Here is a 72,089-nt window from a genome sequence, read left to right on the forward strand (position 1 = left end):
ATAAAATAGGCGATTAACAATGGCTAACTAGTACTATGGGCCGGAAAATACATCAGGGTTCTACAAGTATTAAAAAACTTTACACATATCAAAATATGGCGTCTGTCAGAAAAGGTATAAGAGGCAGATGGGAATAATTCCTCCCCAGCCTTTCTTAATAATGTTCATTCACATCTATTCTATGACAGATGCCCAGCCACAGAGTTTGAAACAGGAACTCTGGCCTGTGAGAACAGGAGACTAGGAGGAAGATGGGGCTCAGAAGGAACTAGTCAAAGATACAATTTCTACACCCCACCCCAACTTCTAGCTTTAAGTTAATTGCATGAGGCAGTCTGGAGTCCCACCTTTCCAAAGAGTTGATTCAGCTTGATACCAGAGATCATGTTTCCTTCTAAGCAGCTATTGGCTGAAGACTCTCCCTAGAGATGACACATATAGATCTGGTGATTCCAGTAAGCCCAGAGAGGTTCTCTGAAAAGGACAGGGAATTGCTGAAACACAGCAGGTAAAGGACTCTGGTCCAGTAAAGGGACACCAGTGCTAGGCTATAAACCATTCTGAACTTAGTGACCAAGACAATAATATTTCCCTATTACCTAAGTAAGGCTTAGTTGAAACCATTTGTTTCTGTGTTAAATGGTGTATATCACTTAGCACCCAGAAAACTTGGGTTCATCTGTCTGTGGAGATGAATTCAAAGGCTTCTGTCAGATGATCTACCATTAGCTAGAAATGCCCATACTACGTAGTTTCTTCACTAGGCTGCCTGGCTTGCTTGTGGCTCTAGATTTCAACATGGCCATCCCAAGGGACCATCAGAGAGTGCTTTGTATTTTTATGAGCTTGCCTTGGAAATCCCAGAACACTGCCCTTGCCTTATTCTGTTGGTGTCCCTAGAGGTTCAAGGGTCAAAGGGAAGAGGTACAGACTGGATGCTTGTAGCCTTTAAATCTATAGGCTGAAGACCTGTTTCCCAATGTGATGACATTTGGAGGTGGGCATTGGGGGCATAATTAGGTTCAGATGGGGTGAAGTTCCTTCAGTGTTATTAATGCCCACTTAAAATAGCCCCCCTCCCCCATCATACACAGTCAGATGAAGGTTCTCATAAGAATCCAAACTCACTGATTTGGGTCTCCTGACTCCAAAAAATATAAGAAATAAATATCAACAAGCCACTCCATCTGTAGTATTTTGTTATGGCAACTTGAAGAGAGACAAGCATTGGATTTGTCTGTTGGGGCCAGATAACAAAATGCTAGACTGAGTAGTTAGAGCAACAGATATGTTTTAAACAGCTCTGTAGGCTGAAAGTCTGAGATCAAGGTCTCAATGGGATTGTGTCTCCTGAGGCCACCTTGTGTCTCACTCTGTCTCACTAGGACCATCTCTCTGAGTAGTTGTAGAGACATTCTTTTTCCTATAAAAACGCTGGCCTTGTTGATAAAGATCTATTCTCATAGCCCATTTTAATTGAATGATCTTAATGATCTTATCTTCAAATCAGGTTGTAATCTGAGCCACTGAGTTTTAGGACATCACCATATGAAAGAGTGTAGGGGTGTCACAATTCAGTCATTGCAGTCATGAGGGAGCACAGACTCTTTCAATGAGAGGAGGAACTTGTAACACTGTAGGAAGAGTGTATGGGGTTGGGTACACTGTGGGACCACTCCTGGAAACTACAATCCACTTTAGACACTGTCCTAATTTTCTTTCTATTGCTAGGATAAAACAACATGACCAAAAGCAACTTGGAGAAGAAAACGTTTATTTTGTCTTACAGCTTGTAGTCCACCAGTCGAGGAAGTCAGGGCAGGAACTCAAGACAGGAACCTAGAGGCAGGAACTGAGCAGAGAACAGAGAGGAATACTACTTACTGAGCAACATGGTTCACTCAGCTTGTTTTCCTATAACCCATGACCATCTTGCCCAAGTGTTGGAACCTCCTACATCAATCATTAATTGAGAACATCAGTTACCTACAGGCAACTGATAGAGGTATTTTCTCAATTAAAGTTCCATCTCCCCAGATAACTCTAGCTTGTGGTAAATTAACAACAACATAAAAAAAAGCTGCAAAAACATCATCAACTTTGATCCATTAATAGGCAATCTCAATTTTTTTCCAGTTTTAGGGTTAAGACTAAGACACTAATGAATACTAGCTGTAATAGTTCCTTGGCTCATTCCTACAACAAAACGCTCAACAAAAGCAATTTAAGGCAGCAAGGGTTTATTCTGGCTTATGGCCACAGGAGTTAGAGTCCATCACGGCGGGGAAGGAATATAAGAAGACAGCAAGGCAGCTGGTCACAGGGCATCAACAGTCTGGAAACAGAAAGAAATGAATGCTGTGCTCAGCTAGCTGTCTCCTTTTGACTCAGTCCAAGACCCTAGCCTGCAAGACTTTTAAATATGTATGGTAATGCTCACAACCACTCTGAATGATGAACTAAACTGAACTCATATAACAATAATCGTTTTTGAACCTGTTAAGTTTGAAGGCATGTAAGTTTGATAACACATCTTATCGGCCTGGTTCTATAAAAGAAGCGCCCTGTTTCTGAGGAAACAAAAATATGACACTCACATTTAGCATAAACCTCATTAAACCTGATCTAGATAGTCCGTCCTAGGTGTGCTCTGACTCTTAATTTCCAAGTGACTCTTGAGCCTGTGAAGTTGACAATGTTACCCGTAACACCCAGGTGCTGTATTCATCCTCAGCCCAGCACACCTCTAAGTAAAGAAAGTCCTCTACAAGTCAAGGCTCGACACTGTTTCCAGCGTTTGCTGATACCACCCTTCCCTGGGTGACAGAGTTCTGACTGCTCTATATCTGGCATTGGCAAACATGAAGTAATCTCCCGGTGAGAGTCTGGATTGCAGCAAATTACAAGAAGACATGCAGCTGCCTATGTGACAGACTCCATCTCCTTATTTTTTTTTAAAGATTTATTTATTTATTATATACAAGTACACTGTAGCTGTCTTCAGACGCACCAGAAGAGGGCATCAGATCTCATTACAGATGGTTGTGAGCCACCATGTGGTTGCTGGGATTTGAACTCAGGACCTCTGGAAGAGCGGACAGTGCTCTTAACCGCTGAGCCAGCTCTCCAGCCCATCTCCTTATTTTTAGATAGACCTTTTTCATTCACTAAAAATGCTTTATATTAGACCTCCTACATACTGAGATTAGATTATGTGCTGAGATTAGATGTGTGGTGCTAGGTTTGAACCTGGGGCTTTCTGCATGCTAGATAAGCACTATCCCAATTGAGTGACAGCCCCATCCCCTTGTGCTTCATTTGTACCAATCATACTCACTCCACACATTCTTGTCGCTCACTCTTTACCTCCGTCACTTTCCCTGGCGATCTTTCCACATGAATTTACAGGGGTGGGTACATCTACCACACATTCAAGCAATCTCCTTGCATAGAGCCAGGTCAACAAGCTTGTCATCAAACTTGTACGTTGGCAAACAACAGATTAAAAACCATCCTTTTTGCATAGGTTCGGTTTAGTTCGCTTTTCAGAAGGGTCATGAGCATTGTCGCACGTGTTCAAGTGACAGTTGAGCCAGTTGCAGTGGTGCACCACACCTGTAATCCCAGCACTTAGGAAGTGGAAGCAGGGGCATGTCAGGAAGTGTGAGGCCAGCCCATGTCTGGGCTACAAAGCAAGTTCCAAGCCAACCAAAGCTGTCCCAAAACAAACACATAAACAAAAAAAATCATTTGCATCTTTAATTTCAAGAATTGTCTATTTTCCTTTATTTTTTTTCTATTGGATTGTTGGTCTCTGACAAAAACAAAAGGAAGTCTTTGGAAGTTCTGAGTCCTAGACATCTAAAGCTTTGCAAAATAGAGCTCACTAGGCAAGTGTTGTCACTGAACTATAAACCCAGAACCATAAAACTATGATGCGTGTGTGCATGCACATAAGTAAAAGTGTAAGGTATATATATACTTATAAAGTATAGATTTAGGATCCATTTGTATCTTAGAGAAATTTGCTTTTTGGTTGGGGCTATGTATTCTACCTTTTTGTGAACTTCAATGTTAATCAAGCACCAAAATACTTCAGATAACCTGATAGTGGGATGAGGAGATGACTCAATGGATTAAAAAAAAAAGCACTTGCCATGCAAGACTGAGGACCACAGTTCAGATGCCCTGAATCCACATAGAGACTAGACATATATGGCAGCCACCTGGAACTTAATCCATAGGAAGTGGAAACAGAGGATCCTGGGGCAATCCAGCTAGCTTGGCTATCCTGAATTGATAAGCTCTGGATTCAGTAAGATAGCCTGTCTCAATAAATAATGCAAATGGCAATGAAGGAAGATACTTGATGTCAATCTCTGGTTCCTATGTGCCCACATGTACACATACGTATACGCCGGCACACACATGAGCCCACATACATGTCAACACACTTGCATGTACACCCAATGCACACAACGGGTAGTTGCTAGGGGAGGTCAGTTTTCTTTAAGGGTATGGCTCCTGAGAGGTTGACCATACTCTAGTGAGAGGCCACACGTCTGGGCGGCACACTTGAACTTGCTGAGTTTAAAAGAAGAGCAAAGAGAACGCAAAGCTAGGTGGGTAAGGAAGGGGGAAGAGTTGGGAAAGGAATGACCATGCTTAAAACACATTGCACAGAATTTCCAAAGAACCAATTGCTAAAATGAAGTAACACATACGGGAGAGAACAGACTTACACACAGAAACACAGACAAAACACACACACACACGCATATGTACAAACACACAATCTCAAAGCTGGTTTAAACAGGAAAGTTCTCTTGACCCATTTCTTTAAGGAGATGGGAGTTTCAGAAACAGTAAAGGAAGAAACCTAATACACGCATTTAACCTACATACACTCCTTAACTCCTCCATCCTGCATCTCGGCTCTCTTCAAGCTAAGGAGCTTGAAGTTCTGTTGCATTGGAAACCTGGACCAAGATCACAAAACTAGAGATAGGTAGATCTGCGTTTCTAAAGAGCTGTCAGACCCCAAAGCCCCTGTTGACCTTACGGCTCTAGCTGCGACCCTACCATTTATGTGTTTAAGAGTGGGGCTGCTCTGTCCTTTGAAGATCTAGTTGAGTAAGAGGAACCATAATTGGACTGGGGCTGAAGGCTTTGCTGTTGTTTGGAAGACCACTGGAGTTTATTTACCGCAGTCCTAAAGCATTTCGTAAGTCTGGAGCGGTCCCACGGATGAGGAAGAAGAGCCCAGCTGTCTGTCATTGGCTGCCAGCCATGCGCAGACAGCACCCCCGGGTCATTTGTCAATGTTCCCCCTGGGTGCCTGCTTCATGTTAAGATCCTGGCAGCATGCCTCACTTCACTGTATAATTGCACTGGCCTCCACAGGGCTGACTCAATCCTGTTGATGAGTCTACTGAGGTCATGGGCCTTGCAGGCTCGAAGGGCTCAGAAATGGAACACGGCACACCCAAAAGTTAAGTCCAAAAGCTGAAGACGCGACTCCTGTGCTTTGTCCTTGACAAGGGTAAACATCTCACTGTCACATTTTCAACAGGTTGCACAAGACGTGCAGGTCTCCAAGACCTGAGCAGGATGTCAGGACTGGCATGGCCATCACTCAATCCTAATTCAGTGTTTTCCCTGGCATGCAATGAGCCCCGAGAGATCTTATGTTTGTTAGACAGTCTGCAGAAGGTGGGCAGGTAAAGGTCTTGTTTTCACACCCCTGGTCCATTTAGGCTGCCATGATAAAGTTCCGTGAGCGAGGCAGCTTACAGACAGAAATAGATTTCCCATAGCTTCAGGGGCTAAGCTGTCCAGGATCAAGGTAGGGTCTATGGAAGATACCTTGGCTCTCCTGGACCTTTCCCCCTGTATCCTGGAGTGATAGAAAGAGAAAGGGGGTCTGTCTCAGGCCTGAGGCCATTTTTATGAGAGCATTAACTACACCCATGAGGGCTTCATCATTTCCCCAAAGCCCCATCTTTTAAGCATCACTCAAGGCAGGTAGGATTCCAATACATGCGTTTCTGGGAGAAATTCACAGGACACAGAACACTTTCGGAACACAGGCCACCTGCAAAGTATAGAACGCTTTCCGTTCAAACAGCGTAGCCTGACTTCTCTGACTTTTACACATCGATTTGGGAAGACATACCAGCTCGAAGAAATCCGACAAGCATTTCATTTTCCCTGAGGCTCAGAAAGATATTGTGGCCAGGTCCTATGGAGAACTGGGCATAAGCCTAGGACCAGGTCCCAGGGAGAACCAGGCAATTAACTCAACAGTCCAAGGGGTTTTCATGAAGACCAGTAGCTGACTGCTTCGGAAGCTCTCTCCACTCCCTGGACTCGGTCGCTACACTTTTCTCGTCTTCCTTGTCCCTTCCTTGGCTCTTTCTCAAACCCTCAACTGTGAAAGCAACTCACCCTGTTTCTCAAAGGTCCGTCTGCGAAGCCAAGCACTCAGTAAGGGGAGTTCTGGCCTCTCTCTGTCTGCCATGATCTCAGTAAAATGACTAGGTCCTACTGGATGTTGAGGCAGAGGGAAGAAGGATATTTGCAGCATACGCCCTTGATGAAAAGACCCCTGGGTTGTTGAGTTGTTTGTGAACGCAGGTCCTGGTGTGTAGCTCAGGCTAGTCTCCAACTCTGAGTCCTCGTGTCTCAGCCATGCCTGGCTTGTCCTTCCACATCTCTGAGCCAGGGACAGTACTCTCGAAAGATCTATCCTTAGAACAAAAAGCCAAAACCCATACAAAATGACTACAAACTTGCCTTCACCCAAGGCTCGGTGCTGGGCACATGGTTGCTCACAGGCTTACCATCCTCGACCCACACAGGAGGCCTTCACACACAGGGAGACACAAGGGCAACATATACCCAGAAACAGGGTAACCCGAAGTAGCTGTCCTTGTCCCACAGCCACAAACGAGCAGCAGTAGCCTACGTTTATGTAAGTTTTTGATATTTTGTTCATTGTACATGTTCTATAACTTTTAAAAATCAAAATATCACCGGAAACTATTTCGATTTTTCTGCTATTCCTAGTATATCCTTAAATGTTGTGCCTGATAGGTTGACCTCTCCTCCCCCAGAACATGCGAGTCTATATGGGCATGCAGTCTGTCATCTCTTTGGTACCCCTTAGCCAAATGTTAAGTTAATCACTAATGTTCAAGGATGTAATCAACTGCGTTTATGCAAAAGTATCCATAACCCCCCGCCCCTGAAAAAAGACAGTTCAAGAATTTTCTAGATACTTGAACACTTGGAAGTTCCTTGTGGATGATACCTCAGCGAAGGCGGTGGAAGCTCTCCATCCTTTCCTGGTTCGTCACACTGCATACCTCTTCTTCCTCTGCAGTAGCAAGTAAGGGCTGGGGGTGTGGCTCGTTGGTAGTGCTCGCCTGCCCGCACAAGTCCTGGGTACAAGTCCTTGGTGCTATCCCACAACACACAAACTGGGTGTGGCAGTACACAGCTGTAATCCCAGCACTCTGGAGGTGGGGGCAAGATGGGAAAAACCTCAAGATCGTGTTCAATTACCAGGGAATTCAAGACCAGCCTGGGGTCTCTGAGACAGTGTCCGAAACAAACGAAAACAAAAAGTAAGCACGACAAGGCTTAAATTCACAGTTACTTTGTTTTTCAATTTTCATCCCTGGAACCAAACGAGCTCCAAATAAGAATTTCTTTGCCAGTCATAATCTCATTTTGTAAAAGGTCAGGTTTTAGAGGTACAGAATCAGAACAGGGCAAGGCTCTGTTACCTTGAGAACTGCGTCAGCTACGGCAGTTCCAGAAAGCTCTGTAACGGGGTTTCCCACGTGCTTACGCGTGGTCTGGGGTTCCAGTAACATTAGCAGCCTCACAACCTCCTTGGGCTTTGCAATCCCTTGTCTAAACAAAATTTCGTGGCTTGCCTGGAGTGGACTCCTTAAGGCACCCCCGTGCCTTCAGAACTACTGATTTTGAAATGCACAACAATGACTGGGAAATCTTACCCCAGGAGCATTCCTTAGAAAAATCAGATAGTCTGGCTGCAGCCACGTTACACAACGACTACCTCCTCCCAGCACAGCACCGCAGGTGCCGAAACACCGGGTTGAAATGTGAACTGGAAAATGTTCTGCCCTATTCCTTCTGTATCATCTCGGCCGGTGTGCTTAGCAACATTCTTAGCCTGAATGATCTGAATTAGCTCCCAGCACTGCTGGTAGCGGCTGTGGCCGGGACTCCCCTCCTTCAGCCTTCCTGGGAACTGCCCGCGAGGAGCACATTAACACTCTGGCTGCTGATAAGTCTGTTCCAGCAACCCTGGCCCCTTTTGTTTGTTTGTTAACATGTCCCTGTGCTTGTTCCTGTCTCTAAATCTGGGCTGTCCCTCATGAATTCTGTTTCACTTCTTGTTCTCATGAAGAGTAGAGGGGTTGTGTCTCTCGGGAGTCGTTTAAGATGTTCACATCTGCTCTTGCCTATTCTTTTCCCTTGTTTAAAGATTGTGTGTGCTCGCGCGCGCGCGTGCGCGCACGCGTCACAAGTGTCTGTCACTTGTGCGCAGGTTCTCTGAGAGGTCAGAAGAAGACACTGGATTAGCTAGGGCTGGAGTCAGGGGAAGTTATGACCTGCTCAGCTCGGGTGCCGGGAAACAAAGAGCAGAGCGTCTGCAAGTGCCTCCAACCCCAGTAATCTAAACAAACAAACAAAGAAACAAACAAAGCCCATTTTACCCAGCTTTCTGGAGGCTGAAAGGGGGGAATTGTCACAAGTTCAAGGCCAGGCAGGGAATAGTGAATTCCATTATGAATTCTAGGCCAGCTGGGCTCCAGAAAGACACAAACAAACAAAGCAAAATCATTTCTTTTTGTCTACAGTATTTATTTTTAAAACGCCACTTCTATGAGAGTAGGTATCTAGGGGGTACTTGATAGATGAGAAGTAGAATTTTCAAAAATACTGTTGGTCAGGCATCTCTAATGGAAAAATAGGTGGGTGTAGCTGAAGGTTGAAAAGAACCACATCTTTAGCTCAGCCAATATTTTTAGCATGCTCTCTAAGTTCTAGGCACTTAGACACATGTACTACGAACACAAAAATTTAGTCTGTCAGCCCAGACTTTCGGGAATGCAATTCTTTCTCGTGACCTAAAGGACAATAAAATCTTCCCCGTCTTCGGTCCTCCTCTCTGTCACTGCTAGCCTGCAAAAGAGGACAACAAACCCATTTGCACAATCTTCCAGAACGGATAGAGCAATGCTCAGCGTTGGGGTTACCGAGGTGAGCCACGTGCCTGGATTTTCACGCCCGTGGTTGCAATCTGAAGTCAGGGCCCTGTGCTTCCTCAGCCAGACCTTTAAGAGCTGAGCCGACTCCCCAGAACCTCTTTTCATACACGTTTAGCACCTGCCTTCTGCGATGAGAGGCTGCCGGTCTCATCTCTGAACAAGGTCAGTGCAGCAGGGGTATCCGGCAATGACAAATCCCCAAAATAACATCGAATGGAGCCTCACATCCACGCTGCACATCTAACCTGTGGTTTGTATCGTCTGGTTCCCTTTGACCGTCACTATCTATCTCATTTGATCTTCCCAGCACTCTAGGGTCTGCCTCTGTTCTCCTTCGTGCTTCTGCAAATGAAATACTCATTAAATCTGATATGTTGTTTTTATTTTAACCAGAACATCATGTCTATTTTAGGAAGACGATTCTGATGGTCAAAAGAATCACAAGATCCTTAATAGACTTTTCAGTCCCCCAGAGTCAGAGATTGTTTCCTATTTTCCCTGGATTCTAATCATTGAGCTGTGTGTTGGAAACATAACAACCAAGGGGGCTGGGGAGTTGGCTCGGAGGCTGAGCGCTCTTGAGGATGGTTCTTCTGCCTGAGTTTGGTTCCCACTTCAGGAGGCCCTCGACCACCCGGAACTCTATCCAGTGAATCGTATACCATTTTCTGATCCTTGCAGGCGCCCACAACTCACAGGGACACACACATAAAGGTCAAAACAAAAATCATAATCGCAATCAGCACTTCATAAAAATACTCATAAAGCCAGGTTCACTGGGTGTGAATGTAACATCTCGGTAAGCCGTGTGAGCAAAGCACCGTGCTCAGCAGAGGTGACAGCCCAGCCGCTCACCGGGACAGAGATGTTCTCCAGCTCCTTCATCTCCATCGCTTTCCAGGGAGCCCTGTGTGCCGGAGCACTGACCCACAGGGCGGCCACACAACACTGTTAGTGACAGTGTGGCTCCTTGTCAAGTGTGAAGATACTAGTTCTGTCTGACGCCTTGCAGTGGCCACGTCAACGTTGCCCACGCTCAGCAGCATCCTGAAAGATGGTTGCTATGGTGCCTGAAAACAGAAGAGGAGATTTGGACCAGTTCACAAACTCAAGACTTGACGGTCTATTAACAGCAGATCAGGGATTCGAACTTACGTTCTGGGGCATTTTTTCTTCCCATTGGTTCCACAGGAATATTTATTTGTATATTCATTCATTCACTCATTCATTCATTCATTCATTCATTCATACACTTTGCATTCCAAAGTCTACCTCCCTCCTCCCAGTCTCCTCCTCACACTGCTCCTCTTCCTATACCCCCCCCCTCTCCTCTGAGAATGAGGAGGCCCCTGCTGGGTATCACCTCACCTTGATACATCAAGTCACTGCAAGACTAGTCACATCCTCTTCCACTGTGCCAGATAAAGCGGCCCTGTTAGGGGAATAGAATCTACAGGCAAGCAACAGATTCAGGGACAACCCTGGTCCATGTTGGGGGACCCGCATGAAGACCAAACTGCATGTCTGCTACGTATAAGTGGGGCAGGAGGGGTTGGTCTAGCCTGAGTTTGCTCTTTGGTTGATGGTTCAGTCTCTGGGAGCCTCCGAGGGTTTTGGTTGGTTGATTCTATTTGCTGGTCTTCCTCCACAGATATCTTTATGCTACATCCCTGACTAACGAAATAGCACAGGAGCATAAGAATGGACGGGGACACTTCCTCTGCATAATCACAGATCTGTTAGACACAGGACGCCAAAGTCCCGGGTTTATGCTCTACCTGACTGATGCGGTTCATAAGCAGCTTAGCAAGTGGCTCCATTTGGTCTACACTCTGGCACCAGGCACAGGTCTCGGAAGGCTAGTTCCTGGGGGTGGGATAGGGAACCCATCTAAGGGCACCACCTACACACGGGCTCCCACACTGTCCTCAGGAGGAGCACAACTGAGTTATTTGCATGGTAGCATGTGTTCCTTCTCAGTCAGAACAAGACCCTTCCTCGAAGCTGCTTCAAGGCTAGTATCTGGCTAGTATGTCGTCCTATAAGGGTCAACTTCCTGATGATATATTTGGGTTGTTCTTGGCTTGAGAAGCAAATGATTCTCAGGGAGTTATTGCTACTGCTTCCCAAATGGAAATTCCTGAGTACTTAACTGGGTTTACTGAATCCTGGGCATCTTCACATTCAGCTCTCGAGAGATAAAGTCAAGAAGAGGCTGAGATCCTTGCTGCCCTTCCATAGGGCTTCCTCCCAGTACTGATGTGGGTGTTTTGATCAGAGCCTTAAATTCCAGCTCTTCCCAGGTAGAAACGCACATTTACACAGTCTTGAAGGTCACGTGTAATCTTGCCAAACTATTGCTCCTGTGGTCACACTGATAACGGAGGTAGCATGGACAAGGGTCGGCAGCTTACACCATCCTGAGGCACGCACCGTGCACTTCCACACCCACTGACTAAGAGGCCAAACAGCCACACACGAGGGTGACGTGGCAGTCGCTAACCTCAGCATTAACTCACCCTGGAGCCTGACATTTAGCTTAGTGATGACAGCAAAAACCCGAGCTGAGTAAGGAAATATCAGAAGGCTTGAGCAACCCTGAAGCCTCATTTTCCTAAGGTCTAGGCATCTGGCTTCTCTTTTCGTTTGCTGGCCCTGAGACTTGAGCCCAGAGCCTCATGCGTGGTAGCCAAGGGCTCCACCACTGAGATCTATCCTCATCCCTGTCTTCCCTTGTGATTCTGAGTGAGTGTCTTGAGCACCAGCTGGGATTGAACTTGTGGTTCTCCTGCCTCAGACTCCAGAATAGCATAACTTCTGATGCAGATTACAGAGAAGCAGGATAGCATGGCGAAAGGTGTGTCAAATCTGAACTCAGAAGACTTGGGAAGTGATTTAACACCCTACCACTGACTTGCTACATGTGGTGGTTTGTATATGCTCGGCCCAGGGAGTGGCACTGTTAGGAGGTGTGCCCCTGTTGGAGTAGGTATGGCCCTGTTGGAGTAGGTGTGTCACTATGGGTGTGGGCTTTAAGACCCTCATCCTAGCTGCCTGGAAGCCAGTATTCTGCTATCAGCTTTCACATGAAGATGTAGAACTCTCAGCTCCTCCTGCACCGTGCCTGCCTGGATGCTGCCATGTTCCCATCTTGATCAAAATGGATTGAACCTTTGAACCTGTAAGCCGGCCCCAGTTAAATGTTGTCCTTATAAGAGTTGCCTTGGTCATGGTGTCTGTTCACAGCAGTAAAACCCTAATTAAGACACTGCACAACCTTTTTTTTTTTTTTACAATTATTTATCAAGAAAACATAATGCCATTTATTTTCTAGGTTTGGGGCAGGGATAGCAAACAGCAAAGTAGGCAAAGGCATGTTCTCACAAACTTCACTATTCATTTGGTTATTTTTGTTTTGTTTTGATTTTCGAGACAGAATCTCACTCTATAGCCTACGTTGGCCTGGAACTCATCATGTAGCCATGACTGGCTTCAAGCTCAAAGAACCTCCTTTCTCTCGGTCTCCTGGGTCCAGGATTATGGATGTGACCCTTCAGGCCTTCCAACGCTTATCTTTCAGGCCAATCGTCAATAACCAAACAGGCCGCTCCATGGAAATAAGCATAATGCCAAGGAATAGATGGTCTGTGAAAACCTGTCTGTAAAATGGGAGGAGTGTGCCATAATGCTTCTGCAGAGTGCAGAGGCAGATAATGTTAACCTCAGAGAGTTCTTTGAAGAAAGCTCAAAAGTAATAGCTTTAACCTATTGCCCACTAGAGTACCATATTCCTCTCTCTCTCTCTCTCTCTCCCTCTCCCTCTCCCTCTCTCTCTCTCTCCCTCTCCCTCTCCCCCTTTCTCTCTCCCCCCCCCCGTGTGTGTGTGTGTGTGTGTGTGTGTGTGTGTGTTTCTAAATAACAAGAAAAAAGAAACAAAGAAAGAAAGGGAGAAAAAGAAGAAGAAGGAGAGGAGCGAGAAGGGAGAGAAGAAGAGGAGGAAGAGAAGAAGAAGAGGAGGAGGAGGAGGAGAGGAAGAAGAAGAAGAAGAAGAAGAAGAAGAAGAAGAAGAAGAAGAAGAAGAAGAAGAAGAAGAAGAAGAAGAAGAAGAAGAAGAAATCCCTTTCTTTCTACACAATAACCTTGGAGGTCCTGGTTCACGGCTATGGCTCTACATGTCAGTCTACCATTCATTTTCTCTGCTGTCATTCAGTGCTGCACCCTCTGTGCTTATGATTTCATTTCTACAGGGGAAAGACCTTGACTTTGCTAGCTAGTATGTAATGAATGTAAACACTCCCCAGAAGCAGTGGTAGCTGAGGATCGAGTCTGTGGGTCACCTTTGTTCCACAGCATTTGGGGTTCAGTACAGGGATAGGGGATTGGGGTACAACAAGCAGATTTGTTTTGGACAGACCTGTCCACCAAGCAGTAGGGTCTTCCTGCCCAGGAAGCAAACATGTAGCAGTCAGGCCAGTGGAATCCCTCTGCCCAGACTATGACAAAGAGCGCCACTGTGTAACCACATCCTGCCCCAGAAAACACCTGCCTGTAGCCATGCTCTCACCAAGCTCTGCTCTGACTCTCAGAAGAAAGCCAGCCATCTGAGGGCTCAGCACGCCTCCTGAGAAGCAGAGGTGTTTTTTATAATAGCAATTTCCTGGACTTGTTGTTAAGGGGTTTCTGCAAGCTATAAATTGTTTGACCTAAAGGGAATAGGTCACTGCCTCCTGGGGTAAGTGGCATGATGGAGAATTAGACAATTAAAAAAATTATTTTAGATCTTTTTTGGCCTAAGAGTCAATACCCCATCTCAGTACAGTTTAAATGCTCTGCTGTTCCGTGTATTTTCCTCTTAAAAACTCTTTTATCATATGTTTTTTTGCTAGTGTCTATGTGTGGGGTGTGTGTGTGTGTGTGTGTGTGTGTGTGTGTATGTGAATGCGCACACATGGATGTGTATGAAAATCAGGAATCCATTCTTTTCTTCAGACTTGTCTTGGGGGGTGTCTCTTGTTTTTTTCAGGGTTCTGGGGACTGAACTCAAGTAATCAAACTCATACAGCAAGCACTCTCAATCACTGGACCATCTCAGTGGCCCTGACCCCAAACCTCTTATGGAATGTTCCTAGAATCCCATAATAACCAGGTGGCAAGATGACCCCTGGTGATCCTCATCCCTTTCCTGGCATCCATACCTCATGAGGTCTCTTCATCCTGAATCAGGACTGACATGTGTGAACATGGGACACAGAACACATGAGAGAGCCTGCTTCCTGAGGTCAGGTCAGAAACGTACTACATGCAGCTGCTAACTGGGCCCCATAGATCGTTCACCTGCAGGGGTGTAGACAGCCAGGCTACAGGGACCCTCAGCAGCTCCATAAAGAGTCTCACTGTGACACGGTCCTATCACTAAGCACGCCATGAAGCAGTCCTAGAGGCCATTCTTCTGTCAAGTCTTTCAATGACTGTGACATCATAGCCATCTTCTAGGACTGAGCTCTCACCCAGAGAGGTCTCTCCTGAATTTCTGGCCCATGGTTATTGTGAGAGACGATGGTGATGTAATACAGTAAATTGGATGGCCATTTGGGATCCAGTGAGACAGAAGTAAATACGAACCCTTTTCTGAGGTTCTGGGATTTAGTTGAAGAGATAAAAGTCTCCTGAAAACGAGAAGTTTGAATTCTTGAGAGAGTTCATACAATGAATGGCAGATCATATTGTTCGAGGCAACGGTAAACATTTTTTTTTTTTGGAGAATTCTTTCCAGTAATTAGCACTGGCTTTTTCACGTCCAGTTTTGCCTTGATGAAATTCAAGAGCAGGCTAATGTAAAAGTCCTACGTCATTGCCTTTGGGGCATGGCCTCACCAACACCCCAGACTTGGTGCTGTTCCTGTGGTCTATAAGTGATGTAGTGGATGTGAATACAAGCTGAAGACTGGTAAGGAGTGCTCTATTTATCTCCAGAGCACCACTAGCCTGAAGTTCCCAGGACCCTAGAGAGTTCATGTCTCCAGACGAAGTCATCAAGCATACACCCACACAGTCAGCTGGAAGTTGAACCGACAAGCTCAGAAAGAGCGTGGATGGAGAGACTCTGCGTGGTCTGCCCATTGCTGTCTGCCTCAGTATCCAGGTCAAGCCTTCAGCTGCAGAAGAGGGCAGACGGAGATCTGGTCGTCGGCATGGTAAATCTATCACAGTGACTGGAGTGCAGAATCATAATCCACTCTCCAAACGGGTGTTTGAGAGACGTGGAGGTGTAGCAAAGACCGAGTTCTTAGACCGAGTTGTGGGTCTGAACTTTGGAATTCTCTGTTAGGAGGAATGAAAAGGAGGCAAGGAGCCTGGTGTCCTGTCTCTGAGCCTTAGCATTCACCACCGGCAAGAGATTGTTCGGGCGTGTGCGAGCTCTTCATCTCTGCCCCGCCCTGCTGGCTCTTCCCCCAAAGTGGCCTTTTCTATGACAGCCCGAGTGACACATTAATAAAGTACCAGGAAGTTCAAGCAAGGGCTTGAAAGTAAGCAGGGGACAGAATTCCTCTTCTTAAGGAAATCAGTGAGGTCAGTTTGACTCCTGTATGGAGTGAGTGCCTTTCGAATGCTAGACCATTTTCTCCCCAGCCCCCGCAGAGACGCCTGGCAAGAATCATATAGCCATTCTGTCATATGGATTCATCCTCCCCTCCCCCTCTTCACCCTCCCCCTCCCCTTTCCCCCCTCCCCTCCCCTCTTCCCCCTCCCCTTCCTCTTCCTCTCTCTCTCCTCTTCTTCCACTTCCTCCTCCTTCTCACCACCACCACCACCACCACCACCACCACCACCACCACCACCACCACCACCACCATCATCATCCCTCAGGACAGGGTTTCACTTTGTAACCCTGGCTGGCCTGGACCTTGTTATAGGAATCTGGCTGGCCTCAAACTGACAAGAGATCCTCCTTCTACCTCCCAAGTGCTGGGATTAAAGGTGTGCACCACCATTGCCCACTGTCTCTTTTTGACAAGCCTTAAATCGTTCATTTTGAGACATCATCTCACTCTGAAGCCTAGACTGTCCCAGAATTTACTATGCAGCCCAGGCTGGCCTCTAACTCCCATTGATCCACCTGCCTCAGCCCCCCAAGTACTAGATGTTTCAGGTCCACACCCAGCTTAGTCTTGAGTCTTGTTCTATCTCGTACCTCCCTACAGAAAACACAAAAAGTGAACGTGGTTCTCCAGATGCCCTGGAAACCTCTTCCACCGGATGTTCTACCACTGGGGGCGTTACTGCCAAGGCCACATTAGCCTAAGACGGTTAAGCAGCCTCAAATACCACTAGCCCCATGGTCACATGACACTTCACATTCAGGGTAGCAATAGAAAGTATTTCTCTCCGAAGCCCCTCATTAGGTAAGAGCAGGCAAGGGCAAAAACCCTTCCTCCTTTTTATTTTCTTCCTAGAGGGGTTTTTCTCACTTCAACCGCCAGAGGGCGCTGGTCTTCAAAAAACCCACTAGACTAGCAAGGTAGGGGAGTGCAGAATGCAGGGAGGGAAAACCCTTGGCAGTTCTCCGTGAATAATTTATACTGGTGAAATCTAACCACAGGCTTTAATACCACTTGTAAGTGGGTATCTTCTCCCCCAATGATAAAGAAGCCCCAAGCCATGCTTTCTGCAACTTGCCGTTTCTTCTTTTCTCTCAGCCGCTGTCTCCAGGCACTGGGAGACTTTCTCCAGAAGCTAAGCCCATACTTCTCACTTAGAGTGTGGTTCGTATCAGAAAAATGGGAGAAGCCAGGCCTTCCAGGAGCCAGACATTTGCGAGCTGGAAGGCTTCAGGACTGCGAGATAGCAAAGGACACCAGTCTTAGGGTTGTAAAGATCTTGCCTCTATCCAGACTTTGGCCGTACCTCAGCCTTACCTACGCCTGGAAATGATCATTAATCATGTCACAGCTAGCCATAGAACAAAATCATCGGGACATGTTACATGCTAGCTCTTCACTCTGCACAACAGGAATGCATGACAAAGTGAGTTGTGTCCCCATGGTCCTCTTACCACCTTTTCAGGACATATGTATTTACACCAGTTCTTCGATGTTCTCCTACAGAAGCCTTGCCACTTAAGTGAATTAAATTACTTCCTCCCTTAAAAAAATAAAACAACTCATTTTCCAGCATCCTGCCAAACAATAAGAATGAAGTAAGGCGGGGCTGGAGAGATGGCTCAGCGGTTGAGAGCACTGACTGCTCTTCCTGAGGTCCTGAGTTCAATTCCCAGCAACCACATGGTGGCTCACAACCATCTGTAATGAGCTCTGATACCTTCTTCTGGTGTGTCTGAAGACAGCTATAGTGTACTTATACATAAAATAAATAAATAAGTATTTTAAAAAAAAAGAATGAAGTAAGGCTATATGAGATCCAGAAGCAAGATAATCAAGAAGGCAGGTGAAGGAGTGGGAGAGGAGAGTCCAGAGAGATCCTGGAAGCAGGTAAGAAATTGCTTAGCAGGAAACCCTTATAGTGTGGGGAGTTATGCCTTCCCATGCCCACTTGAATACCTGATGTTTTCAGACATGGCTTCTAAAGTCACATTTTGTTCTGCATCCAGAAAGCCCAGACACAATTTGTAGCCCAAGATGTTTTCAACAGTCTCTGTGCTAGGACCACTGAACAGGGACAGTTGTAAATCCCGGGACAGCTACATGCTGTCCTCGATGATCTTTCTATCTAGCAAGGGACACAAACAACAAACAAGTGGTTACAACACAGTGAAATAAACACCACATGTGCTGAGACAAGTGTCACATGCTTAGGACTAGAGTTAGAGGAGATGTGGTTCTGGGCTTTGTTGTGACAGACTGCATCCTTTGTCACATGACATCTCCACACGCCACGCTGACTGGCGTGGAACAAACCGTCTTCCAGTTCCTATTCCCTGTCTTGTCGCATGACCTCGGCGCTTCAGATGGTCCTAAATCGTAAATTGTGTTGTATGATGCTATGAGAGTAAACAGATCCCAGGCTCATAAGATATGAAGAAAGATATATTTAACTCTTTATTCACCGTTTGTGTATCTTTTCTAAACATGTTTTTAATTTTTAGTGAATTCTTTAAAATGTGGTTCTAGAATGTCTGGCCTTCTCATTATAAAATTTAGACTGCTTTAAAAACATGACAACTGCCAACCACTACAGCCACGTCAGGATCTGTCCCAGCCTTAATGTTAAAATAGCCAAGTCCTGGGAAAACCCTCATCCCTGAACAAACCGCCACAATGGTTCTGAGCTGCATTCTTCATTATGCAGGGCATAGAAAAAAGTGGACCAAATCCAGGATTTAATCCCCGAAGTATGGATGCAGAAAATATTACTCCACAAGGCCCAGCTTGCCTCCTGGATATGAAGAAGAAACATGTAATATTTAATAAACACAAACATCCTTATGAATGACAGCAACATGATGTACAAGAAAACAAAACTACCTACCACACACACTGAAGTTACCCAGAGTGAGTAGGATGTGTGTATTTCTGGGAAAATGCATAGAGGCTGATAACACGGGCTCTCATGTAAGATATGTGATGTGACCTCCAATCATGACTTACCGCTTCTACTGCTGTGTGATTGGCCAGCTGCATAATCTGTAAATTAGTTTCATTGGCTGTAAAACAATTAGGCTGTAAAACTTTGAAGTGTTCTCTACTTCAAGGTGCTGGAAAGATGGCTCAGTTGGGGAAGTCCTTGCCGTGCAAGCATAAGTAGCTGAGTTCAAATCCTCAGCTCCCATGTAAAAGCCAGATGTAGTGACAGGTACCTTTAGTCTCAGTGTTGGCAAAGCAGAGGCAAGAGGGTTCCCAACGCCTGCTTAGCTGCAATTCTAGCTGAAGTGATGAGCTCCAAGTTCAGTAAACGACCCCCTCTCTGGAAAAGTAAAGAGGAGGCATGGCAAGAAGAGGGTGAAGAGTGCTTGCCAAGCCAGCTGAATTTCTGAGCTTGACCCTCAGAACCACATGAATGTGAGCAGAGGAAGGTAATTCTGCAAGGTTGTGGTCCCCATACACATGCTATAGTATCATATCATTTAGACATCACACACACACACACACACACACAACACACACACACACACACACACACACATATATCATATACACGCGTACTAATGATGATGATAAACAGCTTTTTAAAATGCGGTACAGATTGTAGAAGGTCAAAACATAAACTCTCTCCTACACCTACACAAGTTAGAGGCAGAGACAAAAAAAATCCATCACAGTACACATAATATATAGAGTACTCATTGATATCTATGAAAAAAAGAAGAGGAGGAGGAGAGAAGGAGGAGAAGGAGAAAGAGAAGGGGAGGGAGAGGGGGGAGGGGAAGAGGGGGAGGAAGCGGAAGCAGAAGCAGAGGAAGCAGAAGAGGAAAAAGGAGGAGGAGGAGACGGAGATGGGGAGACAGAGAGATGGGGAGACAGGGAGATGGGGGAGGAGGAGGAAGAAGAGGAAGAAGAAGAGGAAGAAGAAGAGGAGGAAGAAGAGGAGGAGGAAGAGGAAGGGGAAGAAGGAGGAGGAGGAAGAAGGAGGAAGAAAAAGAAAGAAGAAAAACTTGGCATTGATTGCCTGGGTTGTCTCTGGCAATAGAGATAGTGAGGAGTCATGAAGCCCTCTGGAAAACAATTTTGCACGAGATTTGAAGGAAGCATTGTCTAGACTCTTCCTGTGAGTGCTCCTCCAGCTCAGTCCATCCTGTTTGCTGACCATAGACTGGCTTACATGGTCATGGGCAGTAGCTGTTTGGCCTTCCAGATTCTAGTTGGATTTGCTGGCTACAGTTTTCAACTAATGATCTCTGGTCTTTCAGGGGGTCCTATCTTGTCTCTTGATTCTGGGAAACATCCCCTGACCTCCCAAGTTTAAAATAACAACAGTTGCTATGCAACTGCATGGCCCACCTCGGGGTTCTCTGCCATTCTTCAGAGACCCTGGCACACAATTTGCGAGTTATCCCTCTGAAAGTTTCTTCCAGTTGTCCCACTGAAGCTGCCTTTTGGATCTTGTGGAACTTTGACAGACATAGAGGAGAGAGTTTCTGGGTCAGTGGTCCTAAGACAAGCATTTGGAAACCGACTCTAGACAGGTCACATCAGAACCATTGAGAGAGCCCTTGAGAAATACAGATGTCTGATTCCAGCGGTGGCCAGCTGGGCCTCAGAACATATGGACATCTGTAGGGAGTAGTTCCTCCTGCTGACACACAGTGTTAGTTACCACCAGGCCCTCCTCCTGCCTCAGAAGGGCTTTGACTTCTTGTTTCCGTTCCCGTTGGGCCCTGGTTTCATTTTGAAATAAAACAAATCAATTCAGCCAAGCACTAGATAGGTTCCCAGAAAGACAACCTTCTTGGGTTGTTTTCTTCCGGTCTAAAATGGAATGTTGTTGGCGCTCAGTAAATGTTTCTGAAGAGTATACAGAATAAATAACTCGCTAGGGATGATCACAATAGTGGGCAGGGCTTAAATGAGATCGGGTGTGGGATGGTATCGATAAGCTCAGTATTTGATTAAGATGCGAACAGAAGGGTTGGAGATTTAGCTCAGTGGTAGAGCGCTTGCCTAGCAAACGCAAGGCCCTGGGTTTGGTCCCCAGTTCCAAAAAAAAAAAAGAGAGAGAGAGATGCAAACAGAAAAGATCTTAATGAGGAAGGCGAATTCACCAAAGCTGAGCTCTTGAACAATCCTGGCCCAAAGGTTCTAATGTGTCCTCTCTCGGTTCTTCAAAAGTCAGTCCTTCAAAGCCCACGCTAAAAGTCAAGATGTCATCAGGCAATGGTCAGGAACTCTTTGGTTCTTTTAAAAAATTATTTTTACTATTGAGAGAGAGAGAGAGAGAGAGAGAGAGAGAGAGAGAGTTTGTTTGTGTGTGTGTGTGTGCGTGTGCGCATGCATGTGTGTGTATTTGTGTGTGTGTTGTTGTGTGTGTCTGTTTGTGTGTGTGCATGTGTTTGTGTGTGTGTGGTGTGTGTGTTTGTGTTTGTGTGTGTGGTGTGTGTGTGTTTATGTGTGCATGTGTTTGTGTGTGTGTATGGTGTGTGTGTGTGTGTGTGTGTGTGTGTGTGTTTATGTGTGCGTGTGTTTGTGTGTGTGTTTGCCCCTAGAGCTGGAGTTGTGAGAAGTTGTAAACTGCTCCCAGGTACTTGGGACCTCTGAGGAGAGGTGCATGCTCTCGCCCCTGCGCCATTCCTCCAGCCCCTGTGAGGCAATTTTATTTTTTGTTAAACTGAACTTTGAGTTTTCATTCCCTTGGTGCATAGGAGGAACAAGGCTTGAAGTACTTAATATACTAGGCATACCCCAGAGCTTCTCGAACATTTTCAAGTTGAGTGCCATTTCTGTGGAAATTCAAATAAAAGTTCATGGTGGGGCTCTCCCTCCCAGCCCTCAGCTATTCCTAATGGCCCAAGGAAGCTTTTTTCTTTGCTCCACTTCACCTTTCCCTGGTCTGCGAAAGGACCCGTTAACAAAAGCAGCTCTTGACTCACCTTCTCATGACAATATAATCAGATAAATTCCTAATTGACCTCCTTTCAAGCCGAAACTAAACTGACTTGAATTCATCCACTAGGACGGCGTTCTGGAGTTAGCACAGTTGCCCAGCTCTTTCGACAATTCCTATGGTCTAACCCTTTGTCGATGACAAATTTTCTGGATGACTTATGGCTGTCATTATGAAAATCAATGATCGATTTGTGGTATTTTAAACCCATTGGCTGCCTAAAGGCCAAGAAGGTAGTTAGGATGCCTTTCTCCTCCTGTGACTGGCCCCTGACCTGGTTCTTCTGTCTGCACGGCTGACATAGCCCACTGCTGTCAGGATGATTGCTCTCTAAGATACAAAATAAAAGTTCTCTGGGCAGGTGAAGAACCATTTTGTCTTTAAAAATGTATATGTCTTTTTGGTTTTTAAAACATCTATTAGTGTTGTATGTCTGTGTCATGTGTGTGTGTGTATGCATGTGAAAGAGAGGAGAGAAGAAGAAAGATTGTGTGTGTGTGTGTGTGTGTGTGTGTGTGTGTGTGTGTGTGTGTTCTCTCCCTGGCTATATAGCTTGAGTTGTCTTGGGAGTTGTGAAGCCCCAGTGACCTTGCTATTAAGTCTCAAACCCTTGGACAAAAGACTGAGAGGCCTACTTTACACATCAAAGTGGACCTGGCAGACAGGAGCTCCCCAGCTTTCTCAGTCCCTACCTGTTACAGGATGTGGCCAGCATACTCTGCCCTCTACCCATTCCACCCCCGCCACCACCACCACCACCACCAGGGTTGGGCAGCCCTTCCCCCAGATGTTCTTCCCTATATAATCCAGCCATTTTGGCTACTCACTCCTTTTTTACCTCTTGTCTACTGCTCTGCCTGATTCCCCTCTCTCCCCTCTCCCGTCCCTTCCCCTTCTGCTCAAATGGCTGAGGGTTATGTTCAGTTTGGACCCTCCCAGCTGTCTCTCTCTCTCTCTCTCTCTCTCTCTCTCTCTCTCTCTCTCTCTCTCTTTCTCTTTCTCTCTCTGTCTCTGGCTATGCTCTCCCTTTTATCTACAATAAACTTTCTTCTCTCTCATACCCAGAAGCAGCCATGTCCTTCCTTATTTTATTTTATTTTCAGACACCTGGCTGGTTACGCAGTTGCTTGGATAGGGACTCTTAAGTGGTGACTCATCTCTGTAGCCCCTAGTTTGGGGGCCGGCTATTTTTAAGACAAGCCCTTGTTATGTAACCCAGAATGGCCTCAAATTCCTAACCCCTCACATTTGTCTCACAAATTCTGGGTTTACAAGCCTGTGCCTGTGAGCCCCTGCTATAAAATATAGCAGTGAGGGGAGCTTTTGTGAGAGAACTCATCTCCGTCAGAGAAATGCTATTCAATAAGAACATCCTAGGAGTCTGCAATAAACTAATTTGTTAGATGTCTAAAAATGTTTTCCAAGATTTGAAGAAAAGATTAAGATGTGTAAGATTAAGAAACTGGATCTGAGGACTGATCAGAACTGTTGACCACTTAAGCAGAGGATTGACTGCTCCCAACCAAGGGCACCTAGGCTAGACGAAGACATAAAGAACACCTTGCAAGGGTGGCTTGTGGTGCCCTTCTGAGGGAGTCACAGAATTGCCAGATCTTGCAATCTCTAAAATTAGCCTGACTGACTAAACGTATTTGCACTCCTGCCCCAGGACAGGGAGATGACCAGGAGGGTTCTCAAGTTTCCTGATCATTTCAGGTCTCGGAAATGGAAACGCTGTTTCTCCTAGGCAGCCAAGAGTTGCCCAGAGGTTCGCAGTAGGTGTGGCCTCTTGCAAAGCTTTGTTCTTTTTGGAATGTCACAGAGCAGTGACGCTGTCTACCGTCTGAAAGGAAAGCAGAGTTGTGAGGAGAGACTTCAGAGTCTTCGTAATCAAGATAGCAAGTAGGTGGATCTGTACACGAAGCACCTCACGCTGAGATGGAACCCCAAGACTCCAATTTATCCTCAAACAAGCTCCAAGACCATCTTCTTCATGGTGTCTTTTGGTGCGGATGTCTGCCCCGCCTCTGTAGAGTGGATATTTGGATCTTTGCTGTTAGCCCAATACGTCAGGTTTGGAATAGTTGAGCGTGCTTGAAGTCCAATCTTGGGGCTACTTGGTGCTGATGTGGGAATGAGGTAGAGGGGCTCGGCTAGGGTCAGGTGAAGCTACAGAGCGTAAGAATGAGAGCTGCAGAGCCAGCAGCTCCCCACTGCAGATCCCCAGTCCTCGGCTAGCAGGGGCTGAGGTTGCAACAAAGGTGGTGATGCTACCAGTGGACCCTCTTCCAGTGGTAGGGGCTGGGTAATGTTCTTTCTTATGCTTGTGTGTGTGTGTGTGTGTGTGTGTGTGTGTGTGTGTGCGCGCGCGCGCGTGTGTGCGTGTCTGCCTGTATATCTGTCTGTGTGTCTGTCTGTCTGACTGTCTGTATAGGTGCATGCACCTATGACAACCTCAGACCTCATATGCCATCCACAGAAACACTGTCCACTTCCTTTGAGACTGGGTCTGTCACTGGCCTGGAGCTCAACAATTAGACTAGATCGGCTGGCCAGTGAGCCCTAAGGAGCCTCGTCTCTGACTTGGAATGGCAAGTGCACACACACTGCCATCTCTGTCATTTTTACATTAACGCCAGGACCCAAACCCAGTTACTTCGTGTTTTTAAGGCATGAACTATCTCCCTGGCCCACTCTAAGATGTTCTGAGCACATTGTTTGATCTCTCGATGATGTACTTCCCTTTGTAGAAAACTGGATTCTGCATTTCTAGCAGCGAAGTATGGAGCGAACTCCTTGGTTACCTTCAAACTGATCAAACAAGGTTCTTGTTACTGAGGAAACAAACTTTGTCTTCTTGGGACCAACAGAAGGGCTGGTTGACTTAACTTGGTTGTCACTTCATCTGTTTCAAGAGGAAGATTCAGAAGCTCAGTCAGAATCAACTCTTGAAGCACTGACTGCAACCCTCTCCCACATGGCATTCAAGGGGCTTTCTTGGCCCATTGACCTGTGAGACATGGGCTTTCAGCCAGGTCCTGGGAAGGAGGAAGGTGAAGAACACTAGCTTTTATAGGATCCCATTAAAGAGTTCACAAAAACATGCTGCACTCGAAAGGGGTCCCACTGTTTCCAGTGCTTAGGCTGTCCTCTCCTGGAGACCTTCTGGAGAATGTTAAAATATTCAGAGGGGAAATTATTACAGTTCCCTTTGCATATTTTATTTTATCTTATTTTATTTGTATGTATGTGAGTCTGCATGTGTGTAAGTGTACCATGTATATGCAAGAGCATGTGGAGGTCAGAAGAGGGTGTCAGGTCCCCTGAAATTGGAGTTATGAGCCACCTGCTATGGGCACTGGCAACCCAGCCTGGCTCTTCTGTAAGAGCGGCAAGCATTCTTAACCACTGAGCCATCTCTAGCCACTACATAGCTGTTCTCTTGAGGAAAACCCAGACCACTAATTTCCCAAAGACACTTGCCTTCTCTCACACTCTGACTGCTGACATTTTTTTTATTCCACAGCTAGTATTTTATTCAGAGGGCAGTCTCATTACACATGGTCCAAGAACATTCAAATAAGAACTCAAATTGAAAGTTAACGATGGGTCTTCAAACATCATAGCCAACAATGCCATGTTTGCCTATGATCTCTCTGATGTAAAACCATATCCACACCTCAGTGTCCACCAAACCGTTCAGCACAGCCTCCTTAACTGTAAGGTGTTTGAAGTTACCAGTTTTAGCACTGTGAATTATTTTTTCATGCTCTGAATAGCTGTAGTGATTTCACCAGGGGTTAGGGGAGCCAGCTCAACCTTGGTGTAGTGCCAAAATATGACTAATCAAGACTTTGAGTAAGTCACAGCAGCGATCACCATTGACGGTGTCTTCTCTGCCAAGTTACAGATGAACTTGGCCATGATCTAAGGTGGAAGGTACATCACTCTGAAGCACTGGCTGAGTGTTGACTTCTGACATTTTTATACAGTGGCCTTTAAGCCAGTGCCATGCCATCTCACTGGTGCAGGAGAAGCAGCCAAAAATACCGTGGATCATGGCCTCCAAAATTAGCGCCTGTGCACTGACAGGAAGGAGGGGATTTGCCAAGAATAGTAATGTTTAAAATACAATTGGAGACATCTTTAGTCCACAGGAATTTATTCTGGGTGTGTGTAGTGTCCCTGGTTGTTTGATTGTCTACTTGACATTACACAGAATATCTTAGTTAAGGTTTCTATGGCTGTGGTAATATATCAAGACCAAAAGAAAGTTTGGGAAAAAAATGTTTACTTCCGGGTTATAGTACCACATCAAAGTTCATCATCACAGGAAGTCAAGGTAGGAACTCAAGCAGGGCAGGAACCTGGAGGCAGGAACTAAAGCAAAAGCCATTGAAGAGGGGGCAACTTACTGGCTTGCATTTCTTATCCAACCCACGACTACAAACCCATCGATTGTCAATTAAGAAAATACACTATAGATTTGCCTTCAGGCCAACACAGTAGGGACATTTCTCAATTGAGGTCTGTTATTAAAAAAAAAAAAGACAAAAATTCTAGTTTGTGTCAAATTGACAAAACTGGCCAATGTGCTAGACTCATGTTCAATTGAAAAGTTGCCTTGATCAGATTTATCTGTAACCATGTCTGGTAGTTTGAATAAGAATAATAAAGAATGATCCCATTGGCCCATATATTTGAATGCTTAGTCACCAGGGAGCAGTATTAATTGAATGGATTAGAAGGATTAAGAGTTGTAGCCTTGTTGGAGTAGGTGTGGCCTTGTTGGAGGAAGCACATCACTGCAGGTGGGCTTTGAGGTTTCAAAATCCCAGGCTAGACCCAAGTTGGTTTTTGCTACTTGTGGATCAGGATGTAGAGTTCTCAGCTACAGGTCCAGCACCACACCTACGCGTATCCATGATACCGAGATGATAACGGGCTAACCTCGGAAATTGTAAACAAGCCTACAATTAAATCTTGTCTTTGTGTAAGCGTTGCTTTGGTCCTAGTGTCTCTTCACAGCAATAGAGCAGTAGTAATGAAGACACCATGTCTGTGAGAGACTATCCGGACTGACATGGGAGGGCACAGCCCGTTGTGGGAAGGTGTGTCTAGACTATATCAGAAAGCTAACTGAGCATGTACCGGTGAGTAAGGCAGCTGTTGGGATTGGTCTGGTGCTATGTATACAGATGCTCAATTCTGAACTCCATGATCTGGTTGCTGTCCAGAGGAGTGCATTCTCACATACACAGGCCTTTGTTGGGGAAACCTTGCTCCCCAATTTAGAGTTGATTGGTTAAAAAAAATAACTGGGCAGAAGTAGGTAGGGTTGGGCTTCCCAAGCTTGGGGTCAGAGGTGGAACCATGAAGAAGAAAAAAATGGGAAGAGAGAAGAAATGGGAGGAGAGGATACAGTAAAAGAACTGTTTGGTTTTGGATCCCTGGACAAGAGACTGAGCTGCATATTTTACATATCATACCACACTTAGCCTCCAGGTTCCCTCAGTCCCTATCTGGCATAGCCTGTCCCCAACCCTAAACTTTCCAGCCCAGGGGTTGGGCTGCCCTTACCCCCAGAGGCTCTTTCCTATATAATCTAGACTTTTTAGTCTCTCCTTTCTTTTTCCTTCTCACTCTTTTCACTCTGCACTCTGGTGCCCTTTCTCCATTTCTCTCCCCATGGTGATTTCCCTGGCCTTGGTCCTTGGGGGCAATGAACTCATCCAAGAGCAGCTTCCCAATAAATCTGCCTTTAATATGTAATCTAATCTGGCTTGAATTGGCTCGTTTCATCAGCAGTGGAGAAATAACCCATCAAGAACTCAGCCTGACGGAGTAGATTCAGCCCAGTCAGGGACAAAGGACAAATACCGGCAAATCACTTGGGATGTGTAGCTAGGAGGTAGCTAGACTAGCTTAGAAAATTAGTTTAAAGGTACCTGCCCAGTTATTGTGCTTTTAAGCTTGTTTGAGTAAATCCTTAGAACTCTCTCAATTCCTGGGGAACTAGCTGGGTTGGAAAAAATATATAAAATATTAATTATTCCACAATAGTAAGCAGCATTTCTCTATGGTTTCTGCTCCAAGCTCCTGCCTTGAGTGCATACTCTGACTTCCCTTGATAATGACAGTGTAGGGTTAAAAAGCCCTTTCCTCCCTAAATTGCTTTTGGTCACTGTAGTTATCAAAACAATGGAAAGTAAACTAGGACAGCCCAAGTTGATGGTGATAAGGGTCATTTGGTAGAAATGCCCATAGGTCACTAAGGACATAGAAGCTTTCTGTAGCTTCACAAAGGACGGAGGGTTGAAGACTTAAAAAGATCATCACTGGAAAAGAGGACCAACCTTTCAGACCTTAAGATGGAAATCCCAGGATCCAGAAGTGTGACACAATGAATTTCTGGTAATTGAGTCACCTAGTTGTGGAGTGCTTTCATCCAAGCAGACAGATGGACTGTACATCCTCCTCAACACAGCTTCAGGGTTCACCCCGACACCTCACACTATCTTGCCTTATCACGACTCACTCCTTTGGTGGAATGTTCCCTAACACGCCCTCCTTTGTCTGGCTCGGTAAACAATTACCCGTCTTTCTTTGATTTAGCAAGGGCATCCCTTCTAGTGTGACTCTTTCAGAGACCATCCCTTCCAAAGGCAAGACTGAGCTCTTCCTCCTAGTCTATGACTAACATGAGAATTCCTGTCACAGCATACAACACGGGGAATTGTCCAGACTGGCAGATCCTCTGCCTTTGGACCATTCTTAACATCTGCTTTGTAATAGCGCCGTCTGAGTGACTATCATACACAGGGTCTACCCCCTGAGATCTGTAGCCAATAGATACCCCAGTGTGGCTCGTGTGCAGCCAACGAAGAGGATCACTGTGTGAGGCAAAGCTCACAAAGGATCGACAGTTGTCCAATAGATAGGCAGTGCTCCCAGAGAATAGAACTCACCCTGAAGGATAGATAATGTTCCCATGGTTTGGCCAGTATTCTGAAAAGATAGTGCTCCCAGTAGGTAGGTAGTGCTCCCATAGCGTAGCATCTTCCCAAGGTGTATGTAGTGTTCCCGAAGAGTAGACAATGCTCCAAAGGAAGGGATTTCTGAGTTAGTCTGTTATTGACCTTTGTCATGAACAGAGGTCAGCTATGAGGAAGTAATGATGAGAAGCAGGCCAGGTCTTCTGTCATTCCTATTTCCCACAGCCTTTGGGGAAAACACAGGTTTTGGGGTTACTGCATCAGGCTGAAATCATCCTGAGCTAAGGAAAAGAGAGTGTGTTAGCAATTTTTTTTTTTTGAAACAAACGCACAGCCAGGAGCTTGTTTTAAATCTCGTTTTCCTCCATTCAAGTAGTTAAAGCAATCTTTCGTCTTCTGAGCACAGAACATGGGAAGGTCATTTGTCAGCCTGACACTTCTGCTCCCTGTCCCTGTGTTTCCCCCAAAGGAATTCCAAAAAGGAACCACAATGCTGTCTTTCAGTGTTCCCAGTATTTACACCCAACCTTCCCTTGGAAAATGGAGTATGGGAAGATTCCCAGCCTGCTTTTCTCCCCAGTACTTCTTCCCAAACCCCAAGTCTCTTCAAAAATCTTTCTTCTTCTAGAATATACGGGGGGAGGGAGGGTATTATTTTCATTTGTCCTGAGGATAAAATTAGTGCGTACTCTCTACTTACAATTCAGAGAAAAAAATTAATGTACTTAAGGGCTAGAGAGACCCCAGTTACATCACCAGAACACAGATAAAGTGAGCCAGACATGATGGCGTTTGCTTCTGACACTAGCACACTTGAGGTGAGAGAGGCAGCTCCCTGGGGATTCATGGCCAAGCAGCCTCATCCAGCCAGTGATTTCTGGGTCCTTTGTGTCTCTTTCTCAAAAAAGAAAATAAAATGGTAGACTGTGTTGTGAGGCACAACACACGAGGCTAGCCTTTGGCCTCCATATGTGTATACACACCAAAAAGAGCATTAAAAAAGAACAATTGGGCAGGGCAGTGGTGGTACATGCTTTTAGTCCCAGTACTCAGGAGGCAGAGGCTGGTGGATCTTTGAGTTCAAGGCCAGCCTGGTGTGCAGAGCAAGTTCTGGGACAGCCAAAGCTACAAAGAAGAAACCCCATCTTCAAAAACAAAGAGAGACCAATTGGTGATTGTACTGTGACTATTCAACTGGTGATGTTTTTGTAGCTTTGTTATGAATTATGTATCTATAGGAAGAAAAGTTTTCCACAGATGTCTGTCCTACAAAGGTGTGCATGAGAGAGACAAAACACACAGTGTGGTGAGGGGCCTGGCCATAGCACCGTGTAAACTCACTTCTTTACATATCCATAAACCAAAGCCCCAGCCCAATAATGCACTTGGCTGAAGGCGTATGTAAGCCTTTGGATGAGATGGACAAGAACTTTTCATGGTTTTTAAAGCCTGTGAGCACATAGCAGGGGAGAAAACGTATTCAAGGTGACAGGAAACTTTGAAAACAGAGCAATGCTGTTCTGTGGCTGCTGGTGCAGAGGACTCAGTTGCTGACTTTGAAGGAAAGGTTGGGAAGCCACAACCCACAGGCCCAATCCAGCACGATGTCAGAGAAACGCCCACCCCAGCTCCTGCCTTCCACAGCAAAGCCACACGCTAGTTCTGGAGACCATGTGGTTCTCACAGATGACAATATTTACAGCCTGTTCCTTCATCGAGAGAGAAAAGGAAATTGCTGATCTCTGACCTGGAGAAGTTCTTCGCAGTTCCAGGGACTCCCAAGTGCAGTGTTTCCATTTGTGCTTGTTGTTCCTTTCGGCTGATTAGGAGCTGCACCCTCAGGAGCCAAGAGGGTAGAGGGGAGTCCCCACAGCTCTGCTGAAAGCAGAGAGGGTCACCTCAGGATTTAAGAATGGGAATAGAGGCTATAAGAGGCGGAGGGGTTAGGGTCTTTAGACAAAGACTAGGCCTCAATGGCCTCCACCATCACTCCCACCTTCCACATCCAGAGTCCTGGAAATACTCTCTATCCATTACTTCAGCAGGGCCACAGTGGGGTGAACCACCCTAACTCTAAATTATATATTTCACAAAAGTTAGACGCCAAAGGATGTTTGCTTCACGTGGTACAACATTCTTCAGTAAACATATGTCCTTGGATAAATTATGATGCAATGCAGTGAAATTCCTTGGCGCTGGGGCCAGGCAGGCAGGTGTTGGAGTTCTATGATCTAGGAAACATCTGGAAATGTATACAGTTTCTTTAGGAATAATATGAGGAATAATAGTGCATACAGTTATATCGGCCAGTAGACATAACAGTGCATGTCCAACATCCACGGTTGTGGCAATCACAGTTGAGCAATAGATTCTGTTAGATCAGGGTTCATGAAGGTGACTTGGAAATTAAATGGGCATCTGCTTGTTTGTTTCATATCTAACAACTTTTAAAAATGTATTTCATGTATGTGAGTACACTATAGCTGTCTTCATGCACACCCAGAAGAGGGCATCAGATCCCATTACAGATGGTTATGAGCCACCATGTGGTTGCTGGGAATTGAACTCAGGACCTCTGGAAGAACAGCCAGTGCTCTTAACCACTGAGCCACATCTGCAGTCCCACAGAGAGACATCTGAAGAAGCGAAATTATTCTTCAAACGGAAGGCTCCAGTCTCTCTGAAAGTAGAGACCATGTTCACCTGGCATGGCGCAAGAGCTGTCGGTATAGAGGTTGAGTTGTAAATCTATCTGTTGAGGTGGTAGTTGTCCCTTTGACATAGGAGCTCACATAGTCCATACTGAATCTGAATTTTCTATGAAGCCAAGGATAACCTTGAACTCCTGATCTTTCTACTTTGAGAGCTGGACTTGTAGACACTCACCTTCACCCCATTGCTAATATCGTTATGTTGAAAATCATTTTCTGGCTGAATAGAAATATATTTTTATGTGTGCAAACATACACAGAAGCCAGAGGTCAATCTTGGATGTTGTTCATAGACTAGAAATGTGACCTTGATTTCCTTAAGAGGGTTTTGAAGTGTTCTTCGTGTGCCTGCTGATGTCACACTAAATGAAATAAAGCTTTAAGGGAGAACTTTGGGGGTGGAAGATAACTTTGCCATCTCTAAGCAACAGACACCACTCAGAGAGGTATGTTGACCTTCTCAGAAGCTTTCAGAACTTAAGAGCCTACTGGTATCATCAGTGAAGCCAACTTTCCAGTCCATACCTTCTCAGTTCACCAGAGGAATTTAGGTCAATTAACCACCACTAACCATTAGCACTGTTTGCTTTGGGTTTTGGTTTAGTTGTTAGTGGCATTGTTTTCAGTAGTGTATTTACGTCATTTCTACTTCCCATTTCCCAACCTTCAACTCTTCTCGGATTCTACAAACTCCCCTTCAAAATCAAGGTCTCTTCTTTAGGCATTGATGTATGTATGAATATATACATACATATATATGTGTGTGTGTGTGTGTGTGTGTGTGTGTGTGTGTGTGTGTGTGTGTGTGTGTGTGCAGGCAGTGCCCATAACTGGAAAAAAAAGTCCATGGAATAATATCCAGTTTATCTACTTGCAATACACTTTTTATTTCCTACTGTAGTTTTTGAGTGAGAATCATGTTCTCATGGGTCATCAACCTGAAGTCTCTGACCTCATGACTCTTACTCTAGTTCAACCCCCTTTTTTTCCCATTTTGAGACCTATAACACCTTCCTTTAAAAAAAAAACCCTACATTATGTTACTGTCTGTTCTAATTATATCTTTGTTGCTGTGATAAAACACTCTGGCCAAAATTGTTATAAAATGAAAAAGGTTTTTTGCGGTCTTTTTTTTTTTTTTTTTTTTTTTTGAGGAAACTGCAGGTCATAGTTCATCACTGATGGAGTTAAGGCAGGGACTTGAAGGGAGCCTGCTTTCTATTCCATGAAGTATTAACCCAGCCAAGAAGTGTGCCAGAGCAAGAGCCAGAGAATGTGCCTTGCTAGCTGTTTTCTCACGGTGACTTATACTCAGCTAGCTTTCCATAGGGTTCAGGACCACCTGCCCAGGGAATAGTGCCACCCACAGTGGACAGAACCCTCCTATATCAAATAACAATGAAGGCAATGAGATATTCACAGGCTACTCTGATCTAGGCAATTCCTTAGTTGAGGTTCTCCTCTTGGATAAGCTGATAAAGCTTATTAGAATATTGTGCACTGTACCCTTAACTGTATCTTTTGAAGTCAAAGTAAAGTTTGTTAACTCAAAATCTCCTACAATTTTCTACCACGGAGGGAAGAGAAGAGCTCTCAAAAAAATTGTCTTTAAGTGAAATTGGGTTTATGTCTGTGTAAAATTGAAGAAAGTGGATTGTTCTGTGTGCCACAGGAAATTTCACAACCCAAACTACAAAAGGCAATCAAGTGCTAAAATTATCTTCCTATTGAAGTCTAGTCTCTGATGCAAAAGTTGCTCAGGATGAAACATTAAGCAAAATAGATAATAATAAGAAGAAAAGGAAAAAAGCAGCCACTCCTCTTGGATACTACCTCTACTTGTCCCCACATAGGGATGCTAATGGAAGATGCTGAAGGGCTGGGCATTAAGTCCTTATGTTTCTGTTGTGCCATCTGTGTATCTGTGTGAATAAGCACATGCAAGCTATGTGTGTGTTGTATGTGTGGTGTGTGTGTTGCATGTGTTGTGTATGTGTGCTGTGTGTGTTCTGTGTGCTATGTGTGCCCTGTGTGTGTTGTGTGTGTATACAAATGTACATAAAAGTCAAAGGTCAACCTCAAGTGTATTTATTTATTTATTTATTTAGACAGGGTGTGTTGATTACTTGATTTCTCTCAGCTTGACATAGCTATCTGAAAGGAGGGAATCTCAACTGAAAAAAAAATGTCACCATAAAATTGGGTTGTAGGCAAGCAAATAGAGCATTTTCTTGATAAATAATTGGTTTTGGAGGACTCAGTTCACTGTGGGTGGTACTACTCCCTAAGCAGGTGGTTCTGGGTTGTACAAGAAAGCAAACTAATTAATCCAGGAGGAACAAGCCCTCTATGGTCTCTGCTTTAGTTCCTGACTCCTACACTGAGTTCCTGCTCTGTCTTCTCTCAATGACGGATTGTGATCTGTGAGGTGAAATAAGTCCTTCCAGTTCCCAGGTTGCTCAGGACCACAGCAATAGAAACCAAATTAAGACACGGAGTTTTAATATGTACCCCTGGCTGCCCTGAACTTGCTACAGGCTGGCCCTGACCTCAAAGATTCACCCGTGTCTGCCTCACAACCACCTGGATTAAAGGCACACCCCACCATGACTAGCTTCAGGTTTCATTTCCTGTCAATATCCTTTGAAACATGGGCTGCCCATGAGGGTCCTCCTGTCTCTACCACCCTAGTATTGACATGACGAATGTGCCCTAACTTTTTAGTGATTGAAGTCTCCATAGGTTCGGAGGACAAAATTCAGGCCCTCCTGTTTGCAAGGCAAGCGCTTTACCAATTGAGCCATCTCTTCAGCCCCAGTTTCTGTTACATCTTGACACGGTATGAGTTATCAACCCAAAAAAATCACAGTTCTTGTTTTAAGGGGGATGAGAGAGAGTTTATTCTGGAGCCATTTTCTGTGACCATGGCTGGGGAACACAGATTTAGGTTACCCTAAATTCCATGTTCCGCAGTAGAAGCAGTTTCATAGTTCTATAGAGCACATAAGTGGACACATCAAGGCAAGTTTAAATTCATTGTTGAGACAGGCCCAAGATGGTATCCGATAATGTTTGTAATTTTGAAGTTGGTACTACTGTTCTACCAAGTTAGTAGATTCTAAAAAGGTTTCTATATTTGGTCACAGAATGTTAGTTCTGACCCAGAAGCAGACAAAGAAAGGTACCCATAATAAAGTAACTTGCCTTTGGACCCCCAGCAGTCCATCTCTCCACGGTGCTGAGGTCCCAATCATTGCCAGTCTCTGAGGACACTCTGAAACTCTCTTTTCAGGAATTCTTGTTCACAGAGTTGGTTTTCCTATCTTTGCCTTCCCTTACTATGCCCTTTCCAACTGGAATTCTTTCCCAGACAGAAACACGGCCAATACCCTCTGTTTTTGCCTTGTGACCAGATCAGAGGTATAAAGCTATGAGGATCCCAAGAAGATTCCAATTCAAGATCAGGGACAGTGGAATGTGCCTGGAACTCCTGTACTTGGGAAGTGGGTCAGAAAGGGTCAGAAGTTCAAGGCCATTTTCCATTAAGTGCCCTGCTAGGGCTTCTTTCTTTCTTAAAGAACAAAAAGAAGGGGGTTGGGGATTTAGCTCAGTGGTAGAGTGCTTGCCTAGCAAGTGCAAGGCCCTGGGTTTTGTCCCCAGCTTCGAAAAAAAAAAGAAAGAAAGAAAAGGAAGAGGAAGAGGAAGAGGAATAAGAAGAGGAAGAAGAGGAAGAAGAAGAAGAAGAAGAAGAAGAAGAAGAAGAAGAAGAAGAAGAAGAAGAAGAAGAAGAAGAAGAAGAAGAAGAAGAAGAAGAGGAAGAAGAGGAAGAAGAAGAAGAAGAAGAAGAAGAAGAAGAAGAAGAAGAAGAAGAAGAAGAAGAAGAAGAAGAAGAAGGAGAAGAAGGAGAAGAAGGAGAAGAAGGAGAAGAAGGAGAAGAAGGAGAAGAAGGAGAAGAAGGAGAAGAAGAAGAAGAAGAAGAAGAAGAAGAAGAAGAAGAAGAAGAAGAAGAAGAAGAAGAAGAAGAAGAAGGAGAAGGAGAAGGAGAAGGAGAAGGAGAAGGAGAAGGAGAAGGAGAAGAAGAAGAAGGAGAAGAAGAAGAAGGAGACACTACAAATGTGAATGCCCTTTCCCGTCTGTTGGCAGTCCTAGACCAGTTAAGATTAAGATCAGCCTTCGGAGTCCTGAGACCTCCTTTTCCTACCTATTTTGGCAATACATTTACATTTCAGACTTGAGAGCCTATAGCCTACAGCTCACTGTCCCTTCTGGAATTTCTATAAAGGTTATTGTCTTAGGGTTCCTTTGCTATGAAAAGGCACCATGACCAAGGCAACTCTTAAAAGGGTCAACATTTAACTGGGCTTAGCTTACAGGCTCAGAGGTTCATTCCATTATCAGTGTAGTAGGAAGCATGGCAGCATCCAGGCAGGAGCATGGTGCTGGAGAAAGATCTGAGAGTTCTACATCGTCATCCAAAGGAAGCCAGAAGCAGACTGCCCACAGGCAACCATAAGGGGGAACTCAAACCCCACCCCTACAGTAACATACTTCCTTCAACAAGGCCACACCTCCTCCAACAAGTCCACACCTCCTAATAGTGACACTCCTGGGCCAAGCATATTCAAACCACCACAGTTCTACATACTCAGTATAGTTAGGGAGGCCTTTGGCTCATGATCACCCTGCTTTAGAACCCTGAGGGCAAGGATTGCCAACAGGAGCCACCAATCTCTAGTTTTCTTTCTTTCTAATTTTCTCAGATGTCCTCCCATGAATTATGAGATGAGAGAGATTCTCCTCCTTATAACTTGATTTTTGGATGGGGAGAATTTCACACTTGAGTCTGTAGTTGCACCAATTATTCCCCCCTGGTCGCCCCTCCCCAACTCACTGTCACCTTCTCTTTTTTGATTACATGAGAAAAATCTTAGGCATCTTGTGCCTAATTCCCAACTAGTGAGTCCACAACTGAGGGACCAGGACAAAGTTAAGAGACCTTCTATGTACAGCAGTAATTCCAGGAAAGATAGTGAAGGATCCTGTCTTTAGGTCCTTTGCCATTGTGTAGCTATGTAACCCTAGAATGAATCCTCGTGACTAAGCATCAGTTTTTGTATTAGAAAAATGTAGTTGATAATAACACATTAAAATAGTGTTGACTATAGCATCTTTGCAAAGAATTTTATAACATAAATATGGCTGGCAGCTGATATACACCAGGACCCTGGGAAAGCATGCTCCAAACATTTTCCTTATTTCATTAGAACTTTTATTGTTTTTGTTGTCGTAAGTGTCCACTTCCAAAACCCCAACCCTGGGTAGAATCAGGACTCCGGCAATGTAACAGGCAAATATTTACATCCTGTCCTGCCAAGTTCCCCCCAATTAACAGTCTGTCTTAGGTCTGAGAGTTATGAGAAAGCCCTCCAACATGAAGACCCAGCCCAGGAACACCCTGTAACAGTTTCTCAAAATCTCTGGATGCAATGGACCTCCAACTATAGACTCCCTGGGCCCAAGGAGTCTCATATCTGAAACGCACCTTCTAAGACACCTCTGCAGCAAAGGCAGGGAGAGGCCTTCATGAGGCCTTCTAGTGACCCTGGCAGTAGATATCAGAAGCAATGGCAAGAGAATGGGACAAGCTCATGTTTCTCAACACGACGCAGATCCCCAGACTCCACAACTTTGACCCTATGTCCTAAAATCAGAATCTTGGAGTAATGCGTTGGTCACACATGTCTTCAGTTCCCAGAGGAAGCCTGCCAAGGAACTTCTTGTACAACATTGACGAGGTACCACAGTGCAAGCTTCCAAAGTCACCAGGTCTGTTGAAACCTGACCTGCTGGATGAAATGTTCAAGGTAGATCACCTGAAATGGAGAGCCTTAGACACTGACGGTCAGAGGCTAGTTCTCTATTTTGTCCAGTGTTCTTCGATGCACCTAAGCCCTTACATGAAGCCGTGAGATGAACAGTGAACTCGGGCAACTCCCTCAACCCCTAGTTTTGTCTAGATGTTTTCACAATATATGTTAGAAACTGATTGAGTGTCAGTATGGATAAACTGAACTGCAGACATTTCACTTCATTTCTCCATCTTCCAACTTTGACCAGTTTGAAAACCCAGGGGGCTGAGAACAGCAAAACAAGGCATTTGGCCTCACGCTGAATTCCCATCACCTACGATTGCATGTGAGATACACAGCTCTTCACAAGACACATCCCTTAGACTGAGGACAATTTGAAGGATCGTCTAGGTCATCTTCCTGTCTCTTAAGAACTAAACCCAACTCATGAGATCCATTCAAGGTTCTGCAAAATTTATTCTTTTTATTAATAATCTTTTACTTAACATACGAAGTTAATGGTGATATTTTCATCTGCCTGTCATTATTACTTGGTTCTAGTTATTTCAAATTTAATTAATTATTTTAATTAATTTAAGTTTAAAGTTTCAGACCCTTTTCCAGGAGGGAGCCTTCAAGGATTAAAGAGTTGAATATTCTAATGCAGTCAGAGGGTAGGAATTGCTCCTCGGATTTGGCCCAGACCCTCTGCCATGTGTATAATCTCTGCTTTGCTTCTGAGGAGGCGCCATTGCCACCCAGGACACAAAGCACCAGTTCCTACTCACGCCCTTCGGTTGAGCCAGCCACTGTGTGATGAATAAAATCTGGCTGCAATTCAGAGCTTAGAACTTCCTGAGCATAGGGAAGAAGAGTAAGGTAGCTCTGTGCTTTGGACCTTGATTGCCTGCTTGTGAACTCTAACAGAGTAATTAAGCGAGGGAGTAGAAGACCACTGTGGATGTAGGGATAACAAGAAAATGGGCTCAGGGGTTCCTTGAACATGGAGTCGTTGTAGAGACCATCTATTTAGCCCTTACATTTGCATCTAGGAAGGATAACTCTCGAATAGAGAATTAATTATAAAAATATAACATTCGTAAATATTTAATTGTATAAAAATTATAAAAATATTTTTAAAATTATTAGGACTTGAGGTGGATGGGATCACTAGGAAAGCTGCTACTTGTCACCGGAAGCAGCAAGAAGAATATAATGGATACCTAGCAATATAGCACTAAAAACTTATTATTTATATGTATACTGGGTGGTTTTTGTCCACTTGACAGGAACTACAGTTACCTGGCCGAAGGATACCTGAGTTGAGGAATTGTATGTATTAGAGTTGCCTGTGGGCATGTCGGTGGGACATCTTGATTCGTGCTTATGTGGGACGGCCCATCCTATTGTGTGTGATGCCACCCCAGGCAGGTGTCTTGGGTTGTATAAGAAAAGCAGCTGCATTGGTCCTGCCAAGACTGAACACCCAGTGAACCTGATTGTTGGTGGGAGGGTGGTAATGGGGGGGGGGATGGGGGTGGTTAGGGGTATGTTGGCCCGGAAACCGGGAAGGGGAATAACAATCGAAATGTAAATAAGAAATACTCAAGTTAATAAAGAAAAAGAAAGAAAGAAAAGCAGCTGCATAAGCCAGAAGAGGCAAGACAGGAAGGAGTATTCCTTCTTGGTTTCTGCTTCTGTTCCTGCTCTGGCATAGTGTCCTGAGTTCCCTCGGTGGTGAACTGCTACCAGGAAATGCAAGAAAAAATAAATTCTTGTAGAATTTTTTAATCCTGACTTGGGGGTTTCTACCATGCCTGTTCATTTAGTTCCTGGATAAAAGACACACACGACCTTATATTTACAATAAATCTTAAACAGCACAAGAGCTGGGCAGATATCTACTCTATGTTATTAGAATTCACTTTCCTATCAATAGCCCCAAATTATTACTTACTACTTACTATGTTTCATCTGGGCTGCTCTTAACTCCCATTGGCCGGCCCTCAGGGCTCACCTAACCCATGGTGGCTTCTCCTGTCTTCTCCAACCTCTTCTATCATGGTTCTCCTGCAACCCAAGCCTAAAAAACCTACACTCCATCTATGTCTCTTCTGCCCAGCTATTAACTGTCAGCATCTTTATTTACCAACCAGAAATAACCCGGAGGGGGGGTGGAGGAGGGGCAGGGTCACGTGCAGACTCCAGGTCTTAGGGGCCCACACTTAGCATTACAATAGACAGCAAAGATCAAACCTCAAGAAATTCTTTCCTCTCCTAGCTGCTTTTGGTTGTTGTGCTTATCACAGCAGGGGAAAGCAAACTAGGGGAATATGCATATGCTAAAGTCATACACTTCTCCTATCTCTAGCATAAACTAGAGGAAAGGAAATTATAGAAGTGACTGGAAGGGGGCTGTGAGTCTCCCTCTCCCTAAGACATTCTTGAGTTTGAAGCTGATCTTAGTCTTTGAGATTAAGTTTACAAGCCTCCCCGCAAACTCCTTTCTGCAGTAGGACAACCATGGTTCCACCGAGCATCCCTCAAACGTGATTGGTCTCCAAGAATTCAATGCTTCAGTTCATCCATTTCCCTCTGAAAACGTAATATCCCAACTGTTAGAAAAATCTCTAAATCAATCAGATGCATTATTCTGGTCACATTGTTCCCTTAATGTAACCTAATGTCACATTGAATTTTTTTTGTAGCTATATAAAGATTACAGCTGATTTGTATTGTCTTTCTGGTCGGTAAGAGTCAGCTTGACTTTTTCAAATAACTGTCTTCTTATGACAATTTTGGTTCTTTCGTGTTGATTCTTGTCTGACTAAAAGTAATAGTTTAACTATATCCAATAGCACTGTTTGGATGTCACCTGCTTGCTAATCTAACTTACTGAGCTGAACCCAGTTAGAATCCAGATTCTGATGTTTCATTAGCTATTCTTTTTAATTTTTTGTGTATTAATTTTGTGTATTAATTTTTGTGTATTAATACACGGACCTTCCTCCACTTGGTTCATTAAAAATATCAAGGCGTTGGCTCAGTGGATAAAGTGCTTAGTTACTGCACAAGCATGAGAACCTGAGTTCAGATCCCCAGAACGCACACGGAAAAAAGCCAGATACAGCAGGGTCCATCTGCAACTCCAGCACTGAAGGATCATGGGGACTCAGAGACCAGATGGAACAGGTCAAATGACAAGATTCAAGTTTAGTGAGGGACCAGTAGGATAATCTGTCTCGAAACACTAAAGTAGAGGGGGAAAAAACATTGAAGAAAGACATTCTAATATCAATCTATGGCCTCTATGTGGATCTGTTTAAGTGAGTGCACATGCACACACATGCACATCTGTACACATGCACACATGCATGCACCCATGTAGATACTACATAGACACATGCAAACGCACATGAATAAATTAAATATTGAACTGAAGACAAACAAAAGCCACAGTGGCAATGTTTCATTTTTCCTCCATCTCAGTTGGTCTCTTCTCCACAGTCACTGCGTTAGTCACTTTTGTGTGACTGTGATAAAATGCCATGACCAATGTAACCATGGAAGACGTCATTTTGGGTTATGGTTCCAGAGTCCTTTATGCAAGGGAGCGCTGGCAGCAAGCAGCAGTTACGTGACAGGAGCCAGAAGCTGAGAGATTACGACTTCAACTGCAAACATGAAGCAAAGAGCAAACTGAAGTGAACCGAGGCTTTAATCTCTCAAAGTCTATTCCAGTGGCTTAATCCCTTCCGTAAGGCCTCACCTTCTAAGCCTCCGCAAACACCATCACCAATTGCCGAGATTAAGTTTTCAAATACTAGAGCCTAGAGCAGGTATTTTCCATTGAAGTCACTCCATTCCATTCCCTGCCCCCCATTAGCAAAATATAGTTAGTCCAACTTCAGAAAGTTTCTGTAGCATTTTATAGCACCATATTTTTTTAAAAGTCCAAACTCTGAGACTCAAGGCAATCTCTTAATTTTAACCCCCCTGAAAAATCACAAGTCAAACGGCATGCTTCCGTCATGTAACGGCAGAGAATACACATTAGTGCTGCAAAGGAAGGAAGGAGAACACTGGAGAGTGATGAAATACTGGGTAAAATTGAGACCAGAAAACAGAGAGAAAAATACCAAGGGCTTTGGCCTGGTGTTGCTTATATTCAAATGCTTAAATTCTGTACCCCCAAATCTGGAACCAAAGAAATGGAGACATCTATTTTAGCATGACCTTTAAGGGGACAGAGGGAAAACCTTTACTAGCATATCAATGTTCACCCAATATATTATGTTTATTACAAGTTTATACTGGAAGAGTTATATTCTTTCATGTTCTGCATGTTACAAGAAATGGGTGGGGTTTATTGCTAGCTTCAGATGATTGTGATGTTAAGCTGCCCTATAACTGTTGAAAATATGACAGAAATGTATGAATAAAAGAAATTCAAATGTAACATTAATGTAGATACGCTCATTGGTGGCACGCAGAGATACCAACAATTTTGGCCTTTGTTTATTAGTTTGGGTCGTTTTTGTGTCATGCATCCCACTTTATCCTTGAAGTCACTATTAAGCTAAGGATGACTTTGAACTTTAGCTCCTCCTTCCTTCTCCTCCCAAGTGCTGGTATTATAAGCCAAAGACACTGTGTGCATCTTATTTCTATTATGTTAAAAGGCTTACATAGAATTGGGATTCCCTTTGATGGGTTCTTTGTCTCATTGATAAAAGATTTTATAAACTAACTCAAAGGTAAGCTTAAAAAACTATTTTATTATTGTTTGAGAGAGGAGAAAAAGGGTTAGGTAGAGAAGCTGTAAATCTGACAGCCATTGGAAGGAAGGGGTTGGATGAGAGACAATGAGAAAATTAAGCTGACTTAGTTAGGCTTTTATTGCTGTGAACAGATATCATAACCAAGGCAACTCTTATAAGGACAACATTTAATTGGGGCTGGCTTACATGTTCAGAGGTTCAGTCCATTAACATCAAGGCAATGGCAGTGTCCAGACAGGAATGGTGCATGAGGAGCTCAGGGTTCTACATCTTCATCTGAAGGCTGCTAGGAGAAGACTGGCTCCCAGACAGCTAAGACAAGAGTCTTAAAGTCCACACCCACAAGGACACACCTACTCCAATAAGGCCACACCCCCTAATGGTGCCACGCCCTAGGCCAAACTCATACAAACCACACACAAACCTTTCCACTTTAGGGTTCAAGAAAGCAGACGGGTTCAGGTGCTGCGGTTGGCAAACAGTTATGAAGGGGAGGAAAGGGAACCTTCCAGAAGACAGTAAGAAAGCCCAAAGTGTCAGAGCAACATACTCATGATTTTGGTATCCAGTGAAAAGGACAAAAGGGAAAGTTATGCTTTTTAGAACTAAAGATTACAAAGGCTGGCAAGGGTTAGCCATGAAAATCCATCAGCAATGCTAGCACATTGTAAAAAGTAAATTAAATTGACTTTATTCCTGACTATAGAATTATACCTAAAAGATAATATAATAGCAGTTCTCCAGTTACACTCTTTCCAACCTAACACATTTATCCTTAATGCCTACGTTCATGCAGAAGGAACAAGTGAGCAGTGTACGACCATTGGCTTTGGCTTGCTGACGATGATATGTATCTCACTCCTGCTAGGACCTTCCTTCCTAAGTCAGTGAGCTTATTTAAGGTCCTCTTCCCTGGCAGGATGTCTGAGGCCACTTTCATTAGTAAGAAAACTGGAAACACAGAAATAAGAGCATAAGGCTGGGTATAGAGCCCATTGTGAGCAGTCTACTTGGAAAATGTTCAGCATTTGGCTACTTCAGTATGGGCCACCACTGAAGAAGTCGATTAGTGCAGTATGTATGGATCTTCTCTGGCTCCAGTTGCCTAGTCCCAGTGACTTGTGACTTAGAGAAATTCTTAATTTCCCTGTGGTTCAGTCTTCTCATTTTAAAAATAAGAATGAGAGGAGAGGGCTGGCAAGTTGGCTCAGTAGGAAAAAGTGTCTGTTGCAAACCTTCATGACCTGAGTCCAATCCCAAGAACCCACATGGTAAAAGGAGAGAACCAATCCCACCAAGTTACCTTCTGACCTTCTCCTTCATTCCATGGCCACACTGCCATACAAGATAGATAGATAGATAGATAGATAGATAGATAGATAGATAGATAGATAGATAGATAGATAGATAGATGGATGGACAGATGGACGAATTGGTGGATGGAAGGGTGGGTGGGTAGATGGATGGATGGGTGTGAGGGGTGGATAGATGGATGGATAGATAGATAGATAGATAGATAGATAGATAGATAGATAGATAGATAGACAGACAGACAGACAGACAGATGGACAGATGAATTGGTGGATGGGAGGGTGGGTAGATGGATGATGGATGGGTGTGAGGGGTGAATAGATGGATAGATAGATAGATAGATAGATAGATAGATAGATAGATAGATGATAGATAGATAGATAGATATACATGTAAAAATATTTTAAGTAAAAAACAATCAAAGAAAAACCTACTTGTAAGTTTTTCATGACAATTATATCATTTATGCTATAAAGAGCTAAATGTAAGCTGGCCACATACTATGTATGTTTGTATGTATGTATGCATGTATGTATGCACCACTCTCATTTCTACCTTTAGGAAACAGCAGATCTGTGTGGGATATCTGTCTGAGAATCCTATCTCAGCATTCCTCCTTAGCTAGGTGCTAAGAATGTACTGACAATTAAGACTAAGCTCTTGTTCTGAAAACCTCTCCCCTCCCCCACAGAGAGAACTAACAAAGAGCCTTCCTTCTACAGTGATGGGCAGCTGATGACTTACAGAGGCCATAGGACTCTTGAAGAGACCTTGAAACTCTCCCTTTAAAGTTAAGAAGGTGATGCTGAAGAACCATTGTTGGGGGGCAGAGAGGAGACCCCTCAGGGACATTACAGGCAGAGGGAACTAAAAGGACCATGATGCTCAATCCATTCCACATCTTGTGAACGCCACAGATAGACCTGGGGTTTGGTAAAAGCCAAACTTCCCACATCTTTCTTTTTCAGCTGTTTCTAGGTCTCTTTTCTCGAACTGGGCTGAGCACGTGTCCGCACATGCTCTGAAGTATGACCTCGTGACTGAGTTTTGACCAAAACCCAACTTCCACATCACAATAAAGGGATTTGTTTGCTCTCCGCCTCTCACCTCCCAGGAGGCTCCAGTCTGCGGACCAGGTTTTAAAACGGTGGCCATGGGTAATTGTAATTACCCAGGAGAGAGCCCGGTAACAGGAAAGAAGAAAACAAAATATGAGAATGCCTGCTGCATGTAGGTACGGCCAAATAGACAAATGCAGGGGCCGAGGACTAGGTGGCCCGGGGACAAGGTGGATTGGATAAAGCAAAGCCACGCAGACAAGAGGAAAAAGAGACACCTGAGTGAGCTGGTCCCGGGACTACCCTTAACCCTGACCTAATTGCCTCCACTTCTCCAACTCCGAAGGAACGTTAACTTTCTATGGGTACTCACTACACGCTGAACATTTTGTACGGATCCCTTAATCGCACTGTGTTCTTAAACTAAGTGATCTGACACCCTCCGCTTCTACCAATGCTTTCTCGTTTCAGGAGAAAGTTCATGTTGAACCAGCGCTAACAATAACACTGAAGAAGTACACCATGTACCAGGCAACTCACTCTACTGCCCCTAGTCAGTGGATTTAGGAGAAGCACTAGTCTAAAGTCAGCCAATCACAGGGTCCCCGCTGAACACAGAAGTTGTGCCCAGCGCATGACTAGGAGCTATTATTAAAATTCTTCCCTTATAAACTTTAACTCGAAGACATCAAGATGACACGCAGTTGGCTCCAATCACTTAAGTTAAAATGTTACAAGGTTGAGCCAGAGGCTAGAGAGGCTAGAATAAGTTAAGTCTGAAGCTAAGCGGAATCTAGAAGCACGAGAATAAAGCAGGAGGTAAAGCATTGTGGGTAGCCTAAGGTGTAGCCCATAAACCTGAGGCGGAGAGAAATTATGTAGAGTTCAGTCTACTTGTATCTACAAAATAAAGCTCTTTTGTCCAAGCTAGCCTGAGCAGCGTCTTTTTTTTTCTCTGTGAACTATACACTGTTTGGAAAGACTGCTGCTGAAAGGTCGTGCCTTCTCGTATGTGCTGAGGGCTTAGCTACTGATCGCCTAGCCTCGTAGGGCAGAACTACACCTCAACCCTACTACATGTTAGTCCCACCAGGTCACTGCAAATACTTCAACTGAAGGAAGAGCAATGATTGAAAAAAAAAATCCAACCAATAGCTTAATCCCAGATGCAGAAGTCATATCACAGAAGGAAGGAACAAAAAATAAAAAACCAAACCAAAACAAAACAAAAAAAAAACCAAACAAACAAAAAAACAAACAAAAAAACAACCAAGGCTACATGATTGCTCCAAAAACAACTACAGTCTCCACACTGATAGCTTCTAAAGAGAGAATGGTAGAAAGCCTGCCTGCAGTCTGAGGAACAGTTGTAATACTGATCAATGGAATCACGAAGAACACCAACGAACTCCTGTGGTGATTTAAATGAGAAGTGGCCCTCAAGGCCTTGGTCATTTGAATGCTTGGTCCTCTGTCTGCACTGTGTGAGAAGGTTTCAGTGGCATGGCTTACCGGAGGTATCACTGGGGGGTAGGTTTTGAGACTAAAAAGCCTCCAGCACTCCCAGTTTGCTCTCTCTGCTTCAAGACCATGGTTCAAGATGTGAACTTTCGGGACTGGAGAGATGGCTCAGCGGTTAAAGGCACTGACTGCTCTTCCAGAGGTCCTGAGTTCAATTCCCAGCAACCACATGGTGGCTCACAACCATCTGTAATGAGGTCTGATGCCCTCTTCTGGCCTGTAGGTGCACATGCAGGCAGAAAGGTGCGTGATGTATACATAATAAATAGATATTTAAAAAAAAAAAAAAAAAAAAGACGTGAGCTCTCAACTCTTTCCCGCAACCACCAAGCTTGCCTGCTGCCATGCCTCACTATCACAGGAGACTTGCCCTCTGGAACCGGAAGAGGAAATAAACTCTCTCCTGTGAGCTGCCTAGGTCATGATATTTTATTCACAGCAACAGAAAAGGAGCTGATATATTCCTGAATGATTTGGGGGAAAAAAAAAGAACCCTGCTGAATGAAATAAGGAAAATGATACAGGATATGGAGGGTAAATTGAAACAATAAATAGAAATACTACAAAAGCAAATTAAAATGTTGAAAATGAAAATCTTAGTTAACCAAGTAAACACAGTAGAAAGTCTCCTTGCTACAACATATCAAGTGGAAGACAGAATATCAGGGATTGCGGGTAAGTGCCACGAAGACTGAATATTTACATGTAGAAGGATAAAGTTAGATGTCCCTTTTCTCGCCTTGTATAAAAATTAATTCTGGGCTGGAGAGATGGCTCAGTGGTTAAGGGCACTGACTGCTCTTCCAGAGGTCCTGAGTTCAATTCCCAGCAACCACATGGTGGCTGAAGCCAGGTGCAATGGGATCTGATGCCCTCTTCTGGTGTGTCTAAAGATAGCTACAGTATATTTATAGACATATAATAAATAAATCTTAATAATAATAATCATAATTCCAAATGGGGGGAAAAGTCTGATGTAAGACTTGAAACTGAAATTATTGGAGGAAGAAAAGCTGGAACACTTCAAGGTATAGGCATAAACAGGCAAGAACTTTCTGAAAATCATCCCAATCACTCAGGAAATGATGCCAAAAAAATGGCTAATGGGATTGCATAAAATCAAAAAGTTTATGCACAGTGAAGAGATAGCCAAATGAAGAGGCACCCTATGTAATGGAAGAAAATCCTTGCTAGCTAAACCTGACAAAGGATTAATACCTAGGATATATAAGAGCTAAAAAAGTAAAAGCTCACAAATAAATACACTAACGTACATCTTTAACTCGCTACCCCAGTCACGTGGGCATCGATTGAGAAACAGCTAACCACAAACCAACTATCAAACAAAAAGTATAAGACATTCTTAAAAGCCAATAAGGGAAGCAAAGACTGTCATAGATGGCTTCTGGGGCTGCAAATTAATTGATCCAATGTATCTATCAATCAGCACAGATGATCTTGCAAGTGTCCTGTGATCTGGTTATTTGTACTGGAAGGAGCTTAAAGTTACACAGTGTAGACTTGACAGCTGCTTCCTGCATATCACTGTCCCCCGTACGTGACAGCAAAGCCAGCCTAGAGATGGGTCAGCAGACACATTTGAAATTTGCTTTTTTTTTTTTTCTGGACAGTGGATGGAACTGGAAATCATTTTATTAATCACTGTCTTAGTTAGGGTTTTACTGCCGAGAGCAGACACCACGACCAAGGCAACTCTTTAAAAGTACATTTAATCGTGGCTGGCTGACAGGTTGAGAGGTTCAGTCCATTATCATCGAGGCAGGAGCGTGGCAGCATCCAGGCAGGCCTGGTGCAGGAGGAGCTGAGAGTTCTACATCCTCATCTGAAGGCTGCTAGCGGAAAACTGGCTTCCAGGCAGCTAGGATGAGGGTCTCAAAGCCCACTCCCCACTCCAACAGGGCCACACCTTCTAATAGTGCCCCTCCCTGGGCTGAGCATGTACAAACCATAACGATCATAGTAACTTAAAATCCCGTCTGATAACTCCAGCATCTCTGTTCTATCTGAATCTGGTCCTGATGCTTGCTCTGTTTCTTCAAACTGTGTCGCCTCCCTGCCCACCCCCACCATATAATTTAATATGCCATGTAATTTTCTGGTAGTCAAAGAAAATTCCTGAAAATAGGACTTTACCGAAGCAAGAGTGCTAGGGAGATAGTTCCAGGGTTAGAAGCACTTGTTATCCATACAGAGGACAGGGGTTCAATTCACAGCATCCACACGACAGCTCTCAACTGACTGTAACTCCAGTTCCTGGGGATCTGGCCTCTGCAGGTACTGAACTCACGTGGTACAGATACACATGCAAGCAAAAGGTAAAATAAAATGTAAAAATCTTTAAAAAATGTGAATAAAGAATGTAATGAAAACTGTTCTTAGTTTTTCCCATCTGAGTGGGACGGAATGTCTACACAGGGCTGGTAGATGCTAGCAGGTCTGCTAGATGCTGGTAAACTCACAGTGGGCTAGCCTCTGCTTACGTGGTTTTCCTGACACTTGTCCTTGTTAACATATGAGTATTCTGATGTGTTTCCGGTTGGTGACTTTTCCCTTCACCCTGACAGGAATGTGTGGGGATACTCCTCCAAAATTCACTGTGAGAACCTGTTTAAAATCCTAGAAGAATGATTCACAGAAGCTAGTTGGACAAATGGCTCAGTGGTTAAGGGCACACAACTGATCTTGGGTAGGGTCAAAGTTCGAGTCCAAGTACCCACATCTGGTGGACAATAATCTCACTCAGTTCTAAAGAGGATTGATGATGCTTCTGGCCTCCAAGGCCACCTGCTTACACACTCAAGCATGCTCGCACGCTGAAGTGCACGCACACACACACACACACACACACACACACACACATACACACACATAAAAACACAGATGCACACACAGAAATCCCAAAAAACTAAAAAACAATTCACAGGCCTGGGAGACCCTCACAACCCTGTCTGTCTGCTAGAGTCAAGTCCTGAAGCCGTCAGCACAACCTCCTTCAATTCAACAACTGAACTTTAGGTTCTCCCTGCTCCGAGCTCAATGACAACTCCTTAAGACCATTTGGTTACCCAGCTCCCTATTTCTGTGCCATGGAGGCTTCCATCCCAGTAGATTGTGACTGTCTACTCCTACCTCTCTATCCCTGCCCTCCCTTTGGGCATGTGTATGTGTGTGAGATGTGGGTGTAGACAGGAATGCATATCTGTGGATGTATGTGCATAGAGATAAGAATTGTATTGTGTCCTTTGCTTGGGCTCCACTTTATTTATTGAGTCAGGATCTCTCCTTGAACTTGGAAGTTTATCAATTCTGGCTGATCAGCTACCTAACTTGTCCCGGAGGCATCCGGTCTCTGCCTCTCAAGTGCTGAACTGCAGGTAGCCTGCACACCCACTGGGAGTTCCTGTTGTTCTGGAGATCCTGTCTTAAAGGGCAACACTTTGTCCTATAACTTTGCTTTCTTGTGCATAAGCAAGAATTGCAGATGGAGCTGGAGAGATGGCTCAGTGGTTAAGAGCACTGACTGCTCTTCCAGAGGTCTTGAGTTCAATTCCCAGCACCACATGATGGCTCACAACCATCTGTAATGGGATCCGATACCCTCTTCTGGTGTGTCTGAAGACAGCTACAGTGTACTCATGTAAAGTAAATAAATCTTTAAATTAAAAAAAAAAAAGAATGACAGACTTTTCAGGGTTCCCCCCCCACACCACACACACACACACATTTTCTTGATTCCCTAGCTGGCCATGAACTTCTGTCTCTTTGTTTGCTTGATCCAAATCCCCTTCTCACTTGGTTCATCCCAGGGCCACAAATGCAATGTTCCCCGCCTCTTCTCCATATGAACCCCACGTACTCTCAGGTCTTACTGAGAGACTTGGCATTCTCATCTGCTCTTTGTAGCTCCAATCTCCTGTTGTTTTAGAGTTACTCTTTAATTATGGCCTTAAACTACAGTTTTCCAGCTGACTTCACCTAGCAGGCGCTTGTTAACAAATTCAAACAAATTCAATTCTTAACTAAGGTTTGTGGCCAGATACCTTCTGTTGAAATACCCTCCCTCCTATGAACTATTTATTTCAAGCCTAAACCTGTTGTCTTCGCCATGTCCCCTAAATCTTTACAGACCCAAAATGCTGGGTAGACTTCGCTAAGTAGGGCAAAGCACATCTTAAAGACTTCTAGGCTCGAATGGACTTAAATCTATTCAAAACACTCTTGCCACTACTGTTGAAGATAAGTGCTTAATGACAGAAAATACGTTGCAGCAGCATTTGCTCAAGAAATGGCAACCATTACTAAATCCTGCCTAGCACCTTGCAAATTATTTATTATTATCTCCATTTTTCAGAGCTAATCCCCTCTGGACACCCAACTGGTTCATAGGCTTGGTGCCCAGACATTTGGGTATAAAAGCCAGTAGTCTTAATCACTACATAGAGGACTGATCTATTAAAAATTTATGAACATTTCAGGTAAGACAAACTTCAGGATTATTTTATTTCAGATTTCTTTTTTACAGATGTATTTATTTATTTTATGAATGTGAGTACACTGTAGCTGTCTTCAGACACACCAGAAGAGGACATCAGATCACATTTTAGTTGGTTGCGAGCCGTCATGTGGTTGCTGGGAATTGAACTCAGGACCTCTGGAGGAGGTCTTAACCACTGAGTTATCTCTCCAACCCCTCACCCCTAGACTTCTTTTTTCTTTTTAATTAGAAAATAGTCATTGAAAAAGTAATTTTCCTTCTACTCAAATCCTTTTGATCTAATGCTACTCTTATCAACAGTGCAAAAAGAGAATAATGAGTTGACCGTCACTCAATATCATAGACATGATGTGAATATTTTGTCCCAAGTGTCTTATCTCACAAAAATTAAAACTCTTCTGGCTAGAGAAAAAACTCAGTTGTTAGAATATACTTTTCTACCAGAAGACCCAAGTTTGGTTCCCAGCGCTCATGTCCGGTGGTTCACACCTGCTTTAATCTACCTTCCAATGTTCTTTTCTGGACTTTTGGTCACCTCCACTCAAAAGTACATACACACAGAGAGACAAGCCTACTGGGTTGGTCTGAATAAAAATGGCCCTCATAGGCTCATATATTCAAATGCTTGGGCATTAGGAAGTGGTGCTACTTGACAGGAATTAGGAGGTATGGCCTTCTGTGAATAGATGTGGCCTTCTGGGAGGAAGTGTGTCACCGGGGCTGTGCTTTGGGTTCTCAAGCCAGGCCTCATGCTTCTCTGTCTTCCTGCTGCTAGGAGCTCTGGATGTTGAACTCAGCTCCCCTCCAGCACCGTGTCTGCCTTCATGCTTCCCACCATGTTAATAGTGGACTAAAACTCTGAGTTTAGTAAGCCTTGATTAAATGTCTTCTTTTATAAGAGTTGTCATGGTCACGGTGTCCCTTCATAGCAATGGCACATTGACTAAGACATGGGCATACACACAATTTTAAAAATATATAAAAATAATATTTTTAAGAGATGAAAACCCTCTTCTAATAATATCATTTTTTTTATTATCTAGATCACTAATTGTCCTTTATGGTGTCCCAATTGTAACTGCTACATGTTGCAAGGCAAAGGTAAATGGTTCATCTGACTTCATACGGGCTAAAGGCAAGCCCAAGTCTCCAGTTAGATCCTGTAGAGCTCTTGCTAGCCCAAGGAATATTTAGTTAAAGCTCAGAAAAGTTAGGCTACAAAATATTACAAATAAATGTAAGATTAGTGTGCAAGAAGCTGTGTATGTTCATGTCAACGTTCATGTTCAAGTTTCTGCTATTAATAATAAGAAAATAGCCAGAATCTGCTCTTCAGACTAACATATCTCACTGCATACCTATTTGACAAACATCGTTTGTGGGTCCCAATATCAATGCTCCTCCAAAATTTGTGTACTGGGGCCTAATCACTAGGGAGCATTTGGAGGCATAGGCCTTGAGGTCTGTGCTCTTATGAGTGACACAAATTCCCTAAAGAAACCCAGCCCTAACAACTGACTTCCTTCTACCATGTCAAAAGTCAAAGAAGGTGCCTTTTATGAGGGAGTGGCCTTTCCTATTGTTCGAACTTGCTTCTTGTTTCAGGGTTAAAGACCATGACCCAAAAGCAACTTGGTAGATGTCTTCGCTAGTTAGGGTTTACTGCCGTGAACAGACATGGCAACCAAAGTAACTCTTATGACAGACAACATTTAACGGGGGCTAGCTTACAGGTTCAGAGGTTCAGTGCATTATCATCAGTGAGAACTTGGCAGCATCCTAGCAGACATGGTGCTGGAAAAGCTGAGAGTTCTACATCTTGATCTGAAGGCAAGTAGGAGAGACTGACTGTCTCCCAGGCAACTAGGAGGAGTCACTCAAAGCCCACTCTCACAGAGACACCTCGGATAAGGCCAATCCTACTCCAATGAGTCCCCATCTCCCAATAGTGCCACTCCCTGGACCAAGCATATTTAAACCACCACAGGAGGAAACGGTTTATTTCATCTTAGCAGCTCATCGTCCATCATCAAGAGAAGACTGGGCAGGAACAGAAAGCAGGAACTTAGGACCACTGAGACATTTTGCTTACTGACTTGCTCCTTTTGCCTTCCTCTGCTATTTTTCCTTACACAGCCCAGGCCTACCTGTCTGAGGATTGCATTGCCCACAGATAATTCCTCCATCAATTATCAGTCAGGAAAATGTACCAATGAACGTGCTCACAGCCCTGTCTGACAGAGTCAACTCTTTAACTGAGAGTCCCTCTTCCACATTCAGTGAGAGATCCTGACCTGGTAAATAAAGTGGAGCTCAAGCAAAGAACACATTCAAGTTCGTATCTCTATACACATACATCCATAGATATGTATGCCCCTATACATGCATTGCTGTCTACACCTAACCAAATGGTCTTAACGAGTTATCATTGAGCTCAGACAAGGGTGAGCTCAGACAAGGGTGAACCTGAAGCTCATTGGCGAATTGCTGGAGGTTGTGTTGACGGCTTCAGGAGTTGACTCTTGGGTCATAAGGTTTCTCCACAGGTCTGTGAGGTTTGGTTTTGTTTTTAGTTGTGTGTGTGTGTGTGTGTGTGTGTGTGTGTGTGTGTGTGTGTGTGTACAGATGACCTAGGAGTCCAGAAACATCATCAACATTCCTTAGAGCTGAGTTCCAGGAGATTGGTTGCCACCAAATATAAGTGATTGGAATCAAACTCTGGTCCTCTGCATCTCTGTCTCTGCATCTCTCTGTCTCTCCAGCTCACCTCTGTGAATCATACCTCTAGGATCATACCTCTATTTTTGTGTTGTATATACATATACAATTTTTTGTGTTCATATAAAATCTAGAACTACAAATAAGAGAAAAAATGTCCTCTGTTTTTCCCAGGCTGGCATAATTCCCCAATATGATTATCTCCTGTTGAATTCCTTCCTTCACTGTCTCTCTTTTCACCTGTTTCCATCACCTTTTAATAGGTAATAGTTCTGTGTCAGAAATTGGGCCTTAAGTGAATTCTCTACACATGGGAGTGGTGCGGGCTGTTGTGTACAGGAGTGCAGAGTGCCCACGACACTGGTCCCTCTTCAGTGGTATTGTGTTGCTGCTGCTCATGTGTCATTCCTCCTAAGAATGGCAGTAGTCGAAAGGTAGGTCAGATGCCAGCCCTATATCAAGGCCAAGCAGGGCACCTTCTTGTTATGCTGATGGACTTATAATCCAGTTGTAGCTTCTGGAATCTGGCAGCAATACCTTTGGGGGTGAAATCTCCCCATCAATGTCCAGTTTGGCAGCTCCTTCTGCTTAGCACACACGAGTTTCTTTCTCCTTCACTGATACCACTGAGGTCATCTTGGAATCGTCAGTGTTCATTTCTATTATTTGTAAATGAACAAGTCTGAGAAGTTTTCTTATAGCACTCAGGACAACTAAGACAGCTGAAAGAGGGGCAGCTCCCATTTTTCTAATTAAGGTACGGTGATGCTTGGCCCAGGGAATGGCACTATTAGAAGGTCTAGCCTTGTTGGAGTAGGTATGTCATTGTGGATGTGAGCTTTAAGACCCTCATCCTAGCTGCCTGGAAGTCAGTCTTCTGCTAGCAGCCTTCAGGTGAAGATGTAGAACTCTCAGCTCCACCTACACCATGTCTGCCTGGACACTGCCATGATGGACCTTGATGATAATGGGCTGAACCTCTGAACCTGTAAGCCAGCCTCAACTAAATGTTGTCTTTATAAGAGTTGCCTTGGTCGTAGTGTGTGTTCACAGCAGTAAAACTCTAAGACAGGTATTAAGAGTATTAAGGGCACAACTGAGGTCAAACTATGTAAATATTATTGGAACACAGCATGATACTTCATAAATGCATATAATGCTTATGTTTTTATGTTAGGGAAGCTAGAAGGGCTGTAGAATCTGAAAGCTGGGCTGATAATGGATAGATTGGCTCACGAGTAAACACTGGAGCCAAAAATCAACCGTGTCCTAGGGTCATAGTTCAAACTTTCTGAGCACACCAGTCAAGACAATGGGAAGATGCCCAGAGGCCCTAAGAGCCATCTTTCTCTTACGGGTGTAGGCTAGTTTTACTTTAGTCCCAGAGGAATATTTGAGAAAACAAATATATAGGTGAATCAATTCTTTGGTTTCTCTTAACAAGTAAGAAAAAATGATGAAAATGTAACAAGAAATAAATGAAGAGTTGAGGGAATTAAAAACAAAAAGTTGAGGGCAAGTTGCTCCAGGGGATTTGACAAAAAGCCAAAACAAATGGTTACAGGCTGGAGACAACTGTTGCCTCAGGTCCAGCAGCTGAAGCATCTTTCCATAAGGCACAATGTGAACACAGGAGCTCAACAGTCATGCAGCGGACTCTTCTCGGGCTCCTCAGGAATGACCTGTATAGAAAAGAAAAAGGTCAACTGTGACACAATACTGAATAGGGTCAAGTAGGAGCTCAGTGGGAACCAGCATTAGGGGGACCTCACCTGAACAACCTGAACTGGTACCTGGGAGGCTTGGGGACATTTGAAGGACAATAGGCAACACCCAGAAAAGGTGCAGGCACTGCCATCGTGAGTTTGGTGTGACCACCTTGTTTGAGAAATTTCTTGTATTGTGGGAAGGGAACCGAGAAGCTCATTCAAGCTTACACCCATGTGTAGTAGGTAGAACACAAAATAAAACATAATGTGAAAATCCGAAAGCCTAGCTTGTGGCTGAGGAGAGGAAAAAGCTTCCCTCTGCGGTTGCTATTGCCTGGAACAGGTGATTGGAATTCCTCTCTGGATATTTCTGTCTTCCTTTCCGATGCTCTGTAGTGAGGCTTTGTAGTTTTTCTGGGTGAGTGACAAACACTTGGAAGATCACTGAAACTATCTTTATGTAGGAGGTGGATAACAGGTTACCCATCTCTCACTCTCTGGGCACACGATGGGACCAACTGCCACTGTGCAGCTCTGCATGTAGGGAAATGTGTATTCCTTTCAGTGGAGTAGGAATTCTGTGAGCAAAGTGCGGTTGACTGGGGAGAACCCTTGTCACGGGACAAAGCAGAAACTGACCCTGGTCATTTTCATTTAGACCTTATCATGCTTGCAATAGCGAGAAAGAAAGAAAAAAGAAACAAAGAAACAAAGAAAGAAACAAACGAACAAACAGGGGAGGAAGGAAAGAAAAAAGGAAGGGAGAGAGGAAGGAAGGAAGGAAGGAAGGAAGGAAGGAAGGAAAGAGGGAAGGAAGGAGAAGAGGAAGGGAGGAAGGAAGGGAGGAAGGAAGGAAGGACGGAAGAAGAAATCAGAAGTTGAGGTAAATGCTTGCATTCCTGAGGCCTGATTGCCAGATAGCCTACCGCACTCAGCAAGCCTCAATCCTAGTCTGAGATTCCATCTAAGAGAAACCAAACCAAACCAACCAAACAAACAAAAAACAGTTGGTTTGTAGAGATGACTGGGCAGTTAAGAGTGAGTATTGCTCTACCAGAGAACTAGATTTAATTCTCAACAGCAATATAGGGTAGCTCACAACCATTTATAATTCTAGCTCCAGGGAGATCTGATGCCATCTTTTGGCCTGTACAGGTACTACAGTCATATGTGTACCTACGAGTGTATGCACATGCATACATAGAGAGACGGAGTGGGGTGTTAGAAAGAAGTTTTAAAAAAAAATATTGGCAGCTATCTCAGAGCCTCCCTCTCAAGACTCGGAGGCTGACGTGGGTGGTGCCTCCATTTTTCTTGAGTAAATAATGCTACGTATTAAGAACAAAGGTGTGGAGTTGTCCAGATTGCGGGAAACATCCTTAATAGACTCCAATGCCTCAAGATGGCATGTTCTTCTCTTTATTTGTATTTAATATGTGGGGACAAAAAGTACAAATTATTCTCTAGAGGGCCAAGCACTTGGCAGAGGGTGAGGGAGGAAAACCGGCCAGCTAAAACCCCGCTTTCAGAGTTGGGGATCTGGCAAAGTACAAATAGCTCAGAGTGTCCCCACCAATCTTTAAACACAGATGATAAGGTGAATCCGAGAAACACCAGGAACTTCCTGGGTTTTGTCCTTTTTTTTGTTTTCTTATCACAAAATCAGCAGTAAGATCTGCAACTGGCCAAACAAATACTGAAATGTACACCTTCCTGTGAAGAGCCCAGCGAGCAGGTACGAGGTATTCTGGTCTCTCCACTCAAGTATTCCAAAAGAAAGCCTAGATCAGTGCTGGACACAGAACTGAATGGCTGAAGAAAGAAAACGCCCTCCATTTTTCTTTTTATTTTGTGTAATTATCAAACAATCAGTAAAGGAGGCCGGCTATGTGGGCGCTGCATACCTGCAAGGCCAGCACTGGGGAGAAGCAGGTGGGTCTCTGAGTTCAAAGCTAGCCTTCTCTAAACAGCCAAACCCAAAACAAAACAAATGAATCCCCACAGAGCACTCTGTAGCTGTGCAGCCTCTAACGCCTCCTGTCTTGATGAGAAGCTAAACAACAATAAAGGCTTCAGAAAGGAAAAAAAAAATCTCCAGAGTTAGAAAACAGCAGAAGGGAAAAACTGCTCTCTCTGACTTGGGGCTACACACTGCCGTGGGAAACATTAAGCCAGGCCGTCTTTAGATGATGACATTTGCCACTTTCTCTCTGATTGGTATCTGGTATTGTTGGAACTCCTAAAATGCAGGAAATAAACAGTGATAATAAAGGCAGACAAATGCAAATTACCTAAAAAAAATTAGTGCAGAGCGAATTTCCTGGTTTAGGAAGAGTTAATTTGAGCTCTTTGCTCTCTCTTTGGGCTAGCTTTTAAAAAACATGTCCTCCCTGTCTGGATAGTGTGGATAGACGTGAGGACCTCACAACCCAGGACACTGGAAGAGACAATGATGAGGAATACTCAAAAAGGCAAGTGAGAGCTAACCCCCTGCAGTCGCCGAGCCATCACTCACTCAGACAGTTTACTGGTGCTCTCTTTAAGCCTTCTGTCCTTCCCTCAGTGGTGTATCGTTGCCAGGGAAATAAGAAAGGGTAGAGGATACAGCGGGGATGAGGAAGGGATTAGAGAACCCACACCGTGGGTGAAGTTTATTTAGGTGATAGGAAGTGAGAGAATGTACGCCAGCAATTTTAAGGGCAGCTCTCATGTAGTCTAGTAGTCTATAAATAAGCATGCTAGAGGCTCAACACTGTCTCCCTGCTGGAGTTTAGAAGACTTCAAAGACTTGTTGAATCTGGCTGGGGAGAAATGACTTTGTGGAGTACGCCGTGAAACACGGACTTCAATTTACTGGTAAGCACTTAGCGAGAATCTGGAACATTTATCATCTATGCCTATTTCTTTTCTCCTGGTTGTCCCCTTCCCTTGGGAAATCAATGATTATTTTTATACCCACAAGAGGATTAGACAATTACAACCACATCAGCCTGGTCTGGCCAGTCCAATCACCAAGTCCAACCTCTGTTATTATTTCGTTAAACACCATCCCTGTGTCTCAAGTTCTCTCAGATCATGGACATCACCTCTGTCCAAGTCCTATGACCCAGAGGGAGGGACAGGAGAGGGACTGCAGTGTCTGGAGATCTGGTTTACCTGTTCCGGCAATCTGTGTGGAAATCACGTGGTGCTGAAGGAAATCACGTGGTGCTGAAGGAAATCACGTGGTGCGAATCTGCTGTTGGTTACTCGTCTGCTCAATTCTGCAAACAAACACTTCACCCTTAAAGTTGGCCAAACTGTTCCACCATGAACGACAAACAGCGCCTTTTTAAGTTTTGCGCTTTATTATTATTTTATCCGTTTGGGTGTTTTGCCTATACACATGTCTGTGTTCTGCATGCGTGCAGTGCTCACAGAGGCCAAAACATGTCAGTGGATCACCTGGAAATGGAGTTACAGATGGTCATTAGCTGCCTTGTAGGTGTGGAATAGAACCTGGACTGGAATCCTCTGGAAGAACAGTTAGTGTCCTTAATGATGAACAATCTTTCCAGTCAAATAATGATTGTTTTATTTTTTTATGTCTTCTTCATGTTTTTAAGTCATATCAAGACCCGAAGATAGAGACCAGACCTTAATGATCATCTAGTCTTGTAAGACAAATGGGGTTCTCCAACACAGTGTAAAAATGAACCAGTGCCTTGGTGTAACAGAGAAACGTCATGTGCTAAGGGCGCGTGAGAATTCAGAGAACTTCCCCAACTGGCAGTTGGGGAGTAGGGGGAGGGAGGTCAAGTGGGGTGTGGTGTGGGGAGGATCCAACTTTAGACAGAGATCACATGAAAACGACTCCTAATAGATGAGTTTGCTCCTGAGCTATAAAAACAGAAGCCAGGGGAGAAGGAAAGAAAATGGGGAGGACAGAAGGTAGCGTTTGTTTCCAGACCTAGAATAACTAGTTATGATTACCTGGAAAAACGTGAGAAGGTTGACCCTGCTTTTCTGCTTTCCCTCCACGATGGCTGTTTTGGGCTCCAGTCCACCCCAGCACACATTCCTGACCTTTCCTTTGTGGAGGCCGGAAGCTGTTGAAACCTGATGCCTCCACCTGTGTCTTCCTCAGCTCACTTTCGCTCCCAGCCCTTTCCCCTTCAAGGGTAGATAATCTGCTCTCTGGAAGTGACTCACCATGAAGTGCAAATTACCAATATTGACACAGCAGGTTACCTCTGAGCAGACTGTGAACTTTGCCAGCGCTGCAGCCTCTGATGAAATCGATGGAAGTCGATGATGTCGCTGGAGGACAGTCTGCAGGGATTCTCAGAAGAGGGACTGAGTGCTGTCTCTCTAGAAATTTGGGTCTACTCTCCTTCTCTTGTGATTGTGCTGTTCAGGTCACTAAATGCATGATTTTGTTTTAATTAAAACAGGATCTTCTTCCAGGCTGAACTCAGTTTCATCCCCCTCCTGCTTCAGACACTAGAATCCGAAAAACACTATGCCTAGCTTCAAATTGAAGCTTTAAAAAATGACTGCATTTTATGTGTATGTGTTTTGCTTGCATATATGTATATATACCTAGCATTGCAGGTATGCAGCACCTATGTAAGTATACATGTGTGCCTGATGCCTACAGAGGCCAGATGAAGGTGTCAGATCTCTCAGGACTGGAGCTGTAGATGGTTTTAAGTTGCCATGTGGGTGCTGGGAGTCAAATCTGGGTCCTCTACAAGAGCAGCCAGTGCTCTTAACCACAGAGCCATTTCTCCAGCTCCCGAATTTAAGCTTTTGAAGGGCATTGTTGTTCATTTGGCTTATCTGTACATCAAGTGCTTAGAACCAGGGCCTTGGTCACAGTCAACACTGAAAAGAATGCGACCGGTCAACTATTCAATGGATCAGGTCTGCTTATGGTGCCCTGTAGTACACAGCTGACAGACTGAAGGAACTCACAGAGACGAGAAAGCCAGAAACTTAAAGAAAAAAAAAACAAAATTTTATTTTACATGATGCTTGCCTTTGTTATTGGAATGGTTTAAATAAAAAGAATAAAACATTTTTTTAAAAAAAGCATTTCCAATTCTCCCTGAAATGTCAGTTTTGTTGACATAATGTCCATAATGTTTTTAAAGCTACACTATATCTATACATAAGATGTATGTGTTTAACAACAACAACAAAAAAAAGGGAGCAAACTTAAAAATAAGGATTTCATATTTTATATGTGTTTTAAAAACTCACAGCCGAGTGCAGAGAATGAGTATTTGTGGAATACTCGGCCACAAAAAGGGATGTCTATACACACCCCTCCCCCAACGCTGCCTCATGAGCTCACTGCAGCTGCCCAAGACCAAGTCAGCATCGCTGGGGCACGGGGGCTCCCCAGTCTCCAGCCCTAGCTGAGGAGATTTAACAGTTGAGGGACTTCCAGGTCAGGGAGAGGCCATTTTGCTTAAGAGTGGCCTCTGGCAAGGCAACCAGACTTCAATGGCATGGCTCCACACCCATATATGAACTGTACAAATTGGACTTGGTAAGGGATGGCAATATGGTGGTAGGAGATCTGAAAGGTGTTGGGAAGAGGAGTAGGGGTGATTATGGTCGAAATACACTGTACACGTGTATGGAACTTGTAAAGAATTAATAGAAAAATATATTTTAAAAATTTATGGCCAGGCAGCAGTGGTGGAAGCCTTCTGCATCCCAGGACTCGAGAGGCAGAAGCAGATGGATCTTTGAGTTTGAGGCCAGCTTGGTCTACAGATCCAGGGCTATATTGAGAAACCCTGTCTTAAAATTAACAAATCTATGACCATTTTGATGGGCAATAACATATTTATTTCCTTTTATTCTTTTACGTGACTATCTAGTGATCTAGCACCTAGAAATATCAGGAAACCCTCTTCTGCAACTCCCCCTTGCTGGACATCAAGTTGGTTCCAACTTTTCACCGTGACTTTTTAAAGCACGACACACGACATCTTTGTTGCTAAATCTACGTGTTCATTATTTCCTCTTACACGGGAAAATGTTATCACCGTCATTCCGAAATCACTGGCAATATTTACTGAATGTGCCCTGTGCCTGGCATTTTACAAAGCACCACTGAATCCTCCCCCGGACCCTATTATTTACAGACAAGGAAAATAACTTCAGGGCCATTGAGTGATTTGCTGGAAATTACTGTGGATCATGTCTCGTTAAAGTCTTTGATCCGGATTGCCAAACAGTTTTCTGGTTTAATGTGCTTTCAGGAATAACTTCAAACCTGTTCATTCAGGTAAACCCTCCACCAACGAGAGATTACGGCACCTCCTTTAGAGATTGATTCCCACGCTTTATCAACCTTTCTGTGTTTATTTACCCCAAGACCTTTGTGATAGTGTCTTTGCCCCACGGCCTTGTGAGAGTTTAACTGCCTTATGCTGGGCAGGCAGTGGGAGAGCTTTTGACTTAGTTTATGATTGAACTATGTTCCTGACCACAGTAGAGGCCAGGGCTCAGAGTCCTGAAATAAAGGTCTAGGTACTGATTCCATTTCCTTTCCTGGTATTGGATCCTTGGGCACATCGATAGTCTTACCTGAGCCTCACATGTAAATGGCAAAACTAACATTGAGCTAACTCATTTCCCAGATAGTGAAGTGAAAGGAAACATTAAAAGGGCTTTGCTAGAAAGAATGGTAGGAATGCGAGGTGCTGTCAGCATCACAATCATACTTAAAAGAATTCTTCTTGGAGAAACATTGCTTCAGGGGGAAGAACCAACCAACTGCTTAAAAATATTTCATGCATAAGGCAAGCATTTTATCTGAATCCCTAGACTGCAAAGAGCATCAATGTTTATTCCTTTTACTCATAGCTGCTGGTTGAAAAGTTGGAAGGCCTTGGTTTCTTAGACCAATAACTGAGAGAGGCAGCAGGCTGACCCTGAGAGATGGAGATCACTCTGTACCTGAGTCTCTTGGTGAGTAGGAAACCAGTAAGCACAACAGGCAGATTAAAGAATGAAGAAAGATCTGCTCCCTGCAGCAAGTAGGAGACTACTGGGGACAGTCAGATATGCTCTCCCCAAACTAGGGAAGATACATAGAGGGGTGGGATATGTTTGAGCATCCCAAGTTAAAGGTGACAGAGAACATGTCCAAAGAGGAAAGCTAATGGACACAATCACCTATGGGCATGCTCAGTTCATATTCTAGAATATTGATTTGTTTTTATTCGTGTGTGTGTGTGTGTGTGTGTGTGTGTGTGTGTGTGTGTGTGTGTGATTGACTGTATGTGCAAGGTGTGCATGTAGCAACCCCGGAGGCCAGAAGGAAGTGACAGATCCCCTGGAACTGGAGTTATAGTCAGTTGAGCTGCTCTATGTGGGTGCTGGGAACTGAACCTATTTTGTCTCTGAGAGCGAAAGTCCTTAACCTCTGAGGCCTTCAGTTGAAATTCTAATAAGCCCAGTTTACTCGAGGTTACCTAGGTCCAATGGACTCAATGGTCTTAGTTGCTCTGTCCTAAGTTGTTCTCCAAAGATCTGCAGCTGAAATAAAAAGAAACACTAACTTTGAATGTACACTAACTCTCTTTTGACAAGCCTGCAGCCTTCCAGTAAGCTGTAGGGCTTTGTCCCTAAAAGAGCTTGTCTAACTCAATGCAAAGATCTGGAGATAAACTCTTAAGAGTTGGCAAAGACAATTCTGAAAGTGCCCAGCCCCCAAAGAGCAAAATATAAAAAGAAGGAAGGAAGGAAGGGAAGAAGGAAGGAAGGAAACAGAAGTCAAAAAACAATGAACTGTGGTATTGAGAGACACTGGCTTGGAATGTTTCATAAGAAGGGGCCATGAGCTGACATTCAGAGCAAACTGGATGGTCCCTAGTGACACATTTCAGTGCCTCTATCAAGAGGAGGGCACGTTGTAGACAAGAGAAGGGGAGCAGAATCAGATTTGTAGGTGTCTCTTGAAAGTACAATGGGCTGGGTCCTAGTTCAGTGGGTAAGGCACTTGCCACATAGACATCTTGGAAACAGGATTCATATTCCTCCATCCCATACAAAGCCAGTCAGAGCATGTCTGTGATGCCAGTCTCCTACAGTGATAGGGCAGGCAGGGACAGGAGAATTCCCAGAAGGTCCTGAGCTAACTAGTGTGGTGTATGCAGGAGAGAGAGAGAGAGAGAGAGAGAGAGAGAGAGAGAGAGAGAGAGAGAGAGAGAGAGGAGGTGAAAGGCAACGAACAAATGAACAATACCCAAGGTTATCCTCTGACCTCTTTATATGTGAAGTAAAATGTGAACACTTGAATTCACAGGCATAAGTGTACACACACACACACACACACACACACACACACACACACACAAGTGCACATACCATACACATACAAAAATAATAAGCAGAGATGAAATGAAAAGAAGACATTCAGGCATGTGATTGGAGTTCTACAGCTCTCAGCAGTTTCTCCCCTCATGTTACTTTCTTCTCTGGCTGGAAATATTCCTCACCCTCCTTCCAAGACCCTGAACTTTGGAACACTACAGCTTTTCCCTGAAGGAACCAAAGAACAACTTTGAACACCAACTTGCTCTTCAAGCTGATGTGACTTCGAAAACATTTCCCTCCTCTGCACAACCCACTGGGAGGCAAAGGCTCTGTAGGGGAGTCCGTGGATATTACCCACTGGTCTGGGGTCTTGAGAAACTAATTAGTCATTCCCAAATGAAACAAAAGAGAAAGAGAGAGAGGAGAGAGAGAGAGAGAAAGAGGTTTAGTCTAGTGCAGGCTTTGAAACAAAGCAAAAGATTAAAGCAGCTTCTCAGGAAGAATTCTGAGAGTAGCACAAAGAAAACTGGATAACTGATATTAAACCATGACATGTCCGAGAGGGGAAAAAAAACTTAAATTCTTTCTAAATGAAACTATTCTCTCCCATAATTTCTTAAAGATGTATCCTTCCCAAAGGGTCAATACGAAACTTGTGTTTTTCTTCTGTAAGTCAGAGAGTTAAATATCGCTTCACTGACAGATTAGTCCAGCAGCATTGAGTCTTTAAAAGAGAGAAGGAGGCATCCTTCAAAGAATGGCTTGAGATGTTCAAGCCCAAGTTGCTCAGTCTAGCAAAACTGTTGGTGGGGAAGGGGCTGATCCCAGAAGAAGAGGCCATGAGGTCCAGGCACTAATTCTAACTCCTGCGGAGCCCAGATGAGCTGTTTGCACAGACATCTTCTACCATGGAAACTAGGGCTGGGTTCTGCAGCCCATAGTGCCAGACTGAAAAGGTTGAGTTTAAAACATTTAGACATGAAGTTGGGCAATGACGTCTCTGAGTAAATTCAGTTCCTGGAATTAAATAGACGGGGTGAAGGGGGGGGCATTTAACTGATAGGAAGCTGTGTGTCTCTCAAGTGGTGTTTTGGGAAGAAATTTATTGGAAATGAAGGGAGACTAATTACAGTTAATTAAGTGGATCCTCTCGATTACAGAAGCTGACCTGGGTTTGATGGAGTCACCACAAGAGAGGCTGGTATGGGAAAACACCCGGAGCATCCGCAGCCAGTCAGTCATCATTGCATGCCTTAGAATATTCTGGAAAGAAGAAACCAGAGTTACCAGATTGAGCTCAATACGGCAACTCCTGATGGGGAGTGGGACAAGGAAGGATCTCTGGAGCGTGGGATGAGACACATAGCACTGAGCCTGCTTCATGGTGAGACACACATCCAGTCCCACTGAGCCCCCCCTTCACAGCAAGGGGCAGCAGGGAAATGTGCAGCCAGGAAGAGGAAAGTTCTACGAAGTATGGAAGGACACAAACAGGGAAAGCAGATAGCAAGTATAGGCATTTTGTTCGTGGCAGCCCTACTGTGTGTGGGAGTGAAAACAGTGGTACTTGTCAGCTTCCTCCATAAGAACAGTGTACAGAATAAATTAGCTCTCTGTAGTGGTTTGAATGAGTATGCCCTCCCCAGACTCGGATGTCTGATGTATGGTCCCCAGTACATGACACTGTTTAGGGAGGTATAGGAGGTGTGGCCTGGGTGCTGGACTTTGGGGTTTAATGCCTTACAGCAAGCACCCAACATGCTCTCTCTGATGGAGATGTGAACCCTCAGTTTCTGCTCCCACTGCCTGCAGCCTCCATTCCAAGCTGTGGACTCTAATCCGTGGGCACCATAACCCCACATAAACTTTGTCTTCTGTCAGTTGCCTTGATCACGGTGTTTCATCGCAGTGACAGGAAATTAACAAATATATTTCACTTCTGCCTATCCTGTAACCCCCACCACCATACATTTGTATAAAAGAGGAATGCACACTCCTGTGGAAAACCCAACTGGTGATTCTGGGAATGTTGGGTTACATCAGACATTGATTATGAATTCAAGTCTTGGAAATTTCATACTTAAAAGAAGTCCCCCCCTTTGCGGGAATTGTGAAGAATTTAAATTCTGGTGTTTTTTTTTTCCCTTTCAATGGTGTAGGGAGAAGGTTGGGAAATACACGGGAAGAGCTTCATTCATACATGGATTTAACAAGAGATGATTAAATATCTACTCACAAGATCTATGCTTGCAGCACAGACTTCCGAAGGAGCTCAAAACCCTTCCCTGTAATCACTTACTTAGGATGCTAAGTGGGAGTTGAACTGCATGAAAGAGAGTGCAAGACCTGAACCCCAGATGACTAGAAGGTGAAATCTGCACCCCATTAGAGATCAGAGAAGAGAGAAAAATTTTCAAGGAGGTTCACTGCTGCCCTGAACATCTCAGATAATCTAAAGTGAGAATATGGGAGTGGGACTAAGAACGAGCTTCAAAAATGGCTTGCTAGGGCCACAAGACTAGAAGACAAAAATATAGGCAAAAGAGTTTCATAGGAGGGGCTAGAGAGATGGCTCAGCCACTGACTGCTCTTACAGAGAGGTCCTGAGTTCAATTCCCAGCAACCACATGGTGGCTCACAACCATCTGTAATGGGATCTGACACCCTCTTCTGGTGCGTCTGAAGATAACTACAATGCACTCATATAAAATAAATAAACTTTTAAGGGGAGTTTTACAGATGAGAAATAGTTCAGCTCTAACGAATCCGGAGCAACTCAGGAGGCAACTGCTAGCTGCCCTTCACAGCCTCATTACAATGATTTGGGGTCTGGCTTGCAAAATTGGGTGGGAGGGTATGTCCTTGTGCCACAGGGTAAGAGCTATAGCAGCAAGATTGATGGATAGTGAGACCTTCAGAGAGGTAGAATCCTTTCCTCTGACTACATCCTACTGTCCTGCAACATCTATACCCACACTCAGAAGCAGAAGGATACCTCCCTAGAACTCTTTGTCCAGCGTAATCTGGAAGCTAACACTATAAACTCTCTTTGGTAGAAGGATTCGCAGCACACATTGTTATCCAAGGGCTAGGGATAGGCCTCAGTTGGTAGACCACGTGCCTAGCATCAGGAAGTCCTGGGTTCTGTCCCCAGCACCGTGTAAAGCAGACATGGTGGTGTCATCATAGCTCTCAGAAAGTAGAGGATGTGGGATCCAAAGTTTGAGGTCAACTGTGTTACATGAAACCCAGTCTCAAAAAAATAACATAAAAGGAAGTCTTCTGAAAGCTTAAAAGGAGGGAAACAGAGTATCTTCTGAGTTGAGTTCCTTTTAGAAAACCACTATTGGGAGGAAGAGACACATATTTTATAAGCACTCTGGGAGGAGGACGTTCTTCCCTCTCAAAATTAGCACACTGCAGATAGGGAATGTAGGTAGTAGGTGGTAAATTGGGAATTGGATTGTGTTAGCTACAGTAGTCTCTTGTTCCTTCTACTTAGTCTAATAATTGTTATCAGCTTTAATAATGTGTGTGTCTGTGAGTGTATGTGTGTGTGGTGTGTATGTGTGTCTGTGTGTGTATGTGTGTGTGTGTGGTGTGTGTATGCGTGTGTATGTGTATGTATGTGTGTGTGTTTGTGTGTGTGTGTGTGTGTGTGTAATGTCTGCTTGAACGTACCTTGTGTAGGTCAGTTCCCACCCTGCTTTGAGGCAGTCTCCCTGTTTCCTGTTGCTGTACCGCATGCCTCAGAGCTAGCCATTCTCCCGCCTTCGCTTCCCCTCTCACCCCGGGAATGCCCAAGTTACAGAGTCCCGTCACTGCATCTGCCTTTCCACATCCAGCATTTTCTGTGGACTCCAGAGATCCAACTCAGGCTTTCGGGAGGACATACCTGATAAACTATCTCCCTAGCCCAGTTTTTGGTGCTTTGTTACAACCAAACCTTATCAAAGAACTCCCAACTGTATGACAATTCCCTTTGTTCTCAATCACTACGACTCAGAACTGGAAACACATTTCAGAGGCATTCCTGTCCACACGGTGGGCTTCTCTACCAACTTCACATCGTCAGGAAAGGATCCCAAAGGCAGAAGAAAGGGATGGCAGGAGAAAACCCACAGGAAGCCAAGTTTTTGGCTCTACAGCATTTTAAATGTACTCAGCAGTGTCCTTAGCTTTGGTGTCTTGTAAATGTAGAAGAAGAACATGGTTCTATGGGCTAATATGGCTCCAGTGTCCTTAGCTTTGGTGTCTTGTAAATGTGGAAGAAGAACCTGGTTCTATGGGCTAATATGGCTCCATGGGCAAAGGCACTTGACACTAAGCCTAATGGCTTGACTCAAATTCCCAGAACCCCACATGGTTCGAGGACAGAACTAATTCCTGCAAGTTGTCCTCTGGTTTCCACATATATGTCATAGTATGTACATGCCACCTACACACACACACAGACATGCACACATACACACACAGACACACACACATACAGACACACACACAGACACACACACACACACACACACTTACACACATAAACACACAGACATGCACACACAGACATACAGACACACCCACACATTTTTCAAAAAAGAGCTAGTGTCCACGCCGAAGCCTAGACACTATGTTTTTCTTTCATTAATAGCACTCTCACTAACACTAAGTTGCTCTGGGGATGAACATAAAAATAATAATAAAAAAAAAGACAGTCAGACTTTGTCTAATGCATTTACGAGGAAAAATCCACTGAGGATGAGTATTGTTATTGCTATTATCGTTATGATTTTTACTGTAGTTTGGAGGGTTGAGTTTAGAGCCTTGCACGTGCTTCCAACTGGAGACCTAACACATGATCCAGTGGGAGACATTTCATAGCATAACACTGAGCCATAGGCTGTCTGAAGGCAGCAAGTCAGGCAGACACACTCACCTTCTTCTCCATCACTGAAGTCTCACTGTCCTTCACTAACTAAGGACAATCTCGGGAACTAATATTTCAGTGGGACAAGGTGGCAGTGCACCTGGAACCCCAGCACTTGGGAAACTGAGTCAGGAGTAGAATGAGTTGGAGGACAGCCTGGACTACACTGTGAGACTACATAGTGCTTCAGCAAAAGAAAGAAACTCAGTGCTTGATATCTATCTGAGTGTCCGTGTGACTGAGTGACTGTGTGTCTGTGTGTGTCTGTGTGTGTGTCTGTGTGTCTGTATGTCTGTGTGACTGTGTGTCTGACTGTGTGACTGTGTCTGTGTGACTGTGTCTGTTGACTGTGTCTGTGTGATCGTGTGTCTGTGTGTCTGTGTGTGTGTCTGTGTGTCTGTGTGACTGTGTCTGTGTGTGTGTGTCTGTGTGACTGTGACTGTGTGTGTGTGTCTGTGTGACTGTGACTGTGTGTGTGTGTGTCTGTGTGACTGTGACTGTGTGTGTGTCTGTGTGTCTGTGTGTGTCTATGTGTCTGTGTGACCGTGTGTCTGTGTGTCTATGTGTCTGTGTGACTGTGTGTGTCTGTGTGTCTGTGTGTCTGTGTGACTGTGTGACTGAGTGACTGTGTGTCTGTGTGTGTCTGTGTGTGTGTCTGTGTGTGTCTATGTGTCTGTGTGACCGTGTGACTGTGTGACTGAGTGACTGTGTGTCTGTGTGTGTCTGTGTGTGTGTCTGTGTGTCTGTATGTCTGTGTGACTGTGTGTCTGACTGTGTGACTGTGTCTGTGTGACTGTGTCTGTTGACTGTGTCTGTGTGATCGTGTGTCTGTGTGTCTGTGTGTGTGTCTGTGTGTCTGTGTGACTGTGTGACTGTGTGTGTCTGTGTGTGTGTCTGTGTGTCTGTGTGTGTCTGTGTGTGTGTCTATGTGTCTGTGTGTCTGTGTGTGTGTCTGTGTGTCTGTGTGTGTGTCTGTGTGTGTGTCTGTGTGTCTGTGTGACCGTGTGACTGTGTGACTGTGAATCTGTGCGTCTGTGTGTCTGTATGTCTGTGTGTCTATGTGTCTGTATGTCTGTGTGACTGTGTGTCTGACTGTGTGACTGTGTCTGTGCGTCTGTGTTTGTGTGACTGTGTATCTGTCCCTTGTTTGCAAATTTTGATGCGTATGTGGAATTTCTTGCTATTTTAACACTTTTTAAACTTGTTTTCTCAGTGTTCCTCCTTAAAGCATGTATCTTTTAAGTCATACTTTGCGATGTCTGCAGCTGTGCCTGGCACTCAGGTATGAGAGCGGCACTGAGCCTGGGGGATCTCGACTTCTAAGGTTTTTTTACCCCAAGCAAACCCCGACTCAGAGTTTGAAATAACAGTATTCATTGTTCTTTGGCAAAGAAAGTAGCTTTCTGTTAGAGTCAGACTATGTTATGTCACACTAGTGGCTAAGCCTCACTAAATGCAGCGTCGCACTTGGCTTTCGGCTCCTCTGACAAACACCATGACTAAAAGCAATTTGAGGAGGAAATGGTGCCTGTTTTTTTCAGTTTTTGATTCTTCACCTTACAGTACATGGTTTGTAATGAAGGGAATTCAGGCTAGAAACTCAGAGCAGGCCTGGAGCAGAGACCATGGAGGAGTGCCACTTCCTGGTTTGCTCTCCGGTCTCAAGTGCATGTTCACACTCAGTGGTGCGGACCCTACCACATCAATTATTAAAGCAAGAAAATGCCTCCACAGACTCGCCTCGTGACAGGTCAACCCTGAGGGGGGCAAGATCTCAACAGACATTGCTCCCTTCTCCCAGATGATGCTAGCTAGCTTTCGTCAAGGAGAGAAAAATACGTAAGTAATCAGCACATGTTGCTGGGTCATTTTCTGAGGCAATGCACTCTTTTCCCCTTTGTCCTGTTTTTTTTTTTTTTCTTTTTTCTTTTTTTCGGAGCTGGGGACCGAACCCAGGGCCTTGCGCTTGCTAGGCAAGCGCTCTACCACGAGCTAAATCCCCAGCCCCCCCCTTTGTCCTGTTTTAACATGGTACACAGTCATAATGTGTATGGGGTAAGGCGCTGTCGTTGTCAAAAGGGGATATTATCACTTGGTATATTTTAATGTTGTGCTGAATTACATAATTTTTAATGTTGTAGGATGTGTTACTTCTTCAATGAGATCGGATGTTGGCTTTCTTCTTTTCAATGCTATCTTTATAAGATTTTGGTACAATGTTACATTGGCTTTCTAAAAATAATCACAAAGCTTTCCTATGTATCTCTGGAAGGCCTCTGAAACAATTTGTAAAGCATCAGGACTGTCAGTGCTTGTGACAGGAGCCTGGTCCCAAGGGAGGTGTCTGTCCATCCGTCCATCTGTCTGTCTGTCTGCCTCCCCCCCCCCGTCTCTCTCTCTCTCTCTCTCTCACACACACACACACACACACACACACACACACACACACACACGCACGCACCCAAGACTGATCTTCAACTCCTTATCCTCCTGCCTCTGCCTCCCAAGTACTGGGCTCACACGTATGCCGCCAACAAGCCCAGCCAGTTGTTTTCTCTTCTTGATTAAGCTGGGTGAAGCCAGCCATGTCTGGATTGAAATCCTGCCTCAGTAACTTCTTATCTTCATACAAAGAAGTGTTGCTCTTAGGACAGATTCAGTCACACCAGGAAAACAAATACCAGCCTGTGGCTCTGTCATGATCACTGGGAAAGCCAAGGTCCCGTATTGGCTCTTCAAATTTCTTTCTGAAAGCTATACACATCACTTCCGTTTGGCTTCACAACTCGAAGCAGGATGTGCCTGAGCCTGTGTTGCTGAGACAGAGAAACGGATCCCCCCCCACTCCCCCAGGGCTGTACCACTCGCCAGAGTGAGTGATGACATGAGTGGGCTAAGAGGTCTGGTGAGAACCACATAGCTTCTCAGGCTTCCCTGTGCCTCCATAAAAAAGCTGTAACAAATTACTTTATTCCAAACACACCAAGGAACTCCTGCGGTGCGCTTTATGCCAGGCTCTAGTGGGCTGATGTGCTTGGCAGCTTCTTACTTATAAGCCCATCCTCGCTAACAAGAACCACGTCGTTAGTATTGTTTGCTATAGTTCTCATGATCTATAAGGCACAGAGAACCGGGTCAAAAGGCTACCGATCTGGATCAAGTTTTCAGTCCAATCACAGGGCATCTTCAGGGCAGTAGGGCACTGTATGCTAGCTGATGCTATACTGCGATACAGACGCCAGAACTGTCAGCTACTCCCCTCTAACATGTGGATGGTCTTATCAGTATTCTGGCCAAAGCATGGCACTGTGTATTGGATATGACTTGAATGTGTCTCCCAAAGGGCATGGATTAGGAGTCGGTTCCTGGGCGGCAATGTTAAAAAATAATGGGCACCTTAACCCTTACAAGGTAAATATAAATAGGGGATCCTTACTGTCCCCATATAGGTCTGACCCTGACTTCCTTTCCCCGCCTCTGTTTCTTTGTTTCTTTCACACATATCCCCCACACACAGACCCACACATAACCTCCACATACACAACACACATACAAATACACACAGAACATCCACATCCATCTCAAACATAGACACCCCACATACATACATACATATATACATACACACACACACACACACACACACACACACACACACACACTGTACACATTTACACACATAGGAATTGACAAATTCTTATCACAATGTCACTTACAATAGTCCTTACCACAGATAATGCTATTATTTGGACTTTTATCTCCAAAACTATAATAAAATAATTCTATTTCTCTCCTATACTTAGCCTCAAGTATTTCGTTA

General features: G+C 44.3%; 2 long non-coding RNA genes and 1 pseudogene across 2 annotated transcripts; 1 reads left to right on the plus strand and 2 right to left on the minus strand.

Annotated features, from left to right (window-relative positions):
• Positions 1-8,781: 8,781 nt before the first annotated feature.
• On the minus strand, positions 8,782-13,091 carry LOC120094840 (uncharacterized). The gene is made up of 3 exons (XR_005489532.2): positions 10,674-13,091; positions 10,161-10,375; positions 8,782-9,219 (listed from the first exon to the last, which is right to left on the minus strand). It is a non-coding gene; the product is annotated as an uncharacterized LOC120094840 (long non-coding RNA).
• A 12,382-nt stretch (positions 13,092-25,473) lies between these two features.
• On the minus strand, positions 25,474-25,784 carry Atp5mg-ps1 (ATP synthase membrane subunit g, pseudogene 1; annotated as a pseudogene).
• A 33,065-nt stretch (positions 25,785-58,849) lies between these two features.
• On the plus strand, positions 58,850-66,112 carry LOC120094841 (uncharacterized). Its single transcript, XR_005489533.2, has 4 exons — positions 58,850-58,959; positions 61,894-61,998; positions 64,509-64,732; positions 65,508-66,112. It is a non-coding gene; the product is annotated as an uncharacterized LOC120094841 (long non-coding RNA).
• The last annotated feature ends 5,977 nt before the right edge of the window (positions 66,113-72,089 follow it).

This window comes from Rattus norvegicus, chromosome 9 (assembly GCF_036323735.1).
Source record: "Rattus norvegicus strain BN/NHsdMcwi chromosome 9, GRCr8, whole genome shotgun sequence".
Taxonomy (NCBI): Eukaryota; Metazoa; Chordata; class Mammalia; order Rodentia; family Muridae; genus Rattus; species Rattus norvegicus.